Consider the following 72,089-nt stretch of genomic DNA (forward strand, 5'->3'; position numbering starts at 1 on the left):
GACTTCTAAACAAGTCTATCAAATTTTGTCCATGATTGAAAAAAAATTGAGTGTTTAAAGTTAAAAGAAGTTTTTAACATTACCATGATAGAAGGGACCTATGAAGGCAAAAATTGCTAAGACCCATTACAATTATAATGCTTTATTGACCTAGTAACTGCCAATATATTTGTTATTTGATTCACCTATCACTAAACCCTTGGTTCTAATATTTTAAGATGCTATGTTCTGGTAAACTCTTTAGAATAGCAAAGCTGCAGGATGTAACCTTTCCTTGTTTTCTAGTTACTTGCTCGATCATGGCTAATAGAATATTTTCACATCTCTGACTTTCTTAGCTCCCTCTCCCCTGTCCCCACCCTTTCCTGCTTCCCTTTCTCACACAGTAGATTCTGGAACATGCACATAATGCCAAATAGGTGGTCAAGAAACCTGGTTATGGGATAAAAACAGCTCTGCACTTGTAAATTGTCTCAGTATTCAATCTTTTGAGTGATTAGGGGGAATGATGATGTTAAGACAATGGGAGACCACTGAAGAGAAGGGGCTGCTCTTAGGTTCTCTGCCTGTCGAGTTTGTTTCTTGAAGTGCACACAGCACACAGGACTTCCAGAGAGACACTGGGGTTTCACTCTGTGCACCCTTGACCTCCAGTCTCTACGTAATTGCCCATTAAGGAGGTTAATGTTCTTTTTCCTGTTCCAAACCTGAGGGCCACACATTTTAGAAATACAAGTTCCAAATCAGAAGGCAGAGACATTTCAAACAACTCTATTGGTTAAAGCTGATAAATAGAGGGCTGGAGAGAGGGCTTAGGGGTTAAGACTGCTCTTCCAGAGTCCCGAGTCCAAATCTCAGCAACCGTATGGTGCCTCACAACCATATGTAATGGGATCTGATGTCTCCTTCTGGTGTGTATTAAAACAGCTACAGTTTACTCACATAAATAAAATAAATAAAAATCTCTAAAAATGAAAAAGCTGATAGACAATATTTAACTACATTCTGATACCAAATTAATTAAGAATAGTGACTACTTATCTCAATCTCACATCAAGGGAACGTGTGTGTGTGTGTGTGTGTGTGTGTGTGTGTGTGTGTGTGTGTGTGTGTGTACAAATGTGTGTGGGTGAACATGTTTGCTGCACATTATTCCTCCTCAGGTGCCCTATACTAGGTTTACTAAGACAGTGTCTCTCACTGGTCTGGAGTTCACCAAGTGCCCTAGGCAGGCTGGTCATGGAGTGGCAGTGTCCTACCAGCTGTCTCCAGCCCCCTCAGGGCTCAGTACTGACTTCCATGCCCAGGTCTTATGTGTGTGGTGGAATCCAGTCCCACAGTTTCATGCTTGCAGCAGGTGCTTTAGTCACTAAACCTTGTCTGTATTATACTTCAGTCACAGTCACTTTCCTCATAAGCCACAGTCAAGCACAAATCTTAGCTTGAAATATATATATATATATATATATATATATATATATATATATATATATATATATATATCTGAATAGTTAAAACTGAGTAGTTTAAAATACTCCACACTATTTCTGAATAGAGAAGCTAGGGTATAGCCACTGGTTCCATTCAGCTTATGAAAACTAAAGTGCTAGGTACTTAAACCCACTGGGAACTGAGCCTGAAGTGCTTGTGCAGCAGGCTTCTTGGGGCTAATCCATGATCACTGAGCAATCACGGTTTGGTTTGCTTCTTTGCACCTGACTGTGTAGCCAAGGTGACTTCAAACTGCTCATCACACTGCTTCACGTTCCCAAATATCAGGGATTATAGGAATGTATGACCACATTAGGGTAAAACTAGTTTAAATGATACTTTACATAACTTTTTTGGTCAATTTTATCAACAAAAAAGCCCCTGCTCTCAATATGTGTCCTACTCTAATGTTAGCAAATTTGATCAGCACAAAGCCAGTGCTGTCTCAGGCCACACATCACGGATGGATGCCCTAATGTATCAAGATGTCAGAGGACAGAGACGGTAAAGTCCAAGAAGGGTCAGTTCTGCAGAGACAATGGATATTAAATTATACTTTGGGGAAAGAGTTTGTATGAAGACTACAAAGCAGGAATGAATCCTCAGAAAGGATTCATAGAAGACTTCATAATTAGAAATATATAATTGAGTGGTAGGCACTAGAAACTAGATTAAAGGTTGGTTATCAAATAAAACTTGATAATCAGATCTAACTTTAGGGCTCTAGGAAGGTAAAGTCATTTGTTTTGCAACTAAAATATATCTAGGGAGATAAGATAACTAAGACCAAAATACCCAGAAAGATAAAATTAAGTGACGAAGCCTTTACTCAGCTGTGTATTTTTCATTGAATAGACGATTCTTTGTTGTTATTTTTTTTTACTCTTGATCTCACTATGTAGTCCTGGGAGACTTGCAAATCATCAATAAAACTTTGTAATCATCAATAAAACTTTGCATAAGATTGTAAATAATTCTCTGTGTGGTTAGTGGAACAGATTGTGAATAATGGCAGTGTCCTTGGAAGCCAGAAGTGGACTCTGGATCCCCTGGAGCTGAAGCTATGGGTGACAGTGAGCCTTCTGACCTGGGAGCTCAGACCAAGAGACGTTTGCACTCTTACACAGGAGCCATCTCTCCAGGCCCTGAAGAAGAACATAATAAAAACATGTAGGATTTGAAAAGATGCCCCAGCATATAAAAAGGACACGTGCTCCACTATGTTCATAGCAGCCTTATTTATAATAGCCAGAAGCTGGAAAGAACCCAGATGCCCTTCAACAGAAGAATGGATACAGAAAATGTGGTACATCTACACAATGGAATATTACTCAGCTATCAAAAACAATGACTTTATGAAATTCATAGACAAATGGATGGATCTGGAAAATATCATCCTGAGTGAGCTAACCCAATCACAGAAGAACACACATGGTATGCACTCATTGATAAGTGGCTATTAGCCCAAATGCTTGAATTGCCCTAGATGCACAGAACACATGAAACTCAAGACAGATGATCAAAATGCGAATGCTTCACTCCTTCTTTAGAAGGGGAACAAGAATACCCTTGGCAGGGAATAGGGAGTCAAAGATTAAAACAGAGGCAGAAGGAACACCCATTCAGGACCTGTCCCACATGTGGCCCATACATATACAGCCACCCAATTAGACAAGATGGGTGAAGCAAAGAAGTTCAGGCCAACAGGAACCGGATGTAGATCTCTCCTGAGAGACACAGCAAGAATACAGCAAATACATAGGCAAATGCCAGCAGCAAACCACTGAACTGAGAATAGGACCCCTGTTGAAGGAATCAGAGAAAGGACTGGAAGAGCGTGAAGGGGCTCGAGACCCCTTATGAACAACAATGCCAAGCAACCAGAGCTTCCAGGGACTAAGCCACTACCTAAGACTATACATGGACTGACCCTGGACTCTGACCTCATAGGTAGCAATGAATGCCCTAGTAAGAGCACCAGTGGAAGGGGAAGCCCTTGGTCCTGCCAAGACTGAACCCCGAGTGAACGTAATTGTTGGGTGGAGGGCGGTAATGGGGGGAGGATGGGGAGGGGAACACCCACATAGAGGGGGAGGGGGGAAGGGTTAGGGGGATGTTTGCCCGGAAACCGGGAAAGGGAATAACATTCAAAATGTAAATAAGAAATACTCAAGTTAATAAAAAAAATGTAGGATTTGGAGCTCGCATCCTAGAAAATCAACAGCTGGGAACAAAGCTTGGGGTCTCCATTTTCTACAGGGTCTTCACACAGTCTCTAAGTGGGGAAGTCTCACTGGGGAGGTGGTGGTTTGAAACAGGTCATTTGTGAAAAGACTACTCCACATTCCTATGTCAGGAAAAAAAATCTCAACTTTTCTTCAACTCTGGGTAGACAAATATTTATTTTATCTCATGGCTGGTATTTTGCCCATCTTTCTGGTTTCCAGAACCTCTTTCCAAAGCATAGAGGTTTGCTTTCCTGGAATTTGCTGGGTCCACCCACCTAACTCCAGCCTCCTCACCTATAGCTCTTGCATAGCGAAACTCAGGAAGACTTGGCAGTGCTAGGCATTGTGAACACTGACTTGAAATCCAGTGTCTTTGGATTGAGTTTGGGGGAGGGTGGCATCCTAATCAGGTTTAGTTCATCCAAATTTAGAGGCCATGCAATAGAAGGAAAAATCTTCTTAAGAGTCCATGTTTAGGTGTGATGAGTGAGAGACATGGAGGTGTGGGATTGGCTGCTGCCATGTTTTGTTTTGTTTTATTTTCTTTTTAAGAACATGTGTTTTCAGGTTTGGGGATTTAGCTCAGTGGTAGAGTGCTTACCTAGCAAGCGCAAGGCCCTGGGTTCAGTTCCCAGCTCCGAAAAAAAAAAGAAAAGAAAGAGAGAGAAAAAAAAAGAACATGTTTTCCACTCTATAGCCCAAGGTAGCTTTGAATTGATGGCAATCCTCCTGCTTCAGTGCTGGAACTATTGAGTTGCCAGATGTTTTAAGTTCAGACTAAATTTTAGAGAACCTGACCTAAGTTTGAACTCAGGTAAACTAACAGGCTAGTACCTCAAGTTGTCTCCCCCAAAAACCTGTGCCTAGCTCCAATCTCTAGGTTAATCCTCAACAAGACCAGCATTTCCAGGTCATTGCCCCAACAAACCTGCACCCCCAGGTTACAAGGCCACCCCTGCCTAATGACCACGAATGCAGAGGGGAACAGAAATTAAGTTTATGATATGACTCCCAGCACAGCCAATTATGTTACAGACTACAGTAGCTTTCCTATTAGAGGCTTGCACACGTACTCCCTGAATGCTGCTCACTATAAAGCCTTGCCTGATAGACATTCAAGGCTCTGCCACTACCAAAACTGTTCTGCGTGATGGTGATGCGTTGTAGGGACCTGAGATAGCTCGAATAAAGACTCTTCTGTGAGTTGCATCAAATTGGCTCCTGTCTGTTTTTGGGGGGACCACTAACATTTCCCTGGCACAAATGTGTGTGTGTGTGTGTGTGTGTGTGTGTGTGTGTGTGTGTGTGTGTGTATATATATATATATATATATATATATATATATATATATATATATAGAGAGAGAGAGAGAGAGAGAGAAAACAGGATAAGAAAAACCCAAAGGAATACAAGCAAGGACTATTGTGGCCTACGTTGGTGCTTTGACTCAGCACTTTCTTGTTGTCACCTTATTTACCCCTCTCAAAGATTTTTTTTGGGGTAGTAGTTTTGGTAAAATGAGTCAAGGAATTCAGTACCTGGGACCCCCATGGCAGAAGGTGAGAAGTGATGCCCACAGTTTTCCTCCGATCTCCATATGCTGCATGCACTGTGGCATACCCCACCCCCAGGAAATAAATGCAATTTTTAAGATTAGAAAAATAAAACAAGGGAGATGCGAGGGGTGGAGAGGCTTAGGTGGGGGTTTCTCAAAATGCATGACTAGGAGAGAAGACTGACGTTCTACTGCAGAAAGATCCCCTTCCCCTTGTTCCTCGCAAGCTCTCAAAAGGTCTCTCACTAGAAACCAGGCTGAATGAAGAAAAAACGGAGCTGTAACCAGTGCTTCCCTGAAAAACTTCCAGTAAAAATTTTCTTCCGTCATCTCCATCTAGAAGCCAAGAGCCCTTCTCGCAATATATCTGACAGAAAAATGATCTAAAAGGCACAGCCACCATCCAAAAAGGAGGGCTCGATCTGCTTTAAGGGGCGAGACGTAGTGGAATGATGCACATTCTGATTTTGTTTTCCACCTCTACGCTTCCGTTTCATAGCAAGTCCTGTGAACTATGACCTTGCACTTGTTACATTCTGAAGGATCCAGTGTCTCCTACATGAGTTACAAGGTCTCATGAGATCCTAATACCGAGGACAAAAAGTCTCTTTTGTTGCTGGTTTCATGTATGTATGTGCGTGTGCACGTGTGTGTCTGAGTGTTGGTGTGTGTGTGTGCCTGCACATATGTTGAGGATGAAACCCAGAATTACACACATTTGGGGAACAAACCCTCAATAATTGAGCTGTACGCCCCACCCTGACTTTGTTCTTGTTTAAATTTTTGAGAATATTGTTGACAGAGAGTGAGCTTTAGGACAGCGTGCTGGAGAATGAAAGCTCTCACCTGTTTAAGCTGCTTTGTTGGGAATTTTTCCACTTCTGCCTACCTCTCATCCCACACCCCATGAGGTTCTTATAGATGAGATCCTGTTCAGATTTAGCCAACCTTGTGTACCAGGGCAGATGTGCAGTCGGAAATGATGATCTGTCTTTCCAAATTGGAAACACTGGCATTCCCCGGGCAAAGGGAGTTCCCTGAGTCTCTGAGGCCAATGAGGGAGGAGGGTGAAAAGGATTCTGATGCAATTGATTAGATCAAAGGAAATTCTTTGCCCTGTGTCAGGAGGTTTTGTGCATAATGTCCACCTTGTTAGACACCAAGTTGTTAAGTGGTGTGGTCATCTTGGCTGTTCCGTCCCAAGGCCATCAGTTACCTGCAGCAGAGTATAAGAGGGACCATCTTTTATCTTCTTTGTTTTCCAAGATCTTTCTGTGGTTCATGCCATGAAATTACAACCTAGCCATCCCTGTGTAATTACACCAGGGAAGACCAGAGGACTAACCATTTCATTTATTCAAGCAGCAGAGGGATAATTCACCAGGATGGCAATCTTAGGCGATGGTTTCTCAGTCTGAGTAAGCATCGAGCCCCTGGGGGTGCCCTTGCTGTGTCAGGCCTTTGCACAACCAATTCCGGTTGGTGGCTAAGGTCCACGAGTGGACATTCCTAACAACCTACAAGGTGCTGCTGAGACAGGCAGCCAGAGTACCACACGGCTCTGTGTGGCAGAAAGGAGAGGCAGGGGAAAGGAACATGGGACATTTGTGGGGTTCAGCAGTCCCCTGTCTCAGAATCTCCCTGATGTACCTTCACGCTGCTGTGCTTTGCTATCAGACATTCCTGTGACCTTCCTGCCTTTCACGACCCTGTGCCTTCTCTGCTTCCAGTTTAGATCTGACTTTTGTTGTTTGCTCCAAGTTTTACATTTTTGCCAGGATTATTTTTATATGACGAGCTTTTGCTTTCCTGTTATGCACTACTTTCAAAAATGCACTGTAAGTTTCCCATGCCAAAACGAAGATTACAGTGCAAAGGATGAGAAGGGTTTCTTTCTTTTTATTAAATTATTTACATTGCAAATGTTGACTCTCTTCCCAGTCCCCCCTCCCAGAGTTCTTCACCCCAACCTCCTCCCCTCTGAGAGGGTGCTTCCCAGCTATCCGCCCCCTCACATACCTACCCTCCACCTCACCCCACCTCCAGCATCCCCCTTCCCTGAGGCATCAAATCTCTATAGGATTAGGTGCATCCTCTCCCACTGAGGCCAGACAATCCAGTCCTCTGCTACATAAGTGCGAGAGACCATGGACCAGTCCATGTGTGCTCTTTGATTGGTGGCTCAGTCTCTGGGAGCTCTGAGGGGTCTGGTTAGTTGACACTGTTGTTCTTCCTATGGGGTTGCCCTCCCCTTCAGCTCCTTCAATCCTTCCTGTAACTCTTCCATAGGGATGGGGCCACTCACACATCTTCAGAAGTTTTGACCCAGAATTGTTCCTGTCTAAGGGAAACGCAGGGAGGAAATGGAGAAGAGACTGAAGGAAAGGTCATCCAGTGACTGACCCAACTTGGGATCCATCCCGTGCACAGGCACCAAACTATTGCTGACGCCATGCTGAGCTTGCAGACAGGAGCCTAGGATGTGAAGATTTTATCATTGCAGCCGTCTTCTGTGCTGACTCATGGATGATCAGAGGGTGGCACGAGGAAGCTCCTCTGCCTGCAACATCCCCTCAGTGACCACTTGCTACACTCTTCAACTCCAACTTTACTCTAAGGCGGGACATCCTGTGAAGGATCGCCTGCCCTCTCCAGGAGGAGTGTCAGTCCCCTAACTCTTGGGTATTGAGAGTATTACTCTATAGTTCATTTGCTTACTTAAAACCTCATCCTCCACAATGGAGGGCACTAGGTTCTGTTATTGTCCCTTAAATCATCAAGAGTAAAAGTCACAGTGGTAGACATTCTGTCATGACAAGGTGCTCTGCTTTATGGTATATATGCATTAGTTCCCTGAATGTGAATGGACACATCTGTACTTACGGAAAACAGCTGTCCGATGTGAGAAGAGGGGAGAGTCCCATCTGATACAGGTGCTTTATACAAAGCAGAGGCACTTCCTAAATACCTGTTATAACGAGGGATCTTTGAGAAAATTAAATAATTTTGACTATCATGATTCATAAATTTTCTTCAGGGACTCAGGACAGTATCTCCAGGTGTAGGGGTGGAGAGGGGGAGGGAAGATTTGAACTGTTTGTTTGTTTGTTTGTTTGAGAATTAGTTCTCCCATTGCAAGCTTCAATAGGAAACACAGCAAAAAGACATTAAAATAATACACTCGTGAATATTATAGCGCTTATATGCTGGTTTTATAAGCCCAATATAACCTATGTCTTTTCTAATTATTTTCTAAATGTCACTGTAAAATTTAAGTAATTAAAGGAGTATAACAAAGAGAAAAACAGTAATAAATTTATTAGCAAGAATATACTTTATATTCCATGAGGGAGTGATGACTTTTTTTTTGAGAAAGGTGACATAGAATTTATGCTACCCATACAACTTTATATGCCTTCTAATTAAATATCTTAAACTCCCATTTTAAAATCATAGCTCGGGGCAGCTATTCACTAATCAAAATTTTTTATTTAGTGTTTACTCACTCTGGTTTGATGTTTCTGGTATATTTGCAGCGACCAAACACCAACGTTGCACCCTAATTTTCTTTTTTATAAACATATGTTTAAATAAAGACAATCCATGAACTTGAGTACAAAACATGAAGATGGGAACTGAGGGGTGTCTCACTGACTTGATTTAAAATAGTCCCTGCTCTGTACTTAAGAGGAACTCAGAAGTATGTCAAAGGACACAGGGGGAAAAAAAAGCCATCTGTCACCTCATGAGGACAGTGTCCCTGGGAATGATTTGTGAGAAAGCAAGAATGCTATTTGCATAGCTTGCCAAGGCTAGTAGGGGAAAGAGCAGGGGCTAGGACAACAGCTTCTGTGCTCTGAGGAAACCAGTTGAGAGCTGCAGAGCAGGGCAGGGCAGAGGGGGGAGAGCAATGGTATGGGAGGGGTGTCGGGGGTGGGGTGGTGGTGGTGGTGGGGAGAAGTGTGGAAGCGGCTTCTTTGGCTTCTTCGGCTTCTTCAGCATCTCTGCTTGTGCTCATAGACCTGTCGGCTAATGCTGTGAGAGAATGCTGACTCTTTCCTTGACTCACCCAAGAGAGGAAAAGAAAACGTTTTGTAAAAATACTTACACATTGTAGCAAAGAGTAAGGAACAGGCTCTGAGCAGAGGACGTTTTCCTTGGGCTGGTACTCTTCCCTTTGAGAACTTAGGAAATGCTACAATAATAGGCAATACAGTGGGACTGCTGGCCCTCTCCCAGTCCAATGGAAATATATTCTAAAGAATATAGTTAAACATCAACGAGTATTTGAAAAACACAGCCTCCAATATACAATGAGTTTGCAAACACTATTTTTTTAACCAAAAGTATTAAGTGATTTTTTTCAGAAAAAAACAAAAACGGTGGGATACACAAAATTCCTAATCAACTTATTATAGCAAATGATTCCTAGCTCTTAGCACACATTAGACAATGGATGGTTGATTGACTCATATTATAAAGAGGCAGGCTGCTTTTGCCTTAGATGAGACTCCCTGGAGATTTCTGTCATCAACATGTAACATTGGACATTAAATACCTCTTATGTAAATCTTATCTTATCTAAAATGTTCAGGGGTAGTAGTGCTTGCCTTTGATCCCAGCACTCAGGAGACAGAGACAGGCTAGTCTCTGTACATTCAAGGCCAGCCTGGTATACATAGTGAGTTTTAGAATAGCCAGAGCTGTATAGTGAGACTCCTGTCTTGAAAAACACAAAATAAATGAATAAATAAAATTTCCGGAATCAGAAGTACTTCAGAGTTTGGATCTTGGGAGGGGGTTAATGTTTGCTTTATTGTAAGCAATGAGCTCTGAGGAGAGTGGGATGCAAGCCTAAGCCAGAAGTTCATTCCCTATGCATGTGTATTCCCACACAGAACCTGAAGGTAACTTTGTAGGAAAGTTTCGAAGGCACCAGCATGTGGGCTATGTGAGCTGTTACACGAAGTGGCATTTTCCACTTGTGGAATCATGTCGGCACTCAGAAGGTATTTGTAGTATTTTAGATGTTGAAATTTGAGACTAGAGAACCCCAGCTTACACATATGCTATCATATGAGAGGCTTTACTCTTTTTTAAAGCATTTCAAATATTCCCATCCGGGGCCTGGAGATGTAGCTGAATGGTGAGGTATTTGTTCAGCCTGTGCAGGGCTCTGGGTTCAATCATTCCAGCTGATGTACTTAACAAGTGTCAGTCTGTCTACATGTCTGTATTTCCCCCTACTCAGGACAATGTTGTGTTTAACACAGTGTTGCTTCTTGGGACCAATAGTGTTTTTCCTTATTACAATGGTAGGGACTGACTTAGTCTTGAACATAGCTCAGCTAATGGACTGAATAACACCCCCCAACCTTGGAGAAAAGTAACTCTTAGGACACATGCATATCTAGACAAATTATCTTCCATTTCATTAATTTCTTGAGGTTGTTCTCAAGATCTGAAGAATGTCCCCTCACTCTGCAGTCACCAGTGCAGAGAGCCCAGTCCTCTGAAACTTCGAAGACTGCAGAGCATGTTTTCCAAGCAAGGATATTTTAGGTCAGGAAAAATTTCTAATTCTTCCCAGCCCAGGCTTCCCAAGGGTGCGATTTTTCTTCTGGGTCGACAGCCCTACCATACCATGCGGCTTGCCACACGTGAAGTGAGGTTGAGCTAGCAACCTGCTAACGAACTTGACCATTCAGATAGCTAATTAAATGGTAGCCATCAGATGCAGCTGCCCAGTTCTATAGATGAGGAAGGAGAATGTTGTCAAAACCAACCAGCCCACTGACGTGTGCAAGCTCATGAGCAGTGGAAGTAGGATTTCAGCATGTCTAACTCCAAGGCTAGAGAATCTTTCTAGTCTGCGAGGTGATCTATAAGACAATAACAAATATTATCACCCGCTGAATACAAATGTAAATGTAACAGCAGCTCTAGAGTGTTGGTTGGTATCTTTAGAGCCCAGAATTCCCAGCAAGAATCGTGTAGCTGGAGACTCGCAGAGCCATGCAGATTCCTGGCAAGCCATATGACAAATGCACATTTCACCCAGAGAGAAGGGATTGTAGTCAAGAGGGAAGTTACCACCCAGAGAGCAAATAGAGTTCCCAGATGCTTGCCATTTGTGCTCTCTCACTGGACCAGAGTTCACTGGTGGAAGTGTCACATCTCTACGCTCCCCCAAAAGCTCAGCCCTTCCTTGCCTTGCAACAATCAGCCACCCCTGGATGAACTGCTCAGGCTCTGTCTCTTTAGCAGGGTTGGAGCTCACTGTGGCCTGAGCAGCCTTCTATGGCTTTCTTTCTGTGGTTTTCATGATTTCTGAAATCTTGGGCACCAGAGTATCTGAGAGCCCTTCTTTTCCTTCCCTTCCTTCCTTTATGATTCTCTCCTTTCATCCCTTCTCTTGCTAAACTTCCTTCCTTTTCACTCTCCCGGGTTTCATCTCTGAATCATCTACCATGAGCTATTTCCATTGTTTGCCAGGAGACCCCTGAGTTCCTCCTTCTAGAAGTTCAGGCCAGAGTCAGAACCATAACCACCCACCCACAACTGTAATGGACAAAAATAAATGAACTGAAACCCCATGATCTATATATAAGTCCAGTCCAAGGTTATACCCTGAAAGGGTGGTGATTACAAACATTTTACTTATTAAGTTCCTTTTTATGATCAGGGGCTCAGGTTACAGGCCACTGGGGGACTCAGAGTGCCTAGGATTATTGGCAGAGCTGCTCCAATGGCTGTTTCCTTTCTCTGGAAACCCACACAAGCTCTTTCTCCTACTAAACTATCACCTTTCACATGGTGGTGGCCTGACGTCTACTTATAGCACCCTTAAGCAGTTCATACATGTCACCCCCTTGCTAAATGTTTTCCCGTAGTACCCTGAGGTTCTTAAGATCTTTTCTGCTTTGTTTAGATTTTGGTTTTGGTTTTTAATCAAGACAGGGTTTCTCTGGCTGTCTTGGAACTCTGTAGATCAGGCTGGCCTCTAAATCAAGACATCCACCTCCCTCAGATGCGTCACCACTTTCCAACTGGTTGTTAAAATCTTTACGCCCTGATAGTGATCTCTGCAGCCCTAACCATCCTGTCTTAGGTATATTTAAGATATTAAATATCTTCAAATATCAGGCCTGCCCTGGCTCAGCTCTGAGATTCTGAGATATGTCCTCAAGCCCCACATCCCTGAAGCAAAGCCAGGCCGTTCCCATTGTAGACCATTCTCCACGGCTCCGCTGTGTCAGGTGTTTGTTTGTTTATTTGTTTTTATTTGTTTTCTGAATCTTTTTAAAAATTTAACATGTAACATCTTTCTTATATCAGAGCATCACCATGTACTAAGCACAACTGGCACTTATTAGGGATTTAATATCTTCTTTGCATTTAGCTCTATTCCTAGAAAGTAAATTATATATGTGCACAGTCTTAAAATTATATAAAATTCAGGCATTTGAGATTGGTGAAGGTAATAAGACACAAATACAAAGAAGAGAACAAATGTGAAGTGTGTGTGTGTGTGTGTGTGTGTGTGTGTGTGTGTGTGTGTATTGGCAGGGGTTACTTCTGATGATGGTGCGGCTGGCCTGTCGCTAAGTTCTCTGCTTTTTCTGGTAGAATTTCACCTTTGCTTCCAGTTAGTTCCTGATGGGTTTGCTATATTAAATGAAAACCAAGTAGGTCACAGTTTATATTCAGAGAGCACTTTGCCATGCCCCTCCCCCACCGTGGGTCTTTGCTTGCACACCCTGAACTGTGTGTGAAGAGCTTCTTTTACGAGCAGGAAGGCAAATGAAGAAGTTACCTAAGAGCCGTCAAGGCGCTCACAGTCTGTCTTGGTCACTGCCCTTTACCCCAGGCTTACTCACTCCCTGCAAAACTGTTGCTATTTTGAGGTCAAAGAGTCAATACTCAGTCATTGTAATCATACATGCAAAGAAGAACATACTGGCCTAGCTGGATAGGGGACCCAGAACAGTTCTCATGGTAAGTGATCCCAAGAGCATGTGCCTACATTTTCTGTTAAGGGCTCATCTTACAATTGCTAACAAACACCCAAATGCACTTAGAAATTGAGCAGTAACAAGGGAAGTTTGCCTCCACACAAAGGAAGTTGCTCTTCCAAAGGGGAGCCTGGGCATGAACCCTCACCTTAGCTGGTCTGTACAAGCTGAAAACTCTCCCTGCCACTGAGACCTCGTCATTACTCTTTATCATCCGGACAGGGATGTTTCCTCATTAATTAAAAATTGTCAGAAATACCATTGTCATTTCCTCCAAAAGAAATAAACACAGGCAAAGGTTAGAAGGATGCATTCCATAGAGGCTGCCCATTTAGGAGCAAAGTGCAAGGCAAACAGCCTGGACCAGGGTGCCTGCCCTGTCAGCCCTGAGATTCTGAGATGTGACCTCAAACCCCACATCCCCAAAGCAAAGCCAGGCCTTTTCCATTGCTGACCCGTCCCCACAGATCTGAGGAAATATTCAGCCTGCTGTGTCCTTGTTGTTGTTGTGGAGCATCCTGGTTCTTTTCTAATTTTTAATTTTGAGACACACTCATCGTTAAATGGACTAGGATGGCATTGAACTCACTCTGAGGCTCAGGCAGGCCTTGAACCTACATGATTCTCCTGACTCAGTCTCCTGTGGTGTTTCTTTGTTTTGTTTTGCTTTGGAATTCTAACCTGGTCAATTAAGATTCCCTTGGTGTATTTGATTAGATATCTGATCATTGACATAAACCCACAATCTTTGATCTGCGTAAATTTAGAACTTGCAATACATTTCAGAAATGGAATGAGGGACATATTTTGGATTGCGACCCATTTTTAAGGGGCCTGTAAAAATCAATACTGCATGGTTATTTAGGAATGGGAAGAGTAAGGCTTAACTTTTAATTTAATTGAATCTGTGCACTACATTCCTGAGCAATGGGCTGCATGCATTTTAATAAATTGAATATTTGAAATTGTAAGTCTAGGCCACTATAGACAGTACTCACAGGCAGGCGCAGGCAGATCTCTGTGAGCTAGAGACCAGCCTGGTCTAGGTAGTGAGTTCTAGGACTACCAGGGCTGTGTAGAGAGACACTGTCTAAAATAAATAAGTTTAGGCCACTTTAAAATGTCATTATTTATTTTGTTATAATTCGTGAGATAACACTATTCTAACAAAAGAGACATTGAGACTAAGAATCTCTAAGAGAGTCTTTATGTTCCCAAATTCAAACCACCAAACACCCTACTGCAGTATTCATAAAATAAAAACTCAAGATAAGAGGGTCAAAGGGTGTCCCAAGGTAATTGTCTCCTCCACAATGAGGTAAATCCATACGGAATAATAGGGGGAAGTTCAATGCATTAGCTTTTAACAGTCAAAACAGGAACGTTTAAAATACTCTGTTCATAGTTAAAAATAATTTGTACTCTAAGTCCAGTGATCATTGCCAGGGAGAACCAAAGTTGAGAAATTTATATTAAAAACATGACTCAGAGGAAAAAATACAGGGTCTGGTCATGAAGGAAATGATCTGGGGTCATCCCCCATTGGTCACTCCTCCAGTCACATGGTTGGGACATCTTTAAAAGCGAGTTCCCTGGACTCAGGAGGCACATAGCACCTTCCCCATCCTGCAGCCTTTCTCACCTGGAAGAGAACTCCTTGAAGGCTTACAAAATGTGCGACGCCTTTGTGGGGACCTGGAAACTCGTCTCCAGTGAGAACTTCGATGATTACATGAAAGAAGTGGGTGAGTGCTGTGGGCACCAAGGTCTCCCTGGCTGGGGAGAGGGCTTGTAGCTGCCTTTCATTCAGCCTGCGAGGGAGCTGCGGCTGAGAGGAAACGCTGCTTTCAGCACTGAGGCTATAGAAGCCACAGGAAAAAGTCTGTCCCAGTTTTCTCAATCAAAGCTTCAACCCCGTGCTCCCTCCAGGTAAACCAGCAGGGAAGAGCCTAAAGGAAAATCTTGTACTGTCTGTAGAATGACAAGATGTTGCCTTCATTTGCCAAGCGTGGTTTTTTTTTTTTTTTTTTTTTTTTTTTTTTTTTTTTTTTTTGTGGTTTCTTTGGTTCTTTGCCTGTTTTTAACATCTCCTTTTACACGAACAATTTGCAACAACTTAAAAAGAAAAAAATATCCCTTTATGTTTTTTAAAAAAAGGATGGGGGTAACTTTTACTTAAAACTGAAGCCATGATATTGCCCATCTTAGAAAAAAACTTCATGCTGAAAGATATATTTTAGCAAATTCATTTCTGTCTCAATGTCAAGGCATGAGAATGTGTGATTGTTTTACAGTAGACAAATGTTTGTTTTTCTTCAAGGGATCAAACATTCGTAGGTTTAGAATGATATGTGATGCTATAGATTTGTGAGTAATTAAAAAAAAAAAAGCAGGATGCGTGAGGCACATATAGAACGAGCCCTTCCCATAACAGAGGCTCGCAATGGCTTAGGTTTCTGTCAACACTGCCCACAGGCTGCTGTGGGAGTGGTCACCAGGCATTGGCAGTACACAGGGGCCATCAACCAGTGCACTTTATCAGGGAGCTTCTGTATTGAACCCCTTGTCTCCGGGACCCTCCCATATGACAGAGTGGTCTCCATTAGGATAGAATCCCCTGGATCTCCAAAGGCTTAACCTTCCCTCAGTTATACAGTGAGAACTTTTGGTTGTCTGTCAATACTATTGTCTTGTTTGCAGATAAGAAGAATATCAGGAATTTCAGCATGACTGACCTCTTAGCCCATTGACTGTTTACTGCTCAGTGTGGTAGTTACTGTGCACCGAGCCACAGGGTTTGAGCCACTTTTGGTTCCTGACTGTTTGACACATTTTTGCACTGGTAACATTCATCTCTAAATTATAAGAGCCCTATTTAAGTCGGGAGAGACCCATATTTAAAGGCGACAAGATATCTCCTGAATGCAACTGACAACTGTAATCGGGGCCGAGCTGGCAGGCATTGGCTTCTGCAGTCAAATAAAAAATGAAGACAGAAGTGACGCTGTCATTTGTCATGGTCTCTCTGGAATCATTTCCCACTGCCTCGTCCCTTTCCTGTGCTGATTGAGGGTACGGAACGATGTGCCTTTCTGCGGTGACAACTCAAGGCAGAGACACACCACTTCCTCACGGTGGTTAATGTTTAGACAGAGAACCAAGTCACGCCCTCTGCATCATCATCTATCCTATGCTACAGCTCTCTCAGTTCATCCTTAGTTCTAGCCTTTGGTCACCTGGATCAAAGACGTAGCCTGTATTTAAGCATTTGTGTTGAAGGAGTCGGAGCACCCTGACAGGAGGATTCTGTGTAACATATGCAGAGAGCAGCTAAAGCTGTAGGTTGTTGACCTCCTTCATCTAAACAAACCAAGCTCACAACTTGAGGGGCCGAGATGCAGTGTTAGTTTCCAAACTACCTTACATTCTGAGTTCAAAAGATACTTAGTGAGTCCCCTTTAATTTCCCTCATTGTTGAGAATGCTGTCGCCGTTCTAAAAAGACATGTGTAAAATACCATTGTTCACTTTAGAGAAATTAATCAAATATCTTCACTTCATGAGGGAGTAATATGGGAAGAAAATTACACTTGGCAACAACTGTTGTGAAATGTGATTTTTGTTCCCTCAAAATAGATGACCTTTTAACACAATAACTCTTTGTCAGGCCTGGTCTTTGACTTAGTTTTTTTCAATATAACTTTTAATAATTAAGAAAGAATAAAATGGTCAAACCACCTCAATCATAGTTAGAAAATAGAGATAGCATACAAACAAATATATCATACTATAATAGATATAGATATACATATACATATATATATATCACGTAGACATTGAGGTATGGAGATTTAATCTCTTTGTACATTCTTGCTGAACTTAAGGACGACTCTCCTGAGGGGTTGTATTTGTCAGACAAGGGACACGCTAACAGTAAATCTGGATGGATAATGGGACCTGAGAGAATATCTTCAGTGATTAGCGCAATGTGCTTTGCTTCAAAGCCTCTCTCAAAGGAGCCCCCAGCACCCTGGTGTCTCCTCCATCACACACATTAAAATGTAAGCTTTACATGCGTTCCCTTTTTCTCTATAGGAGTTGGCTTCGCCACCAGGAAAGTGGCCGGTATGGCCAAGCCCAACTTGATCATCAGCGTAGAAGGGGACTTGGTCGTCATCCGGTCAGAGAGTACTTTTAAAAACACCGAGATTTCCTTCAAACTGGGCGTGGAATTCGATGAAATCACCCCAGATGACAGGAAAGTGAAGGTGAGGAACAAGGTGCAGTGTGAGGGGGGCCAAGCTTTTAATGCCACAGCCTGCAAGAAGTGATTTCAGGACAAGGGGAAGAAAAGCTTCCATTGATAGATTGCGGGCCTCGGGGTTCCCATACCTAACCCATCCGATCAGTGCACAGAGGGTGCATTTCCCCTTGTTACTAAGTTGTCCCAACATTAACAATGATTAACGTGTTTCATGAGTCATACAATAGTGTGTGCGAAGTAAATTAGAGCAGTAAAAGATTAAAGGAAGTTTACAAAAGACAGGCTAAAAGAATAAAACTCACTGTAATATCACCGTGCCAACATATGTTTCGCCATCTAATTTCTTTCACAGTATATCCTTTTCTTCGGGACATAATTTTATTTTTTATTTCTATTCAGAATATATAAATAGATATACATATATGAGTTCTACATTACTTTTTTCAAGATGTGTTTCTCTTTGTATTTTCTCGTTGTACTATGTTCTTGTCCTGTATTATTAAGGGCCTCAGAATAGTCCTTTGAACCCAGATTCCGTATTTCAGTCAGATTTTTGGCCTTCACGAATTGCAATCTCTTTCCCCTGTGCCCTCAGAGCATCATAACCCTGGATGGTGGGGTCCTGGTACATGTGCAGAAGTGGGATGGAAAGTCGACCACCATAAAGAGGAGACGAGATGGTGACAAGCTGGTGGTGGTGAGTTATGCTGCACACTTAGCTGTACTGTCTGGGCCTCAGGACCATTATTGCACACTAGAAAACACACCTGCTGTGTAGAACAAAAGGTTCATTTGTAGCATTTGTTTAGTTGGAGCTGACGGTTGAATGCTGGTTCTCAAACTTGCCTAATGTACTCTGTCCTCTAAGCTGCACCTCCACCCTCTCATGCAGTCAGGCTCCACCCTCTCATGCAGTCAGGCTCCACCCTCCCATGCAGTCAGGCTCCACCCTCTCATGCAGTCAGACTCCACCCTCTCATGCAGTCAGGCTCCACCCTCCCATGCAGTCAGGCTCCACCCTCTCATGTAGTCAGGCTCCACCCTCCCATGTAGTCAGACTCCACTCCTTCATGCAGTCAGGCTCCACCCATGCACACTTTCCCCCTAGAAAGCAATCCCTGCCTCCTCTGTGGCATCACCGGAAGCCTAGTGCAACATCCTCAACATCCTCAAGACTGTAGTCTGCATTTCTGCTCATGGCACTCACTTACTGTGCAGAGTTTCCAGTTCCCTGAGGGAAGGACCTTTATCTTCTTGGTCTTTGTATCACCCTAACCTGTTATACTTGGGGATGGATGTGCAATATGATAGAAGATTTTACAACACATGGGGTTGTTGTTGTTGTTGTTGTTGTTGTTGTTGTTGTTGTTGAATATCATTTCCTTTCCAAGACCAAGAGATAAAAAATTAAGCCCCTGCTATTATCTCTGTGATTTACCATGTCAATTTTGTGCCTGTGTTTAGGAATGTGTCATGAAAGGCGTGACTTCTACAAGAGTTTACGAAAGGGCATGAGCCAAGGGACGAGGCCCTGGACTGAAATTTGCATCAAACTCTACAATAGTTGATGGGATTTGTTGGTTTTGTTTTTTTTTTTTTTAAGATACGATTTTGCACTAATTAGCAAGCAATTACTTTTTTCTGAAGCTGGGATTTTATTGGATATGGTTATGCTGGTTAAATAAAACCTTTTTAGACTTAGAAAGTTGTGTAATGATACTTGTGTTGTGCGTCAATTTTGTACTGGTAACGGAGTGAAGACAATAGAAAAATTACATTACTTTTGGTTCTGATTCAAACAATTTAATCTTTCATAATAATGCATGCCAGAAAAGCCAATGTCCAAGAACTTATCAAAACTGAACACCAAGCCCTTCTGTATCATACAAGACCTTGGGCAATTCTAAACACAGCGAAATTATCCATGTATTCAAGCGTGCAGGTTTGTACCGCCCTGTCCTGGAGTATTCAGCAGTATCTACAATGCTGTAGGAAAGAGCTCCAGACTCCACAGTGTGTGTGTGTGTGTGTGTGTGTGTGTGTGTGTGTGTGTGTGTGTGTGTGTGTGTGCGTGCACGTGTGTGTGCACATGTGTGTGCGCACATGTGTGTGCACGTGTGTGTGTGTTTGTGTGTGTGTGTGTGTGTGTGTGTGTGTGTGTGTGTTTCTTACTAAAATTCCAGGCTGGACTTGAACTGAAATTCTTCTGCCTCAGCCTCTTGTGCTATTGGCGTTATAGGTATGTACCACCATGTTCAGCGAGTCTAAAATTAGTTTAAAGCAGGTGTTTTAGTCAGTCCTTCGTTACTCTAACAAAATCCTGAGGCTGTTTACTTCTAAAGAAATACATTTACTTGGCTACAAGTTTTGGAGGCTGAGTGCTCAAGAGAGTACAGCCCCAGAGACTTGACTGAGCTCCTGGTAGGTGGTATCATGAGGAAATGAGAAAGAATGCTCCCGACAAGAAGATTGTCTCCTCAAGCCCATCCGGCTCATTCACACTGAGCGAACAACCTATCAGCAATTCCCATCCATTAATGCCCCAGCATCTTCACATACTATGCTGGGGTCAGACTTCTAGGACTTGTACCTTCAGGAAACATACCTCATCCAAACCACAGCAGTATGCTGCACCTAGAAACAGTGTATGCAGATGTCATGCCAGTCATAAGGTTCACACTAGGGACATGTGACAGGTTTGTTCATGAATAAAGATGCAATGTTGTAGTTTCTAAACATTTATGATTATTATCAGCAGTACCTTTTACTCAAATTTAAACCTCCCTGGAATCCCTATATCACAAACACTTGTGCACACACACACAGGCATGATGATCGTAAGGTTTGAAATGTATGCATACACACATACAGTAAGAGTGAAGTTTAAAACTCATGTTCATGCAAATATAAAACAGGTTTGAAACACATTCACACACACACACACACACACACACACACACACCAGTCAGGTTTCCCAGGCAGTGTACGTGTGTAGACATGTGTATGTACTTGTGTGTATTGCATGTCTCTTTTGTGGGAGGCATGAACACCTCTACAATGAGGCTTTGCAGGGATAGAGTAAAATTCCTAAATCATGAGATTTATATTTTGTAGTCAAACAGAAATCCTTTAGAGTGTAGAGTACAGAGACATCTATGGTGCAGAGAGCGTGTTGAGTGACATAAGCCAGACACAGAAAACCAAATGTCACCTGTCCTGTCTTATATGCAGAAGTTAAAAGAGAGCCAACCTGGATGTAGGGTAGAGATGCTTAGGGTGAGGAGAAAATATGGATTGGACCAGAGCTCACTGTATGAATATGTTCCAGTGTCACAATAACTCACACTGACCTCAACCAGTATGTGTAATTGATACATGTTAGTAAAAATATCAGATGTATTAAATGCATTATCATCTTTGGGATATCCTCTTTGGAACATACTTCTACAGCTGTTCATTTTCTGCACAACTATTGTATATGTCACACCATGGTTTAGAGGTAACACATAAGGGACTAACATGGAAGGTTCCTGGTTACAAGAATATTTTTTTAATCACGAAAACAGTGAGGCCCAGTATTTGGACTCACTAGAGCTGTGTAGGGATGCTTAGCGCAAGGTGTGGCAAACCAGTGAACGTTAAGAACAAGCTGGCGTCGGGCACTCTGCAGGGTGTGCATTAGTGATCACCAGAGTGAGCTGATGGCAGGAGCTGTCTCTGTGAGATGAGATGAGAAAATGGAGGCTCAGAGCTCAGAGCACTAAGACAAAACAGAACACGACTGTAGAATTATGAAATTCACCCATTATCCTGGCCGAACACAGGTCTGGAAGGCATCAGTGGTGACAAAACCTAAAGAGACAGAGTTCAAGTAGACTCTGGGGAGACAGCCAAGGGGGAGCCTCCCCATACAGACAACAATTACCTTGGAGGAATGTCTCCAATATAACTGTTTTAAAATGCTGGGGAATCGTCTTTTGCCTCTAGTATCATATAGAATACCTTCCAGTGCCATGCATGTCAGCCAAGAGAGCTCAATCTCTTCATTGACTTCTGCAATGAAATCTTACTAGCTGGTTGTGGGTTGCAACTAATAGCCTTGACAACAGCCCGCCATGTTTGGACTGTTCTATGAGGTCCCCTTGGCCTAACACGATATAGCTCACTCCTGGAACCTGAAGTTTTACTTGGTAGCATAAGGTATCTAGTTGGTGAATCAGCTTTCCTCTTATTTGGTGACTCCATTCAGATTAATTTTCTATATGTGTGTATTGTAGGAAGCTTCTACAGTAGTAGGTTTCTATATGCCTTTACAAATGACCTTTAGTGCTAGCTGATCCTTCCTATATTCCCTCCTTTATACTTCTATTCCTTTCTCCTCTCTATTTTTTTTTAAAAAGGACATTTTTGATAGGCAAAAAATGGATGGATTTTAAAGATAGGGTAAGCAAAATAAGCTAATATGTGATGCTCTCTCTCCGAGAGAGAGAGGGGGGGGGAGAGGGAGGGAAGAGAGGGAGAGGGAGAGGGACAGAGTCCCTGAAATAGTCAAAACCATGCAAGCAGTAGACCTTGCAGTTACAATGGAGGATATTGTTTTAGAGATACTAGGAATGTGAAGGACCTGCTGATGAAACTTTTAGTCACCAGAGAAGACAGCTTCTAACACAGGCCATGTGCTACAGGAGCAGGGCTATGAGTGTGGGGCTGCCTAAGTCTGTGGGGCTTCCTATGACAGAGGCCTAGATACTGGACATAGAACTACCCGGCCTCGCTTTGGTTCAGTCTGGTTTGTCTGTTTCCTGTGTCTCCCCTTCGGAATGGCAATGCCTACACTCGTTGTTGGATACTGGAGGTAGGGAGTGTTTTACAGCTAAAGAATTATCTTCTGTCTTAGAAGAGAGCTTAGATTTCAGAATCCTGAACCATGCAAAAGTGTTGGGATCCCTGAAGTTGGATTAAATGCATTTTGCGTTATGAAATGGCCATGAGTTTTTGGAAGCCAAGTCCAAACATTCTGCTTTGACTCTTCGATGTCCTCTACAGGCTCATGGATTGGAATGTGCTCAAGCATCACACAGCTGGTCAAGAGGCTGCGTAGCTTCAGAAAGTGCATCCTGGCTGGCAGATGCAGGCAACTAGAGATGGGTCTGTGAAGGCCATTAACCTGGCTTCAAGTTCCTGCTTTTATTTTCTTCCTGGTCTACTGAGATATAGCAAGCCACTGCCTACATATTCCCACCATTGTGAGCTATACTATGCCTTCCTCTCCGTCGTGGACTAAAACTTCTGAGACTGAGAGCCAAAATAAACCACTGGTTGCTGAAGCTGTGCTTTGTCAGGTGTGGTGGTCCTGTGGTATCAACACTGCATCCAGTGAGAACAGGAGGGCTTACTCCAGTACCAGAGACTCACCATGTCCCATAACTGCCTTTGGTCCTCATTTCTTTTGCTACTCACTTATAAATGCATTGCCTATTATCTACAGCATCATTTAAGCCAGATGCTGTCTTGGGAACAGAAATGAGTCTGAAGAATTGTCTTTTCTTGATTCATTTTTACAATTGCTCTCAGATATCTGATAGAAATGCAATTCTACACACCATGTTCTCTAATACCCTTCTTTCTAAGGTCTAAATGTGCTGTCTTGGGTGGTGTAGAGTTCTGAACCAAATTACCACATGCTAGAGTGGGGTCTGTGAAGGTGTGCATGAAATTAGCTGTTTGTAGTACAAGTAATTGGCCAGAGCCACATTAACCATTTAATGAAGCCATTTACAAAGGTGTGTCAGCAGCCAAAGGCTTAATCATCAAGTTTCAAATCTTAGGCACAAGACTGTTAAGTAACAATGGCACTGTGACCTCATGTGACAGAGGTTACATGAGGTTACAAATTTGATTCTGGCTCCAAATTTGAATTTACATCACAATGGATGACATTGTGCAATATCACAGGAGAAACCTTAGTGAGTGGAGGAAGACTCCATGCTATTTCTCCCTCTGACTCCCTCCCAGTAGTGGGGAATTTTACAGAAGCTGAAAATTTGACTTGTCCCTTTGCCACACACACCAACTGAGTTCTACAAGGAGCTGCAGTATTCATTTCTGAATAAATATTAGGAGAGTAACAAAGACAGCTGCCCAGGGGGTGACTTTTGACCCGCTACCCTACTGGCCAATAGGCACAGATACGTTCTTTGCCTTCCAATTGGAGAACACAGATGCAAGCACTAAGGCAGACTCGTGCCATAGGGCAGGCCTGTGCGACTCACTCTGTATTTGAATCTGATTGTGTTATGGACCTTTGAGGCATTTGTTAGCATGATCTTCCCTGAGGTTTTGCTTGCCTCCTTCTGCCCTCCTGGATAGCCGAATATCTTTCCAATTCACAAAAATACAACACATTCCACTTCTCTAAATACCTTTTCTCCAAAAGCAATTCTTTGTCCCGAATAAACTATCACGTCTCTCTGGCACTCAAAACCGCAATATCTTGTTTGCTTTGTGTGGAAAGAGATGCTGTCACACACAAGGATGAAGAGATAGTCCTCAGAGTTGAAGGGTGAATTGACATAGAACAGATGAAAAAAATAGTCATTTTCTTGTCCCTGACCATCTAAACTTTTGGCTTTCTAGTAGCTGGAATTATGAGCAGCCACATCAATCTATTCAATTAATGTGTGGTAGAAAACTTGGGACCTGTGAATCTACCTCACTTGCTTGGAGTGCAGAACATGAAGCAAGGAGGAATTACAGCGAGCTTTAACTTTCTGGTGTCCCCCTTTACCTTTTTGGACTATAGATATCAGGTATCATTCCTTCCTTCACCTAAAACTTTACAAAAATTTACCTGCAACATCTTAAATTGCATCTTTTAATACAAAAATGATTTTGAAAACTAGTCGTGGTGTAGCACATCTGGTAATCCTAGCATTTGGGAGGCTGAGGCAGGAGGATTGCTAATATGAGGGCAGCCAGGCTACGTGGGGGAGGAGAGAGAGGAGAGAGGAGAGAGGAGAGAGGAGAGAGGAGAGAGGAGAGAGGAGAGGAGAGAGGAGAGAGGAGAGAGGAGAGAGGAGAGAGAGGAGAGAGGAGAGAGGAGGAGAGAGGAGAGAGGAGAGGAGAGAGGAGAGAGGAGAGAGGAGAGAGGAGAGAGGAGAGAGGAGAGAGGAGAGAGGAGAGAGGAGAGAGGAGAGAGGAGAGAGGAGAGAGGAGGAGAGAGGAGGAGAGAGGAGAGAGGAGAGAGGACAGAGGACAGAGGAGAGAGGAGAGAGGAGAGAGGAGAGAGGAGAGAGGAGAGAGGAGAGAGGAGAGAGGAGGAGAGAGGAGAGAGGAGAGGAGAGAGGAGAGAGGAGAGAGGAGAGAGGAGGAGAGAGGAGGAGAGAGGAGGAGAGAGGAGAGAGGACAGAGGAGAGGAGAGAGGAGAGAGGAGAGAGGAGAGAGGAGAGAGGAGAGAGGAGGAGAGAGGAGGAGAGAGGAGAGAGGAGAGAGGAGAGAGGACAGAGGACAGAGGAGAGAGGAGAGAGGACAGAGGAGAGAGGAGAGAGGAGAGAGGAGAGAGGAGAGAGGAGAGAGGAGAGAGGAGAGAGGAGAGAGGAGAGAGGAGAGAGGAGAGAGGAGAGAGGAGAGAGGAGAGAGGAGAGAGGAGAGAGGAGAGAGGAGAGAGGAGAGAGGGGAGAGGGGAGAGGAGAGAGGAGAGGGAGAGGAGGGAGAGGGACAGGGACAGGGACAGGGAGGGAGGGAGGGAGAAGGGAGGGGAGTTTACTTTGTTAACATAAAAGATGAGGTTTCTAGGCACTGACTTCACTGTATCCTTCCCTTGTAAGGCTCACACCACGCAGCTCTACCCAGTAATAATTGCCACCTTTCTTCCCAGTCCCCACCTATCCTTGATTGACAAAAATTATGTTAATAACCTAAACCTCACTCCAAGCAACTGTAGGCATTTTAAATTGCATTAACAATATGAACACATCAACCCTGCAAGCAAGGGAAGGGACAACACTCTTCTAATGAAGGGAAAGGTTTTACACCATGACTTGCACAAACAAAAAGTAAAATAGCTGAGTCAGACCAAGCAAGGGTGTCCTTGTTTGAGGTGGGGAAACATCTGATTTGGTGTTGGTTAGACATTTGTCAGATATCCCCTTAGGGATAGTCGACATTTAGTGTTCAAAGTCTCGTCTCCATTGACAGTTGCCTCCATTCGGCAGGTAAGACTTAGCAGGGGTCTCTTGGGTATAAATCCCGTTGCTGGAGGCTTAGAGAGGCTCCCTGAGTTAAGCTTTGCGGGTTAGTTTTCTGTTGGTGGTATATAGAGAGAGTCAACCGCCGGTGCCTGGAATCTCAGATTCCTGGCAGCTCATTGGCCGCTTCAGGAATGCCACGTGACAAAGATCTTCTTCGAAGGAAGGGCCTGGCGGCACAGTGATGCCCACACTTCGTGGTTTTCGGTTGTGAGTGTCTCATCTAACTGCAAAGCTGTGCACGATGATTGAACCCTTCTTGGGGACCTGGAAACTGGTCTCCAGTGAAAACTTCGAGAATTACGTGAGGGAACTGGGTGAGCGATGCCGTTACGGGAGTAGGGAATTGGTGGCAAGATGCTTTTGTGTTGTGGCTGGCTTTGTACCTGACGATGAATTTTTAAATGATTTTCTTTTTGTGACCTTGAGTTATACTCGACAAAGTTTATAAGCCTGCTTATTATTATTTCTTTTAACTATAATAACTAATAACGTTAAAAAATCTTTGAACTCGGCTTACAGCTCACTCTCTGTTTATAGCCCAGGCTCCTGGTGGAAGATCATCATGCTGACATCCTGCACAAATTTCTCCACAGCAGGATCATTTCATTGAGCAGCTTTTGTTCGACCCCAAAATTTGTGTAAATGAATCGTTGTAATTAGTTTATGGATTGAATTTGTTTAGGGATTTATTTTAATCATAAATTTAGAAGCACAGTGGCAACAAATAACATTCTCCACAGTGGTCCTCAACCTTCCTAACTCTGGGACCTTTTAATACAGTTCCTCATGTTGTCATGGCCACCAAACATAATCGTGGCTACATCGTAACTATAACTTGTTATGAAACATAATGTGAATATCTAATTTGCAGGACATCTGATATTTGATGTTTGTAAGCACCACCAATTTAAAGGCTAGAATTTTCTAGAATGTTCACTCATGTACATGGTTTTGAAGATTTTCTTTTTTGAGAGGAGAAATAGAATGGTTTCTCTTCACTGACTGACCATCTCACCATTGGCTGTCTCCCAGGAGGATGGGTCCTTGATATCTACATCAAGCTCTGCAATCAACCATGAGTTATAACAAGCTGTGTCTGTAACAGCTACACCTCTCTATATGAACACCTCTCTGTGAACAACAGTTCATTTTCACAATTATTAACATCCTCTTTTATAAGTCTAAACCACATGAAATGCAGATTTCTTCCTTTTTTTACATTTTGCTTACAATGATCAGCGATTGCTGACAGTTATTGACATATGTACTTATTGTAAGCAGTGAAACAGCAATGTTTTACCCCGTAAGAAGTTAGCAATATCATAAATGTAATATTTACTCTTCTCCCAAAAACAACATTTACATATCAGGAAGTAATAAAGAAATTTTCATATAGACAAATTTGTTTTGAATAAAAATTTGAGGGATGTAAGAAACTTGGGAGTGGATGTAGCCATGCACACATACAATCTCAGCTGTTACAAGGCTCTGGCAGGAAGATAGAGGGTTCAAGTGCAGCCTAGCTACACTGAGAGACCTATAGGAAAAATATATACTATATATTTCTATTTCTATCTCTATGTGTAGAGATAGATAGATAGACATAGATAGATGATAGATAGATAGATAGATAGATAGAGATATAAATATAGATAGATATAGGAGATGGGAAAGGAATGGGAGGACCGTGGGCTTATGACCAGAATGGCACTGTGTGTTGACTAGGAGTTGCGCTAAGTCTGGAGCAAGGAGGAAGAGTCACTGAAATTACTCTGCTTTGGGGCCTTTCTAAACCTTTCATGTACTCTTCCAAAGCAAGGGTAAGGAAGGCCAAGTCATCCACACTTTACTATGGAGAAAGCTCAAAGGGAGCAAAACTGTCAAGTGTCAGAATTGGAGCCCAGATTTTGACCACCTTACTCTTCCTTGAGATCCACAGATCTGTTTTCCTATAGGGAGGTCTGTTGCATCCATAGCTGGAATGGGCAGTAGACAAAAATATGTATTCAGAGAGAAGAGTCAGCGTCTGTCTACCTACTGTCAATAGTCATATTGACAGTGGAATGTGCCCAACCAAAGCACCAGGGCCAGGCTTTGAGCCGAGGGCTTCACAGATTGTCTTTGCGAGTTTCCACAAAGCTAAATGCAAGCATTTGCTCCCTTGAAAGCCATCCTGCAAATCCACACTTCACACTAAGCACAAAGGTTTGAGAAAGTGAATTTAGCTTTTCAAGATATCAAAATTACTAGTTGTACCTTGACTTGATCTAGAGATTACAGAAAACATCAAAGAAGACATTGAGGTTGGACATGGTGGCTCACATCTGCAAGTCAAAGCAGAGTCAGGAGGACCCTGACTTCAAGGCCAGCCTGGGCTGCAGAATGAGACCTTGTCTGTGAAGAAACAAGGGTGTATGCTAGTCGACTCCAGTGGAAGAGGAAGCATTCTTTAAGAGCTGGTGCTCAAAATAGTTCTTGACATATCTTCCTAAACATGTGAGTAAGGTATATTTTTTCTTTGTCCTCCAGGAGTGGAATGTGAACCCCGGAAAGTTGCATGTTTAATAAAGCCAAGTGTTAGCATTAGTTTCAATGGGGAAAGGATGGACATCCAAGCAGGAAGTGCATGCAGGAACACGGAGATCTCCTTCAAATTGGGGGAAGAGTTTGAAGAGACCACTGCAGACAACCGGAAAGTGAAGGTTAGTTGGAGCTCACTCTGTTCAATCACTGAGGAAAATAGCTGGCTAGGTGTGGGTCATTCAGTTTATTGTATTGATTCAATTTAATTCAGTTCATTTATTACTAAGCCTGGTTGGGCTTGTTTAAAATCTGTGCATAAAGTCATTTGTTTGCTAATTATTCAGATAGCTTAATGGAGCTAAAATGTTCTTACTAGTCCTTTTGTTGCTGCTGTTTGAGACAAGGCCTTGCTATATAGCCTAGACTGGCCTGCAACTTAGGATCCTGCTTCTTATCTTAGGCCTGCTTCTGACCTTCAAGTACCAGGGTTACAGATGTAAACCTAGCATATGACATTCCTTCCTCACCTTCCCCCAACTTTTGTTATTGTCTGAAAAATACAGAATAGAACAATTATTAAGGTTAAATAGCTTATGAATTCTTGTCTATGAGAACATGAATTTAGTTATCTCCTGGGACTTCTAGATTGACTGCATTAAAACATAACAGGAATTGAATTGAGCAGCATGAAGAACAGAATTTCAGACTTGAAGTTAAGAGAGTAGGTGTTTAGTGTGGTAATAGGTACAAGGTATTGAATAACTCCTTCTAACCACTGTCTCTGCATCTATAGAGCCTTATAACTTTTGAAGGTGGGTCAATGATCCAGATCCAAAGATGGCTTGGCAAACAGACAACAATTAAAAGAAGAATTGTGGATGGAAGAATGGTAGTGGTGAGTGATCCCTAAGTTTACATTTTTACATATTTTTTGAGTGACTACCCACCAAGATACTCATTTGTCTCTGTGGCCTGAATTGAAGGCTTGTTCTGCAGAAAGATGAGGGAGAAGGTTTAACCTGTCAATAGTCACATCTAACAAATCTCTCTACCTTCAGGAGTGCACCATGAACAATGTTGTCAGCACTAGGACCTACGAAAGGGTGTAGCAGATGGGTAGACGCCAGTAAGAACTTGGCCACCACAGAGAACTTGCTGCTGAAGAAACTCAGCTCCAGGGACAGTGATTTAAAATATCACCAACATAAGTTTTGCTCAATAAAAGCACTAATTGAAAGTTGTTTTCAGACTGTTTGATAATGAAGGTTATGGTCGGTCAGCATGACTTTTCTGCTGCTATGTAGAAAACTCTGACAGAAAGCCACTTCCAGTGGGGCAAGAGTTTATATTAACCCACAGTTCCGGAGGGGAAACACCACCGTTCTTTGTCATGATGGGAAAGGCATGGTAGCAGACGTGTGGAACCAGCCTGGTAGTTGGGAGCCAGCGAGATCTCATTTAAACCCCACACAGGAAGGCTCAGGGCCAGGACAGGAAGTGGAGCTACACCATAATACCTCAAAATCAGCCGGTAGTAATAAGCTTCTTCCAGAAAGACCCTCTTAAAACTTCCATAGCATTATGAAATTGAATCACTATCAGCAAACCAAGTGTTCAAAAATATGAGTCTTTATGGGACATTTCATGTTCAAATCACTACAGGAGTGGTCTGCAGAATTGGTAAGACAGAAGTGTCTATTAACACGACATCTAGTCACCCAGAAGACAAACCCCTGAGTTTATTAGGTTAACTGAGGTAGGTAGGGGTAGGAAGAGTTACCCAAAATATGGAGAAAGAAGGAGGAAAAAGCACTTGATTTTCTTGCCAAGGGCTCAGGTTCAGTTCCCAGCACCCACAAGGAGTGGCTCATGTCTCTGATGACACCATTTTAGCTTCCTTACGTAAGTGCACACATGTGGCACACATACACTAAATACATGCAGGCACACATGCATACATGTTCATAATCTTTTTTGTTCCCTTGAACTGCGTACAGAAGAAAAATAACAATGTTAACTCTAGAGACTGAGGTAAAGTCATTTACTTATTTTCGGGAGAATTTGAAATACAAATGAGAGTAGGCTTTATAAGCCACATAGGAAAATATGTTTTACTTTGAAAGTTATATACCCAAAATAACAGTAGCAAACTATTACATTGAGAGACATGTTAAGTCTACAGGAAAATATTAATTATCCAGACAGCAATTACACTTATACTACTGTTAGCACTACCACCCAAGAATAGTTCATCACATTCTTTTTGTTACACAAAAATATTTAATAAATCACTGACAGGGGTCATTTTCAACATCCTTAACAGGCTTTAATTTTTACACATTTGTACCAAAAATGCAATAATTATAAAAGGACGTAAATGTGCAGAACTGGTTCCAACTCTTACCTGCAGCAGCACTCAGAAGAGAGGACCTCATGCCTCACACAGGCAGCATAGTAGAGTTGCTCCTGGTAGCAGGGGTGTGGGTGATCCCGGCTGGGTCATGAGTATGTGATAGCTGACCCCAACAGACAGGAAAGCTGCTCAAAGGGTCATGTGCACCCACAGGGTCAGGAGTGCTAGAGAGCCATCTCTGCCCTTCACCAGCTGTAGTCTGCCAGAACTCCAGACAGCACAACAAAACTGACCCTGGTGCCAGTGAGCCAGCCCCACCACTTGTCTGTTGTGAGGTGGTATGGGTGATGTCCTCCCCCTTGACACCTGCTGAAGCTGGGAGAGCTGACACCAAGGGCATGAGAGGTAGAGAGCTGGTCTTGCTCCCTCACTGGTGGTAGTACTCGGGAGAGCATGCCCTGCACTTCATCAGGGCAACACAGTGTAGCTGGCCCTGATGATGAAGGTACTCATAAGCCAGCCCTGAGGGCATAAGATCAGTAAGCTGGCCTTGCCTCTGGCCGATGCTACCATTGGGTGGCTTAGCTGCAGTAGTGCTGAAGAACTGGCCCTGGTGCTGTGGATAAAGCAGATCTGGCTCTAACCAGCTCAGCTACTTTCCTAGCCCAGATTCAGGGCTCTGAGTTGCTCCATCCCAAAATCAATTGTAAGGGTCCATGATTCACTGAAGAATGATACCCTGAACTCAAATAGTATGCAAAAGCAAAGAGCCTTTTCTTCTGCAGAAGTCCAGCATGCTGGGGTCTGCCATCTTCCAAGATGGACGTGCCCCAGTGAGCTTGCAGGTCCAATTAAAAGCACATTAGGGGAATTCCAAGGAAGGGTAGGTGACCTCTATCTTAATCTGTTGGCTCTATCTCTAGGACAACAGTGCTTTCTTCAGCAACACATATACTAGAATTGGAACAATACAGAGAACAGTAACATGGCCTCTGTACAAGGATGGCACAAAAATTAGTGAAGCATTCCATATTTTTATATCTTTTCACATCAATGGACTTGATTCCCTAATAAAATACATAGACTAACAGACTGCATACATAAATAGGACAACATTTTGCTACATACAAGAAACACACCTCAGTGACAAAGACAGACACTACCTCAGAGTAAAAGGCTGGAAAAAGCATATGGTCCCAAGAAACAAGCTGGAGTAGCCATTCTAATATCCAGTAAAATTAACTTTCAAACAAAAGTTATCAAAAAAAGATGAGGAAGGACACTTCATATTCATCAAAGGAAAATTCTACCAAGATAAACTCTCAATGCTGAATATGCTCCAAATGCAAGGGCAGCCACATTCATAAAAGAAACTTTACTAAAGCTCAAAGCATACAGTGGATCTCACACAATGATAGTAGGAGATTTTAACACCCCACTCTTAGCAATGGACTCTCTGATTATGGAAACAAACTAAATAGGGACACAGAGAAACTAACAAGTTATGAACCAAATGGATTTAAACATATCTATAGAACATTTCATCCTAAAACAAAAGAATATACCTTCTTCTCAGCACCTTATGGTACCTTATGCAAAATTGACCATATAATCAGTCACAAAACAAGTCTTAATATGCACAAGAAGGTTGAAATAATCCTGTGCATCCTATCACATCACTACAAACTAAGATTGGTCTTCAATAACAACAAAAATGACAAAAAGCCCACATACACATGGAAGCTGAAAATGGCTCTACTCAATGATAACTTGGTCAAGGAAGAAAAAAAGAAATTAAAGACATTTTAGAATTTAATGAAAATGAAGGCACAATATACCCAACCTTATGGGACACAACAAAAGCAGTGCTAAGAGGAAAACTCATAGCTCTGAGTGTCTGCAGAAAGAAACAGGAGAGAGCATATATCAGCAGCTTGACATCTGGGAGCTATACACACAAACACACCCAAAGAGAAGCAAACACACCCAAAAGGAGTAGAAGGAAGGAAATAATCAAACTCAGAGATGAAATCAACCAAGTAGAATCAAAAAGAACTATACAAAGAATCAATCAAAAATCCCAGGAGATGATTCTTGAAGAAAATCAACAATATACATAAACCCTTAGCCAGACTAACCAGAGGGCAGAGGGCACAGAGACAGTACCCAAATTAACAAAATCAGAAATAAAAAGGGAGACATAACAACAGAAACTGAGGAAATTTAAAATTTATCAGATCCTACTACTATGAAAGCCTATATTCAACAAAACTGGAAAATCTGGAGGATATGGACAATTTTCTAGGCAGATACCAGGTACCAAACTTAAATCAGGATCAGATAAATCATTTAAACAGTCCCATAACACCTGAAAAATAAAAGCAGTCATTAAAAGTCACCAAATTAAAGAGAAAAAAAAAGCCCAGGATCAGACAGGTTTAGTGCAGAATTCTCTCAGACCATCAAAAAAGACCTAATACCAAGACTTTTCAAACTATTCCACAAAATAGAAACAGAAGGATCACTAACTAATTAGTTCTTTGAAGCCACAATTATGCTTGTACTTAAACCACACAAAGACCATACATAGAAAGAGAACTTCACTCCAATTTCCCTTGTGAAATTCGACACGAAAATATGCAATAAAATTCTTGGAAACTGAATCCAAGAACATATTAAAATGATCATTCACCATGATCAAGTAGGCTTCATGCCAGGGATGCGAGTGGGGTTCGATATATGTAAATCCATGAACACAATCTCCTCTATGAACAAATTCAAGTGAAAAATACCCCACATGATCATCTCATTAGATACTGAGAAATCATTTGTCAAAATTCAACACTCCTTCATGATAAAAGTCTTGGAAAGTCTAGGAATTCAAGACCCATACCTAAACAGTAAAAGCAGTATACAACAAACCAGTAGCTAACATCAAACTAAATCGAGAGAAATTTGAAGCAATCCCACTAAAATAAGAAAGTAGACAAGGCCACCTACTCTCTCCTTACCTATTCAATATAGTACTTGAAGTTCTAGCCAGAGGAATTGGCAAAAAAAGAGGTCAAAGGGATACAAATTGGAAAGGAAAGTCAAAATATCACTATTTACAGATGATATGATAGTATAATTAAGTGACCCCCCCAAATTCCACCAGAAACTCCTAAAACTGATTCACAACTTCAGCAAAGTGGCTGGGTATAAAATTAACTCAAACAAATCAGTAGCCTTCCTTTACTCAAAGAATAAACAGAATGAGAAAGAAATTAGGGAAATGACACCCTTCACAATAGCCACAGATAATATAAAATACCTTGTTGTGACTCTAACCAAGCAAGTGAAAGATCTGTATTACAAGGACTTCAAGTCTCTGAGGAAAGAAATCAAAGGAGATCTCAGAAGATGGAAAGATCTCCCATGATCATGGATTGGTAGAATTACTCTAGAAAAATGTCCATCTTGCTGAAAGCAATGTACAGATTCAATGTAATTCTCATCAAAATTCCAATTCAATTCTTCACAGAGTTAAAAAGAGCAATTCGCAAATTCATTTGGAATAACCAAAAAACCTAGGATAGTGAAAACTATTCTCAATAATAAAAGAACTTCTTGTGCTTGCTTTGGCAGCACACATACTAAAGTTGGAACGATACAGAGAAGACTAGCATGGCCCCTGCACAAGGATGACACGCAAATTCATGAAGCGTTCCATATTTTTACCAAGATATTCCATGACAAAACCAAATTTACACAATATCTTTCTACAAACCCAACCCTACAAAGGATAATAAATGGTAAAGCCTAACACAGGAAGCAAGCTACACCCTGGAAAAAGCAAGAAACTAATCTTTTTGTAAAAAAAACAAGGAGAAGAGAAGCACACAAACATAATCTCACCTCCAAATACTAAGTTAACAGGAAGCAATAATCATTATTCCTTAATATCTCTCAACATCAATGAACTCAATTCCCCAATAAAAAGACACAGATAAACAAACTGGATACGCAATGAGGACCCAGCAGTTTGCTGCCTACTGGAAACACACCTCAGAGACAAAGACAGACACTACCTCAGAGTGAAGGGCTGAAAAACAACTTTCCAAATGGTCTGAAGAAGCAAGCAGGAGTAGCCATTCTAATATCAAATAAAATCAATTTTCAACTAAAATTCATCAAAAAAGATAAGGAAGGACACTTCATATTCATCAAAGGAAAAACCCACCAAGATGAACTCTCAATCTTAAATATCTATGGTCCAAATATCAGGGCACCTACATACATAAAAGAAACCTTACTAAAGCTCAAAGCACACATTGCACCTCACACAATAATAGTAGGACATGTCAACACCCCACTCTCATCAATGGACAGATCATGGAAACAGAAATTAAACAGACACATAGACAAACTAACAGAAGTTATGAATCAAATGGACTTAACACATATGTATAGAACATTTTATCCTATAACAAAAGGATATACCTTCTCACTACCTCATGGTACTTTCTCCAAAATTGACCATATAATTGGTCACAGAACAGGCCTCAACATATACAGAAAAAGAGAAATAATCCCACACGTCCTATCAGACCACCACAAGCTGAAGCTTGTCTTCAATAACAATAAGGAAAGAACGCCCACATATACATGGAAGTTGAAGAATGCTCTACTCAATGATAACCTGGTCAAGGAAGAAATAAAGAAAGAAATTAAAGACTTCTTAGAATTTAATGAAAATGAAGGAACAACATACCCAAACTGATGGGACACAACGAAAGCTGTGCTAAGAGGAAAACTCATAGCTCTGAGTGCCTGCAGAAAGAAACAGGAGAGAGCATATATCAGCAGCTTGACAGCACACCTAAAAGTTCTAGAACAAAAAGAAGCAAATACACCCAGGAGGAGTAGAAGGCAGGAAATAATCAAACTCAGAGCTGAAATCAACCAAGTAGAAACAATAAGGACTATAAAAAGAATCAACAGAACCAAAAGCTGGTTCTTTGAAAAAATCAACAAGATAGATAAACCCTTAACTAGACTAACCAGAGGACACAGAGAGTGTGTCCAAATTAACAAAATCAGAAATGAAAAGGGAGACATAACAACAGATTCAGAGGAAATTCAAAAAAATCATCAGATCCTACTACAAAAGCCTATATTCAACAAAACTTGAAAATCTGGAGTAAATGGACAATTTCCTAGACAGATACCAGGTACCAAAGTTAAATCAGGAACAGATAAACCATTCATACAACGCCATAATTCCTAAAGAAATAGAAGCAGTCATTAAAATCTCCCAAACAAAAAGAGCCCAGGTCCAGATGGGTTCAGTGCAGAATTCTATCAGACCTTCATAGAAGACCTCATACCAATACTATCCAAAGTATTCCACAAAATTGAAAGAGATGGAGCGCTACCAAATTCCTTCTCTGAAGCCACAATTACTCTTATACCTAAACCACACAAAGATCTAGTAAAGAAAAAGAACTTCAGACCAATTTCCCTTTTGAATATTGACGCAAAAATACTCAATAAAATTCTTGCAATCAGAATCTAAGAACACATCAAAACAATCATCCATCATGATCAAGTAGGCTTCATCCTAGGGATGCAGGGATGGTTTAATATACAGAAAACCATCAACATAACCCACTATATAAACAAATTGAAAGATAAAAACTGCATGATCATTTCATTAGATGCTGAGAGAAAGCATTTGACAAAATTCAACACCCCTTCATGATAAAAGTCCTGGAAAGAACAGGAATTCAAGGCCCATTCCTAAACATAGTAAAAGCCTTATACAGCAAACCAGTAGCTAACATTAAACTAAATGGAGAGAAACTTGAAGCAATCTCACTAAAATCAGGGACTAGACATGGATGCCCACTCTCTCCCTACTTATTCAATATAGTTCTTGAAGTTCTAGCCAGAGCAATTAGACAGCGAAAGGAGATCAAAGGGATACAGATTGGAAAGGGAGAAGTCAAAATATCATTATTTGCAGGTGTTATGATTGTATACTTAAGTGACCCCAAAAATTCCACCAGAGAACTACTAAACCTGATAAACACTTTCAGCAAAGTGGCTAGGTATAAAATTAACTCAAATAAATCAGTAGCCTTCCTCTATACAAAAGAGAAACAAGCTGAGAAAGAAATTAGGGAAACAACAACCTTCATAATAGTCCCAAATAATATAAAATACCTTGGTGTGACTTTAACCAAGCAAGTGAAAGATCTGTATAATAAGAACTTCAAGTCTCTGAAGAAAGAAATTGAAGATCTCAGAAGATGGAAAGATCTCCCATGCTCATGAATTGGCAGGATTAATATAGTAAAAATGGCCATTTTACCAAAAGTGATCTACTGATTCAATGCAATCCCCATCAAAATTCCAATCCAATTCTTCATAGAGCTAGACAGAACAATTTTCAAATTCATCTGGAATAACAAAAAAACCCAGGATAGCTAAAACTACCCTCAACAATAAAAGGACTTCAGGGGGAATCACTATCCCTAAACTCAAGCAGTATTACAGAGCCATAGTGATAAAAACTGTATGGTATTGGTACAGAGACAGACAGATAGACCAGTGGAATAGAATTGAAGACCCAGAAATGAACCCACACACCTATGGTCACTTGATCTTTGACAAAGGAGCCAAAACCATCCAAAGGAAAAAAGATAGCATTTTCAGCAAATGGTGCTGGTTCAACTGGAGGTCAGCATATAGAAGATTGCAGATCGATGCATTCTTATCACCCTGTACAAAGCTTAAGTCCAAGTGGATCAAGGACCTCCACATCAAACCAGACACACTCAATCTAATAGAAAAAAAAGTGGGGAAGAATCTTGAACACATGGGCACTGGAGAAAATTTCCTGAACAAAACACCAATGGCTTATGCTCTAAGATCAAGAATCGACAAATGGGATCTCATAAAACTGTAAAGCTTCTGTAAGGCAAAGGACACTGTGGTTAGGACAAAATGGCAACCAACAGATTGGGAAAAGATCTTTACCAATCCTACAACTGATAGAGGGTTATATCCAAAATATACAAAGAGCTCATGAAGTTAGACCGCAGGGAGACAAATATCCCTATTAAAAAATGGGGTTCAGAGCTAAACAAAGAATTCACAGCTGAGGAATGCCGAATGGCTGAGAAACCACCTAAAGAAATATTCAACATCTTTAGTCATAAGGGAAATGCAAATCAAAAGAACCCTGAGATTCATCCTCACACCAGTCAGCATGGCTAAGATCAAAACCTCCAGCGACGGCAGATGCTGGCGGGGATGTGGAGAAAGAGGAACACTCCTCCATTGTTGGTGGGATTGCAGACTGGTACAACCATTCTGGAAATCAGTCTGGAGGTTCCTCAGAAAATTGCTCATTGCACTACCTGAGGACCCATCTATACCGCTCTTGGGCATATACCCAAAAGACGCCCCAACATATAAAAAAGACACGTGCTCCACTATGTTCATTGCAGCCTTATTTATAATAGCCAGAAGCTGGAAAGAACCCAGATGCCCTTCAACAGAGGAATGGATACAGAAAATGTGGTACATTTACACAATGGAGTACTAGTCAGCTATTGAAAACAATGACTTCATGACATTCTTAGGCAAATGGACGGAAGTAGAAAATATCATCCAGAATGAGGCAACCCATTCACAAAATAACACACGTGGTATGCACTCACTGATACATAGATTTCAGTCCAAAAGCTTGGAATACCTAAGAAAAAATTTCTAGATCATATGAAGCTCAAAGAGAAGACCATAATCTGGATGCTTTAGTCCTTCTTAGAAGGGAGGACAAAATACTCATGGAAGGAAATACAGGGACAAAGAGTGGAGCAGAGACTGAAAACAAGGTCATCCATAGACTGCCCCACCTGGAGATCTATTCCATATGCAGCCACCAAATGCAGTCACTATTGCTCATGCCAAGAAGTGCTTGCTGACAGGAGCCAGATGTGGATGTCTCCTGAGAGGCTCTGAGTGAGCCTTACTGATACAGATGAGGATGCTTGCAGCTAACTATTGGACTGAGCTTGAGGATCCCAATGGAGGAGTTAGAGAAAGGACTGAAGGAGCTGAAGGGGTTTGCAACCCCATAGGAAGAACAACAATATCAACCCACCAGACCCTCCAGAGCTCCCAGGGACTAAACCATCAATCAATGAGTACACATGGAGGAACCCATGGCTCCAGCTGCATATGTAGCAAAGGATGGCGTTGTCCAGCACCAGTAGGAAGAAAAGCCCTTGGTCCTGTGAAGGCTCATTTGCCCAGTGTAGAGGAATGTCAGGGCTTTGTGTTGAGAGTGGGAATATCCTCATATGAGCAGGAAGAGGGGAAGGGGATAACATTTGAAATGTGAATACATACAATAGCCAGGAAAAATCAAATTAAAAAAACAAAACAAAACAAAAACAGAGTTTATTTTCTCCCTAAATGTTCTTAGTAGAAATTGTAAGAGCGTGTGAAGGAGCCCCTAGTTCAGTTGTTGTGAGACTTGCATGAAAGCCAAGCTGTACTTCTGCTACATATGTGCAGGATGTTGGGGGAAGGAGGTCTAGGTCCAGCCAGTGTAAGCTGTTTGGTTGGCGGTTTAGTCTCTGGGTGCCCCCAAATGTCTAGGTTAGTTGACTCTATAGGTCTTTCTGTGGAGTCTCTGTCCTCTTTTGGTCTTTCAGTCCTTCCCCCAACTTTTCTACGAGACTCGCCGAGCTCTATCTAATGTTGGCCGTGGGTCTTTGTTTTTACTGCCTGCTCAGTGGAGCAGGGCTCATCACCAATAATATATTGTGTAAGCTCTCTTCCTACTTTACCTTTCAATTGCCTTAAGAAAGATCTGAAGGCCTAGAGGTGTAGAAGAAAGGGAAAGCAGTACTTCAGGCACAGAAAGGGATAAAAGATAAAAGAGTGGCATCAGGGAAGGGATATACGTGTGTCCCAGTGGCTTCTTATGCCTTCCAAGCATAAGAACCTGAGCTCAGCATCTAGAACCTGCATAACAGAGCTGGGTGTACTGGGTGGGCTGCAATCCCAACACTGGAGAGGCAGAGGCAGGAAGAAGCCTGCAGCTAGCCAGCTGAGCTTAATCCGTGAGTCCCAGGCTAGTGAGAGACCTATTTCACAAATGATGGCTCCCAAGGAACAACACTGGAAGTTGTTCTTGGGCCTCACACTCACACACAGATGCCCCTATGAGAGCTCGCCTGCACACACACACACACACACACACACACACACACACACACACACACACAGACACACACACACACACACACACACACACACACACGGGAGGGGCATGATAGGAGGACCTGGTGTTCAAATATTTGAAGCCACTCTGGCATAGATGGCTTCTTGTCCTCCCAAGTATCATGTAACTGGTGTCTTCTGACATGGAGGACCCTGAAAGACAAAATATCATGCAGCCCCAAAGGGAAGTTATCTGGAGTCTCCGAGTGACCTCATAGAGCAAAGCTGCTCGGATCCCTCTCCACTGGATGTTCATCCACCAAGACCTGAACCAGTTGAGCTGGTGCAATCCTGACCCTTGCTGCTGCAGCTACTATGATTCCAAGTACGTACAGCTCAAGAGGTTTCATTTCCACAGAAAATCAATAATTGTGCACATGCATTACTGTCTAGACTTAACTAGAATGGGAAAACCACACACCTAGCTTTACCCATCAGAGGAAATAAAGACTGGGTTGACTGGATAAAAAGCTCTTCTGACCCAATTTCAACGATTTACACCTGAAAGTCATATGCAAACTGTGCTCTCACAGCCTTGAGATACCTGTGTCTAAAAACAAAAATCTAAGATTCAATCCAGAAAATAAAGGAGAAAGCAGGAACATGCCTGGGCAATACATAAATTTTTATTCTCTCTCTCTCTCTCTCTCTCTCTCTCTCTCTCTCTCTCTCTCTCTCTCTCTCCACACACACACACACACACAGTCTGTTGTGCAAATGAATGGTTTTAAAGATATCCTTTTCTTTTATCAGCACTATGGCCAGGCTGCATTCTAAAAATGTCTTCTACAGCATTTTGTGCAAATCTCAGAAAGGTCAGCCTACTTGAATGTATTTGGAAAATGTTAACATCATTTCCTTCCCAAGAGCAAAGACAAAGGAGGCAGCTTAGCTGTGGGAAGCTCAGCAGATGCTGGAATGACTGGGGAAGAGGCTGGAATGTAGAAGCCCCTCCCTGTCTTTTATTCATCCCCAGCAAGTACCTTCAATTCTCAGCTGTTCTATTAGAAATAATGGGGTGACATCCTGTGCTTTGGAGAAGATCCAGAGTGCATTAGATTCTAGCAAAGAACAAAGCTAATTGCATTATTTGGAGGGTTCACAGCTCCCTCTTCCCTGTTTTTATTACCATCCCATGAAAGCACAGTTATTAGCAACCTTGGGATAGCATGAATTTAGTTATCACCATAGTAACCAAAAGACTATGCACTGACTGGTGCCCAAGGAAGCTACAAGGTATGGTTTGCATCAAGAAAGCAGTTTTAACCTCAGCATTCTTAAACTTCAAGAAGTATTTATTTGAAGCAAGAAAGAGGAAAGAAGATTTGGATATTTGGCTCCGCAATGAGGCCTGAGAAGAGCATGATGCCTAGTTGACTACTCTCTGAAGGAGATTGAATCAGATTATTGCTCATCATACATCCAAGAGGCTAAATAAATTAGGGCTTCACAGGTGATTCAGTGGGGAAGTGATTCCCACGCATGAGTGAGGACTTGAGTTTGAATCTCCAGCTAGAGATGCAAGCTGACGTCTGTGACCCAAGAATTCATACAGCAAGAAAGCAAGTGGAGACAAGAAAATCCCAGGCAGCAAGGACTGGCAACCATAGTTGTCCTCTCAGCTCCGCAAATGCTCCATGGCTCTCACTCATACACACGCACATGCACATGCATGCACGCATGTGCATGCATACTCTCTCTCTCTCTCTCTCTCTCTCTCTCTCTCTCTCTCTCTCTCTCAAAGATTTTAAAAACAAAACTGTATCAAGAGCTTTCCTGTGTGGCTGGCCACAGTCACCTGGCCCTTCAATGGCATTCTCATGGTCCCCATCTGCTAACTGCCTTGGGTAGCAACTTTCTATCACATGTCCCTGAATGTTATATAGCTGTTACCCCAATTACAGTATAAGACTCATGAAGGCAGGAGCCAATGATGCACTGCTAACACCCCAACAGTGCTACATTAGATATAAATGTGTTAAATACAAGTGGAATATCACGGCAGGGAAATATGCCACCCATAGGAGGCCATGGATACTCTGTTCATTCGCTGCACAATGATTATTTCTTATCTGAAGTGAGTGGTTGTAATGAAGCAGGAAACAGGACATACAGGAGAGGACATGTTTATGAGCATGCTTTCCTCATTCACATCTTTTGAGTCTTTCTGTGTGATTTTCAAAAGCCTTACTTGTGACAAGAGTTAACATGGGTAATCAACTGTTGAAAGGAAAAGGATCAAGTCTACAGTATGGCAAAACTTTATTTACTTTACTAAAGTTTAAGTCTGAGCATCCACGTACTAAAGTTTAAGTCTGAGCATCCACGTCCAGTCACAATCATTTCTGATCTCTGTTCTTCACCTTCTGTTTAAGGCATTTATAGTGAATCTTCCAATGCCTCAAGCTCTCTTCAGTCCAGGTTCCCATGGCTTCCATTTGTATGTTTGACCCATACATTGCCCCCAGAATCTCATCTTGATCCTAGTTCATCTGGTCAACCTTGGCAGTCAGATACAATTGGTGATTTGCCTAAAAGAGATCATTTTCTTGATCTAAAATTTCATCAGTGTTGTAAATGTTCTACCATGGCAGGACTATGAACAGCTTTGATCATCATTTGGCCAGCGATTCATTACATGGCTTATTATGAATTCCATCATTATTATTATTACTCAGGGACCATTGAATTTCACATGGATTTTCTCTTAAAATCTGCCTGAAAACTTAGCTCTGATAGGGTGGTGTGAAAACCTTCACTGACTTGTGCAGAAAAAAACTACAAATTGACTGTTGTACTTCTTAAAAGAATAAGGACAACAAAAGCTTTGGAAGTCTGAAGGATACCATTGTATGTTATATTCATTCCTCATTAGAGTCTCACTGTGTATCCTAAAGGCCTTGAATCTGAGATCTTCCTGCCTTAACCCTCCACAATGGCCCCATTAATCACTAATTTTTTCTCACTATTCCAATACAGTGAGCTTTCTGCACTTCTATCACCTTGGGTTTGGGAGCAGATTGGTTTGTTAAGGAACTCTCCCGTTCACTATCAGGCCCCATGTTGAGTTAGCCAGGCACTGGTAGTAGAAGTTGATACATGGCCCAGGCTATGCAGTTCTGCATTTCTCAGTCAGTATGACGCCAAACCACCAAACCACCAAACCACTGCGAGAGTGACGATCCAGCTATAGTACTGGGGGGTCTGAGCCTTTGAAGCCAAGGAGTCTGTGGGCTAGAAGTGACCTGACTGTGGGGTATTTACTTCCACGGCTGTGAGCACTGGTAACTTGTATACCAAAAATGTAAAATTTGGTGATGTAAGTCGTCCCTCAGCCAGAATTAATGCTAGTATAGAAAAACTACTAGGAAGGCATGGCAGCTGTCCGGCCATTTGTGGGAGCAACATTTGTTTCCCCTGGTCAAAGACTGGGACTCAGACATGTCACCTGATTTACATGGCTGTCGCTTTTGATATTGAGAAGAGAGAGAATACTGCTAAAAAGCCATGGTGTTATCAGGATCTCTGATTGTCAGTTAGGGTTTGTGTGTGTTCATGTGAGTGTGTGCATACACATGTTTGCGCATGTACGTGTGTGTGCTTGTGTATACATGCGCACATTGTATGTATGGGTGTGTATGTTTGTGTGTATGCTACTGTATGTGAGCGCACGTTTATATGTGTATGTATATGTGTGTGTTTGTATGTGCATGTATGTATGCATGTATGTGGGTATGCGTGTGTGTGTGTGTGTGTGTGTGTGTGTGTGTGTGTGTATGTGTGTGTGTGTGTTGGGAGATGCTAGTCTAGAGTCAGGGTCTAGCACTGGGGAACAATGCTAGTTTAAATCTAGACTTTTGTTTTAGTTTTGGAATAAGTTTTCTAACTTCAAGATGCAGTTTTCCTCATTGTCAAGCTGGATATATCAATATCGCGTGTCTCTTGTGGGGCTGAGAGGATGCTAAGATACAAACTCAACTAAACGTATCAGTGGGACCATCCTACATGAGCTCTCAGAATTTATTAGAATTATGTTTTAGGAAATCATCTCTCTATAAATCTGTGGACTTTTATAAAATATCTTAAATTCAAGGTTGTCATAGAAACTAAGAATTATCCTCAGGTTTGTTCCTAAAGAGAGATGAAATATTAACCATGGTCAAAGGGCACAGTCAAAGGGCAAGTTACAGTGCTGCTTCTCATCCTAACATGAATACAACTCTGTACTTTCTTGTCTGCCTACTCTGCCTGCCCAGAATATGTAAACTATGCCAAGCCTCCCTCACCTCTGAATGTGTCCTCAAACTGTAGGCCTCCATTTACCTCCCACAGCATATTTGAGACTCTGATCACAATACTCATAGACTGTCTCCCCTTTTAAGAATTTTGTGACAACCCCTACCCCACCCTACCCCACCACCCAAAAAAAGTAACAACCTAGACAGAAAACCATTGAAGAGAGCTCTTAAAACTTATAATCAAGATGCTTCAATGAATATAAGGACAGCACAAATTAGACTTGTCCCTCCTCCTCCTCCTCCTCCTTCTTCTTCAAGGGCAGTGGTCATAAGGGTAGGGAGCAGACCTGGGAGGACTAGAAATGGGTGTGATCAGGGTGTATTATATGAAATTCTCAAATAATCAATAAAAATAATATGAAAAAAGAACTCTTAATTGTGAAGAATTAAAAGTCAATAAGATGCCAACACACATGCATGTGAGTGCGTGCGCGCTCACACACACACACACACACACACACACACACACGCACACAAAATCATATAATATATAGAAGGACTTAAGCATGCCTATCAATGCAAAATGAGCCAAAAAATATTCTAAAGGTTCAAACAATACTTTGAGTTATTTTCATGGACACAGGGACATTGTGTGGTGGTTTCTTTCATCCATGGATAGGCAGCTTGTGAGTTAAGAGCCATTCATCATTCAGCTCAGCCACTGCCTTTCCTCATTGGGTCTCAGTGTGAGTCACATGCTTTGGATTTCTTTGAAAAGAACTGCGCAAGATCTCAGCATCTCACAGGCAACTGCTGCATCCCACTAGGAACTCCACTCTCTCCTCATCCATCACAATGAGTAACAAATTCCTAGGCACCTGGAAACTTGTCTCCAGCGAGCACTTCGATGACTACATGAAGGCTCTAGGTGAGAATGCTTCGTGGCAAATGTCCCCTTATGGACAGATGCACAGGATTTTCTCCAACGTTTTTTCCCCAGGAGTCTAAGGAATGTTGTGTGGGCTGAGTGCAATCTTCTGTCTCATTCATAAAATTTACTTCCACTTCATTGGCGATAGATTGTTAGAATTTAAGTGCATTATAACTTGAAGACAGTGTCACAGGTTTGTCATTGGAAATTTGGGAGAAATATTAGAGTTTGAGTCATTCCATATTCTGGCATTTTCTGAAAGCTTGTTTAATAGGAATTAATGTGGTAATAAGATTATGAATTGAATACTAGGAAACCACAGTTTAAAATTTTAACTTTTATCCAAACTAAAAATTCTGTGTCTCTCTCTGCTTTGAGTTTGTTGATAATTAATCATTTAAGTGTGTGAAGTTTGATATATGGCACATTTCCTAAATGAGGATGCTCGAAACCTTTGCAAGTTGTTGATATCAAATGAACTGGTTGGCGGCTGTGAGTTCAAACTTTGTCCCACCAAAATCTATCCATCCTAGTGTTGAGCAGGGACTACAGACAGAAGAGTGTGGTGGACAGGTTGTTCTGTTTTGTTCTTCTCACCAGACAAATTTTGGAACTACAAAATGTCAAAAATGTGATTCCATCAAGGATATGAGGGGGGTTGTACTGTATATCCACAGCTCCTATTGATAGAGAAAATAATATAGAAAAGTATGTGTGGATGGGAGATAGTCATGCTGAAAGCATGTTTGTAAACACAATATCAAATGTCTCTAATGCTTCATACAAATCTGAAATGACTTATTTTATGGTGAGGGTACCACTGGACATGACAAAGTGGACAAACTAAACCTTTGAAGCTGTATAGTGTTATGCTGTAAACTCTGTAGTCATCACTGTTGTAGCAGTATGCTAAAATGAATGTGTCACCTATATGCATTTTTTCTTGTTGTTGAACCTTCGGTGGAAGTCCTTGGTAGGAAGTCCCACCATCTACTCATTGAAGGTAACACTGAATAAGTAACAAGAAACCCGTGGACATGAAATCCATCTCTCAGATATGCCGCCTTACCCAACACAATCTGACAACGCCTTGCTTTTCAGGCGTGGGGTTAGCCAACAGAAAACTTGGAAATTTGGCCAAGCCTAGTGTGATCATCAGCAAGAAGGGAGACTATATCACCATTAGAACTGAAAGTGCCTTCAAAAATACAGAGATCTCCTTCAAGTTGGGCCAGGAGTTTGATGAAACTACAGCTGACAACAGAAAATCCAAGGTAATCCATAATATTTTTCTTTGGAAGTTGGTTCAATGGACTACTGAGAGCCAGGATTATTCCTTTTGGGAGTTAGCAACTTGGAGAATGGATGTGATTTGTTGAGATACCTGTCATGGAAACTGAGTTAAGCCAAACACATGAATTTGTCTTTGTAGAGCATCGTGACGCTGGAGAGAGGCTCCTTGAAGCAAGTGCAGAAGTGGGATGGTAAAGAGACAACCATAAAGAGAAAGTTGCTGGATGGGAAAATGGTAGTGGTAAGAACGTTCCCAGTTCTCAAGGCAGAAATAATGCTATATACATGCATTGATTATGCTTGATTCAAAATGTCCTTGTTCTTTAGAATACAAATGGACAGTAACACCAAGAATAAAGTCAGGGGTTAGTGCTTGAGTGAAAAACCATTTAAAAAAATTCATGTTTGAGTCCTACAAGTGTTAGGTCAAGATTTTTAAGTGGTAGTATCTAGACAGTAAAGTTAATGAAAATATCGATGAATGTCATTTGTTTAAACTTATAGCCAAAAATGTAAGCCTATACTTCAAAAATAAAATATAGCCCTGGTCTGCTCAATTATACAATATCATAGTAAAAAGCCCATTTGTTTTCAGGAGTGCATAGGAACTTACCCTAAACTATACCAAAAACACAATCTGAGCACTAAGCTCTGGAGACTTCTTTCAGTCAGCAGATCAGAATGAGGAAAAGAAGCCTGCCAGACAGGCTCTAAGGGAATTTTAAGACTATGGGTTTGTGCTCACTAATTACACACACTGAATATGCATACAGTCCTCTAGTGTTTTGACCATTTCTTTTCATGTGCGCTGGGTTTTAGCTCTTGCTGCACAGTAGGTGTCCAGGGCAGTTCCAACATGAGGTCACCGTTATAGATCAACCAAGCCCAACCTCTCAGGGAGTATATGTGGCTGCTCTTTTGGGTAAGGCCAATGAGAAAGCCATTTCGATATTAGTCACTACTCTCCTTGAAACCAAAACCAGCTAAAAAGCATCTTCAGAGAGAATTCATCTGGATCTGTAGTGAGAGGAGACACCATCCACCACGGCAGAGAAGACATGATAGCGGGTGCTTGAGGCAGCTGGTGGTGCACATCAGGAAGCAAGGGAAACGGACACGGGTGCCCAGCCCAGCCCTCAGTCAGACCCTGGATGGCCACTTCTCTACTTTAGCCTGTGTTAGGTCTTCAGGTCTCCCCACCTCAATTAACCTGACTGTCCCTCTCAGACATGCCTGAAGGTTTGATTTGTCTTTGGGATGGATGATTCTAACTCCCACAGAGCTGGCAACCAACATTAAGCGTTATAACTGTGACAATTTTTATTGGATTTAAATGCATCTAAACTGTGCATAAAAAACTGCTGCTCGATCATGTGTAATAACACAGACCAACTTTATAGGCTTTCCTCAAGTTTCAATGTTGTAATTGTGAACTACTAGGAAGCTGGCATCTAGACATTTTATTCCTTCCTCAATGTAATATTGTGAGTTCATTGTGAACTGCTATTTTGTCCTCTGACCTGTATTTTAAATAGCCAATCCCTTTCTTTAAAGGAATGTATAATGAAGGGTGTGGTCTGCACCAGGATTTATGAGAAGGTCTGAGAAAATCGTTGACTCATCCAAATGGTGTTTGCTCATCTGAGACTGGAAATTACTCAGCGAGTCCTGAGTTCACCGCAGCTGGTTGTTTGCTTTCTTCTGCCCTTGCCATATGTTTTATAGCAAAGGTTTAAATGAGAATTAACCTAAAATGTTAATTTCGACATTTTCCGTTTTCATCCATGTCTTTGCCATGTTAATCCTTCTGTATCGACTACACAAAAGACATCCCATAAAAATCACCGTTGCAGAGTGACAGCCTAAGCTGTGCTCATTCTTTCTGTTTTAAATAATGATAAAAAGAAGTAATCAAATACTAAAAGAAGGTAAGAGCTTTGTTCTAGGTAAGATAAATGTCTCCGGGGGCCTGGGCAGTTAGGAGCAGGGGAAATCATAAGGAAAACAAAGCAAGATCAGATACTTTAAATTGGGGTGGGCAGGGGGTTCCTCATTTCAGGCAACAGGAGCAGCCTCCATACCATTTAGGCCAAAGTTTTGTAATGCACAAACAGTGTGGTGCACAGCCACTGAGCATGTTTGACAACACATGTACCTATGTGCGTGCACATCCCAACTGAGGCAAACACGGTTCCTCCACTTTAGAAAGCTTCCTCATCTCCCTCCCCAGGTGATAACCCACCAGAAGCAAGGATGGTACTGATTTGGTCCTATATTGGCTTTGCTTAAAATAGCACCAGACCTCATGCATTCATTTCTCTGTACCTTTTAAAACCTAGCATGATGGTTTCCAGGTTTATCCAGGTTATCACACATAGCCGTGATTTGCTCCTTTTTTATCACTGAGTATTATTCCACTGTACAGCTGCATTGTTTTAGTTATCCATCTTCCTCCTGAGACAATTGGGTTAAAACCAGTGTCTGTGTACAATGAATAAAGCTGCTACATTCTTGTACAAGACTTTGAACATGTGGCCTTTTTTGTGTTAGATAAATAACTAGTCACAGAATTACTGAATCCTGTAAGTCTTCACAAGAAAGGATGAGGAGCCCCTGTGCTTATGTAAGAATGAAACTGTAATATATGATTTGAGTAAATGATAATTGTGTGATTGTTCATGGCAATCAGACGTTCACAGTGGGGGAAGACATATACAAATATAGAATGAGTGAAGGCAGGAATAAAAGGCCATGAAGAACTGCAATGGAGTCATTGTAAATCCATGGTTTCTACGGTGTGAATGTGAGATGTCCGTTATGGTCTCAGGTGCTGAAGTCTTAACCCCCTAGCTGGTGGTGTTGTCTTCGGAGATGGTAAAATCTTTAGCAGATGGGTTTTAGATGGAGGAAGTAGGTCACTGGGTCAATGGGTCATGCCTTAAAGGTGATCCCTAGCCCTGCCCCTCCTCTTCTTATGCTTCCTACCTTCCATGAGTTTGGGTTGCCTCTGCCATAAAATCGAGTTGTGATGATGATGTTCTGTGGCACCTTAAGCTCAGAACCAAGGTAACTAACAAGAATTTTCAACTTAGACTTCTGAAACTCCCAGCCAAAATAAAACTGCTCCCAGACTGTTCATATCAGATGTTTTGCTACAGTGACAAAATCTGACTAATACAGTTTCTAAGCTCTGTGCATGTTCATGCACAGCTGTACATGCACAACTACATGTGTATGAACGTGATCCATGTATGTACCTAATGTGTGTTTGAGTATGCATACACATGCTGAGGGCTCCTAGCTTTGCTCCCAGAAGAGCTCAGAAGAAAAGATACCTCAGGATTGTGAGTACACCTAGCCCCTGGGGCTTGGTCTCTAAAGCCATTTCTCACTAAAAGAAACCAAAGTCCCCTGGAGGGATGGATGGTTCCACACCAGGACAGAATAGGTACTGTAAGATTTAACTATTTTTATATACAAAAATAAAAAATACTCAAAGAAATGATCAAGGGTATGTTGCCTGAACATAAAGAAACTTCCACTGGGACACCTTGGGTATAAAATAGTTGATAAATCACAAGTTTAAAATCGTTAAGAAATCACAAATTCATAAATTATCATCATGAATGGTAAACCATTGGGAAAAAGAGTAACCCAAGACTCTGACAGTGTGGCCAGATGCTACTACATAGAGAAGGGGCACAGAACACGAGTACAGCCGGTAAATGTGGAAGGAGTTCTGGAAAACAGGTACTAATTTTTAACTACCACAGCAAACATGGGCTCCAGCAGGAATTATCGATGAACAATAAAGGTGGAAGAAACTGTGACTAGAAGCGTCCTAGGTCTGGTTTGCAGTGGTTATTTTTCTCGTTCCTGTGAAGATCCAACTGACTGAAGCAACTGAAGGAAGGAAGGATTAATTTCAGTTCACAGTACAAGGATAGAGCTCCTTGTGGCAGGGTGGGATGAGGGAGGAGGTAGGACCATGATGCAGCTGCTCACACCGCATCTGCAGCCAGGAAGCAGAGAGAAGTGGATGCCTGCGTTCAGTGAGCTCCTCCTTTGCAGCCAGTCTGGGACTTCAGCCCATGGGATAATGCCCCCTGCACGCAGACTGACTCCTTCCTCAGTTGAACAACTCTGGAAGTGTCCTCATGGGCTCATTCAATGCCCAATCTCCCCGTTGATTTCAAATCCTGTCGAGGTACTGATGACATCACAGTCTTAAAGCGTTCTCACACAAGAAGGAAGAAGAGAACACCCATGATATGTCGGAACAGAAAAGCCACTTGAATGGGTTGTCAAAATTAACCCCACCAATGACAGACAAGCAACATGCTCCCTTAGAGGAAAGAAATGTCATCTACTGGACACTGTATTTGGAGATCTACATGTGAGAATATCATGAGGAAACCACCAAGAAATTCAAAACAAGGAATTTTGTATTTAAAAATGAAGGCAGGTGCTGATTGAATTCCTCAAAATGTCAATGTCTATAAAAGATAGAGAGGTATCTTCCAAATTACAATCTACTGAAAATACACGGCAGCTAGCTGCAGTGACTGGTCCTGGGTGTGTCTTTTAAGAGAGACAGTAAATGCTGCAGAGGACAGCATGAGGTCAGTCTGTGAATTAGAGTACACACTGGGGATTAGATTACAGTGCACTGTGATGAAGGGAAAGATTATCTCTATTCTCGGAAAACACTGGCATTCTGAGTAACGGGTCTTATGTAGTATGTGTATGATTTAGTGTCAAGGTTTCAGAACAATATATGAGTGTGTTTGTCTGTGCACACATGCATATTCATAGTGAAAGAGCAAATGGGGCAAAGTTGAGCAATGACATTTTCTGAATGAAAGGTGCTTTTGTTTTCTATGAATTACTTTGTTTCTCATGTTTGTTTTCTACAAATTGATATGCTTCTCCCAACTTCCTTCTATCTTTAAATTATTTCCAAAGAAGCCACACTGTACAAGCCTTCCTCCCCCTCCAAGTCTTCAGATGACGTGCGTCTAGTGGGCATCTTTCTTTCATTCTTCGTCTCCTGCCAGGCCAACCCATAAAAAGGACGTTTAGAACTGCACTTCTACTTTTAGAGGTTTATGACTTACCATAAAATGTATCCGTCAATAAATATAATTACTCTATTGTACAAAAGCCCCAGGTACCTTTAAATCATAACAGGAAAAGTATTATGTTACTAATGAGGAAGAGAAAATAATCACTTTAGCAGGTTGTAAATGCTGCCCAATTAAGAAAAAGACTTCTCAAAAGCCAGAGAGAAGGGATTGGGAAAAAAACCTATTATCTGAACCCATTTCAGGTATTGTAGCAAAACGCCCTATGTCACATCATAGTCACAATAGAAAGCCAGCCCTTGCTGTTGGGTAGCTCAGGGTGTAGGTCCTGCAGTTTTGCTTTCTATAGAGGGCATTTTCCCACTGACAGATGCATCATTTATCTGCTTCCTCTCATGGGCAAAAGGGGGAATGACCTCCCATGGGCCTCTTTGATAAGGTATTAGTCCATCCAAGGAGGGTACTACTTGTTCAGGGGAAAGAATTACTTCCTAACATTACCAAACCTGGGAGTTGAGATTTCAACATGTGAATTTGCGGAGAACACTTAAGGTTTGAATGTCAACTGCCCTCAAGGGCCATACACTAAAGTCTGGTTCCTCAGCCCACAGCACTATTAGGAGGAAGACTGTGAGATCATTGGGTATCTCATGGAAGAGTGCATTGGGCTCCTGGGTCTTTTTCGTTTTCTTTGCTTCCCAGGCATCACGAGATGAAACCAGTTTGGTCCTTCCTCTCTGCCTTCCATGATGTTCTGCCTCATCGATGGGACCAACATCCAATGGTCCAAAATCTCTCAAACTGAACCAAACATGCACTTCCCTCTTTGAGATTGGCTTATCTGAGGTGTTTGCTGCTGTGATGGAACTAACACAAACATCATCAGATCAGCACTTAGGATCTGTAATATTTAAAACTTGATTCAGGGCTGGGGATTTAGCTCAGTGGTAGAGCGCTTACCTAGGAATCGCAAGGCCCTGGGTTCGGTCCCCAGCTCCGAAAAAAAAGAACCAAAAAAAAAAAAAAAAACTTGATTCAGCTCATAATTTTGATTGCCTACTATTTTTTGATATAACATTGTAGTGAGGAACAGTCAGATGGATTAGTTGAAGCTTCTGATCCCTCCCTACCAGCTGTGATCCCAAACACATCCTCCACACACATGCGTATACCCAAGTTCCTTAGAGAACACACTTCAGAGTCCAGAAAAATATATGAGCTAATACATGTAAGGTGCTTAGACCGGTGTTTAGATAAGAAGTATCTTCTACCATTGTTGCTTATTTGTTTGTTTGCTTGTTTTATTGGTTTGTCTGTCTTCAGTCATGGTTCTATGTTATAGCTCAGTCTGATCGCAAGCGGTGATCCTTTGGCCTTGCCTCTAGAACACTTAGGTTACAGGCTCACAACACCATTCCTGGCTGTTCTGCTATTATGTGTTGAATGGCACACATGGTATTCAAAGGGAATACAAACACAGAAGCTCTTATTTTATCTGCTTTTGTACTCCAAGTGGAAATGTCCAGAATACTATTCAGACCAAAATCAGGAATCATTTTAAAGTTAATTAGTGTATAAGCAAACAAACATTTAAAATTGGAATATTTAAAATGGGAGTTGATGATTAGCTACTCCAATCTAAACATGACCTAGTTGAATGCAGATACCAAAGGAATAAATTATCTGCTGTCAACTGTATAATGACTGACACATTTTTGACTTATGGCTAAGTTTTAAGATGTAATTGTATCTAGGAACTGGCCAAAATCAACCTGAGGACTGATGGCTGGAGACTGGCATGGGACCACATTTATTACCTAGCATTTAGAGGAAGAGGTGGGAGGGTTTGGAAAGGTGAGGGCCAACCATTTGAGACATAGCGAGACCCTATCTACAAAACAAAAATGTTTAAAGGCTGGTTATTGATTTTCAGAAAATTTGCAAGCCAGTTGTTAGAAAAAATTGATAGTTTGAAATTAAGCACAACATGAGTGTTCACATGAGAGAGTCCAGCACGGGCCATCAGGGTTTTGTTTCTTATGGAACTGAATTGAACCATTCACTAGCATGCCATTGCGGTGATGTGATGTCACACTCAGACACTAGTTTTCCATTATACGGATGTGATGTCACATTCAGACTCACTAGCGTGACATTGCAAAGATGGGACATGGCACGCAGACTCACTACATGCCATCGGAGAGATGTGGTGCCACACTTAGATTTTTCTCCCATTTAAAAACAAAGTCTAAAAAGCTTTATTCATCTTAGTGTGTATAAATAAATGCTTTGCCTGCATGTGTGTATGTACAGCCCATGAATCCCTGGTGTCCTCAGAGGTCAGATGACAGGAGTCACGGGTGCTTGTGAACAGCCATACAGAGCTGTCTCTCCAGCTCCTTAGATTGTCATGTGTTTCAGTTCAATGTGGCCCATCCTACTTCCAATTCTGACTAGAGATTTACTCTGTAATTAACAAAGCTACTTCAGCTTAGCTCTTAGGCTGTCTCCTAATCCATGTAGCATGTCTCGGAACATGGTTGCACATTAAGAACCATCTGGGAGGTGTTAAGCAAGTAAGTTCCAGGATCAAATCCATCAGGGTGCTTGAGAGATGGCTCAGCGGTTAGAAACACGGCTGCTCCTCCAGACGACTGGAGTTTGTCTAGCACGTGCCTCAGGCAGCTCAAAGCTGACCATAACAACCCTACAGCACCTGAGCGTGCACTGACTAAACTCACACAGACACCATACATACGTAAAAATAATTCTTAAAAAATATTATATTACAGAGATTTTTTTTTTGCCCTGGGCGAAGACTAAGCCCTAGACCTCGCAGCTGTTAAAAGGCAAACACAGGCATATCCACAGTTTAAATAGGTTATTTAGCAAACTTCAGTTCATGAGCCAGGCTGGGCCACGTCACAGGCAGGTCAGGCTCTGCTGAGAGGGAAACGGGGAAAGCATTGTACATTGCTTTCAGAAGCAAGACAAAGAAAATATTTGATGGATCGAGGTGGAAAGTCTCTATGTAGAAGGTAATGCTTCTGGACATTTTGTTTGTCCTTGCACTGCTAAGGTTTTCCAGGAACTTGCGTGTGCTGGCTGGGTAAACCCTCTATCATGGAGCCGCTCTCCAGGGCGTGGGTGGTTTGGAATTAGCTTTAAGCTTCAGTTTGCCTTGTACCCTGAGTTCCTTTGGGCTTGCTGGGTAGGAACCCAGAGCCCTGGAGTTCATCTAAGTGTAATAACCTCCCAGTTACTTTTTAACACCAGTCTTTAAACTCTGTCAGGTGATCCCAATAGGTGACCAGTTGAGAGACACTGCACCAGTCTTCTGAAGTTAAAAATGTCACCATAAATGCAGCAAAAGGCTATTAACATCAAGAGTAGCTAAGGTTTCCAGTGTGAAATTAAGTCACAGTTAGGAAAGAAGGTACCACTGCCTGCAGACGATCTTACAAGTATGCGGGGCCTCAAGTTCTTTGTTAGGGAAGCAGTTACTTATTATCTCTCTGCTGTTTTCATCAGAGGCTATGTGGTTGTCATTATGCAGGGTAAGGCATATATAAAAGCGAAGGCTCACAAATGTGGGCCAGCAGGGAGCACAGGTTTAAAGAGACCACAGATCATTGAAAACACAACTCATATTCCGGTGGCCTTCGCTAAGATAATTACTCAAACTATTCAGCCTGGAGTGAACTTTCGGCTATCTTTTTAAAAACGTGACTCTTCAAGTTATCTGCGGTCTCAGTTATCTGTGGGTGGCTTTTTGGGTAGCCTAAAATCTTCTCTCACGCAAGTGGAGTAGAACAGTTGCAATTTGCCTTCTGATACAGAGTAAATCTATCAATTCATGAGAGAACTGATGGTTCTCTGTCTCCTATAGAAGTTTTAAAACTAAACCCAGGGCTGACTGGCTTCATTTCACACCTATAAGATAAAATGAATTTGAAGCCTTGTTGGAATTTGGTATTGATGTGTTATTAATCTTGATGTCTTGTAACTAGGTTTCTTTTTCAGTAATTAATGCACAGATGAGATGAGAGAGTCCTAGTCAGGTCATCCCACAGCCACAAACTGAAGCACTTTATTTTCAGTGATCAGCAAGGCCCTGGGCATTAATGAAGGAAAGGTAAGACTTAGCACCACCAGCCATGAGCCCAGAACAGAAGTCTGTCTGAGAAGAGGCCGCCTCTCTGGAGAAAGCAGAGAAGACAACCTTATCGAACTGTAAATTACTTCAGCCACTGCTCTTTGCAGAACTTACTCAGAAAGTGCAGAGGACAGTCCTCAACTGCAGGATGCTGCGTGACCCCCCTCCCCACTCTCGATCCCATGGGTTCCAATGAAAAGCCACATAACTTCCACACTGTAATTGTCAACATGTCAGACACTGCTTAATCAAGTGCGCTGCGTGGCAAATCACAGCATGAATTCAACAGGCAGGGACAGACTGAACCAACAATGGAGAAGGGGAGCCAATGAGGCAGAGGCAGGACAGAAAGACAGGGAAGGTTAAAGGAACATGAAGAGGAGCCTCTCACCCCGGAGCCCGGCCGATGTCTCTGTAGCTAAGAGTCAACGATTGCAGTGCAGTTAGCTGACTTTGCTGTGAAGGTCGCCTATTGCAGACACAATATCCATTTTAAGGATATTTCAAATATGCCAAGGAGAGGCTTAAACACCAATTCAGCCACAAACCCTTTGATGGACAATGGTGTCCTCCTGCCTGCAAGTGGCGCTTCATAGGCAGGTCAAAGGAGAAGTGTGATGCTGTCATCTAGAAATCTTTACGGGACAGCAGATTAAAAGTGTGCTTTCTCAAATTAAATCGCTTTGCAGGTGTCTGTCTCACTGGAGAGTGGTAGCACCCCTGCCCATACCTAAAACCAGGTAAACACCTCAGCTCTCTACCCATTGCCTGCAGACCTTCCCGCAGATAAACATGTCGGCATAGCCCACACGTGAGCTACGTGAAGAACAGACATCGTTAAAGCCGTAAAGATGGATTTAGGAAAGAGGCCGCACCAGGTTTCTGACTCATTACAAACTGGAAGACTTGGAAATATCTACAGCTGTTAAAAGCTCTCTCCATGGAAGGCAACATCCCAAAAGCAAAAATAAAACAACAACAAAAACTAAATATATGGGAGATAATGCCTCTGTCCCACATCTGCAGAGCCGGCCATTAATCTGAAAGGGACTTAAGTCACAGCCTGGACACAGATGCTCCTCTGCTGCAGAGCTGCCGTCAGCACGTAGCTAGGCGTGAAGAGACAAGCACATAACGCTAATGACAGAACTCAACTTTCAGCTGCTGTTTCCTAAGAGTCCCCACCTCAACAATAAACAGAAGCCAGAGCTAGGTCCAGGTTTTCATTATGCACCTGAAATTGACTCAACAAAGTAAGTTTCTTTCTGACTTCATGTTAGAAAGCTGTGCTAATGGCTCCCACAGTGAGGAGACATCTCACTGTATGGTCCCTGTACATCATTCAAGTCTCTGGTTAACTAAGTGTGGTAGCACCTAGAGACAGTCATCTCCACGAAGTCGCTGTGACACCAATCACAATAGCACATTCCTGACTCCCTACAACAGGCAAACAATGTTTAAGATGTTTAGTGCTCACACATTAGAACCTGGTTGTAAGAGCTGTGTCACAGGCCCAGCTCTGTCTGCCTGTCACAGAACTTTGTTATGAAGCTACTTTCTTCCCGACTTCTCTACCTCTGCTGACAGGCAGCTTTTGCAAATAGCTGTAAATCAAGGAAATCAGCCTGAGTAACATGGAAAATTATTCTGAACAATGCATAATATTATGGCAAGCCACCAAATGGATGTGCCAATGCCAAAAGGAAGTCATTTGGTTCTAAATGTGAATTCCAAGGATGTTAGTTCACAATGTCCAATCAAGGCATGTTAAACTAGGGACTCCCGGGAGTACACTCTAAATACAGCTAAGGTCACAGAAAATAATGACTCTTATTATCACAAGATCACATTACAGTTGGCAGAATACATTTTTTTAATACAAACTGAACTTCCACACTAGGTAGGTCGAAGGCCACAGCATCACTCATGTGCTCTGAATTAGGATGCAATTTCTTTTGTTTCTCTTGTACTAGTTACATTCCCTAAGATGTTCAACTAAAGACAAACCCTGTCTGGTTGTCAGCAGGACCATTCTCAAACATTCCTGTCACTCTGCAGTCATCATACCAGTCATGATATCAGCAAGAACGTCAGCAAACAGGAGGACCTAGGTTGCCTCTTCCCTTGATCCTATTCTCCTCCACCCACTACCAGTCAAGGTGGCTCTGGGACCAGCAGGTCAGACATCACCTATGAGAACTCAGATCATCAGGCCCACTGAAAGCTAATTCTGCACTGAAAGAGGACTCCCAAGCAAGTTCTGTGTCCAGAAAGCCCTCATGAAGATAGGTTTTATCCTGCCGACAATTAGAGAAATTGAAGGCATTGAGCCTTTTCTATTTTATTTCTGCACTTTTAAATCATCCAAGAAATATACATTCTAGGATCAACAACATATTTTCCCATGACAAAACAAAAGGATAAGAGCCAACATCTGTTTAACCAGTCATGATTTACAAAACACTGTCATCATCACAGCCAGCAGACACACCGTGCTTGAGAGGTAAAGATTTTAATTTTAGATGTTTCGTTTTACTTGTGTGTGTCTCTGTGTGAACATGTGTATGTGTGTGCGTGTGTGTGTGCATGTGTCTGGAGGTTGGAGACAACTTTGGCTCTTGTTCTTCAGCTGCCATCTATCCTGTTTTTGAGGCAGGTTCTCTCACTGGATGAGGGCCAATGCAGTAGGCCAGGCTGGGTGATCTGTGGGATCTGGATTCTCCTGTCCCCACCTCCCCAGCATCAGGACTAGAAGTGCATGCTATCAGAGCTGTACGTTTTCTAGCTCATACTATGAGCAGAACTGAGGGCGTCATGCTTGCAGGGTAAGCACTGTGCTGACTGAGCCCCCTCACCCTTCCCTCCTTTTCAGTCCAAGACAGTGTCTCATCTAGCCCAAGGTACGCCACTGAGGATAGTCCTCCTGCCTCCGCCTCTCAAGTGCTGTGATTAGAGGTATGGTCTATAAATTTCATTTCACAAATTGAGAGATTATGATTGATTAAAGTTAAGATAATGTCCCAGTCACACGTGATTACTAGCTCTGGGCATCGTGCTCCCTTTGTTACTAAGGCGTTGATGAAGGAGGGGAGAGCGCCAGCACACAAGTGGATTGGGGGAAGTGGGTAGAGAATGCGTTATATGCTTTGTTATCACTTTATCCCAGATTCCAACAGCACACAAAGAGGTCTATGAAAGTAGTTTTGCAGATTTTCAGCCTCTTCCTGACAAACAAGAAGATCTATGAGATAGTTTTAAAGAGTTTCAGCCTCTTCCTGACTTGGAGCTAAATATACTCATGAGCTGGGAAGAGAGGAAAACAAGCTGTGGTGGTACTAGCCCACTCCCTGCCTCCACAGACTCATCTTAAGCAAGGCTGAGAGCTACACAGTCAAGCGGGAGCATTTCCTCAGGCCCTGTGGAAATTTCCAGAACCTTTTCTTGCCTTTTCTGTATGTTCCACATCAGCCAGTAAGATACAGTCCAACCACCATGTCCCCCAACTCCATTCCTCCAGGGCAAAAGTTTCATTTGGTGAATGCAGATTTCTACACTTGTGTGATTCTCTCCAACCCTATGCTATGCATGAGGCTTTGCTTCAGGAAAGTTTGGCCTTGTTTGAGATTTCCTCCTGAAGCAAATGTAGGCATGCTCTTCTGATTAAGTTCTTTGCTAAGCCATTGTTATTGACCTTGGTGTACTGAAGGAAGTCCACACAGCACTCGGGGTGGAGGTTTGGGTCCCAGCTTCTAATCCAAAGCAAATCTCTATAGGTTTTCACTATTACCAAATCAAAGGTGATTTGGTCATTTGAGGTGCTATGAGTAGGTTTAGGAACGCAAACCTTGCTGATGTAATTTTCCAAAAGTGTTTCCTAATATTTGTAGAAAAGGCCAGAACACAACTGAGAAGTGACAATCTCATACCATATGCAACTGTTCCATGAGTGAAGAGATGTACTGGAAGCACGGAAGAGCCAAGCCACCATGGGACCTCAGCATAATGCAATTTCCAGATGGGGAAGACCAGCCCCACATCCTGGAGCTGGAGCTGGAAGACGGCCCATTCCTAATGTGCAGAAAACATGCCTGCTCTCTGTCTAGCGGAGCTATTCGTTAATTCTTTTCATTTTAAAGTAAATATATCTTTATCTGAGTGAAAAAGAAAAAGTGCAGGCACAAAATTAAAGTGAGATCTCTATTAACAATGTTCAATTAAAACTTGGTCATATCCAAGACGTTTCAAATAAGCTCAATACCATTTCCGGGTACTTTGTACTTTTTGCATTTCATGATGCATACTTTGTTCCATGCATTTGTGCTGTCTAGAATGTGGACTTGGTGGGTGAGCATGTGGTATCACGGAGAGGAAGGTGATCGTCTTGGGAGAACGGAGCAGTAGAGGAAAGCTCCCAGCCTGCTGGCTTACACAAGGGAAGTGGCTTGCCTTGGACTTGGCTAGGAAAACAGGACAAACCTATTGTGTTTCTTCTACTATCAGTGCAGCAGCCAAGTCTGCATACCACACATGATGCCTACGAGGACCTCTACATCCTTTAAGGCCCTGAGATGGGCATGATAAATGCAATTGTCTCAAAAGGCTAACAGTCGCCAGAACAGCTACCTAAAGGTGGGAGAACTGAGTCTACAAAGTTGTCCTTTAACCTCCACACGTGTGCCCCTGGTAATAATAAAAAAGTGAGTGTGATGATGGTGATTGATGCAAGGAAGAGGGAGGAGAGATGAGGAGGAGGGGAAGAATTTTACATATTTTACAAATTCTGTAAAGTCATATTTTTACAATTCAAACTGATCTTTTCCATAATCTTTGTCTCTATCCAGGATATAGACTAACTGAATCCGTGTTGACTGAGAGACAGTTCCAGTACAGTGCCAGAGTAGTGACATTAGGAGAATTACATTTTGAGTTAGAATCTGAAGATTTGTGTTAATATTGCAGCCAACACTTCAATATATCCCTTTAGTGGGGGCATATGATGCTGGTCTATGAGTCTTGAGTTGAGTCTCACTGTAGGTAGAATGGATGTATGAGGCTCCTGGATTTTTCATTTAATTGTCAGTGAGTAAGCCTTCACAGGATTTTTTGCTCTTAGAATTGGCACATACAATATTTGACATAGTAGCTATGACTTTGATTAACTTGCTGTGGTAATTTTAATGCAATTGGCTCCTGTGAACATAGGGAGGGGCACTATTAGGAGGTAAGGCCTTTTTGGAGTAGGTGTGGCATTCTTGGAGAACGTGTATCTCATACTTCCTGTTGCCTGAAGATCTATATGTAGCACTCTCAGCTACCTCTCTAGATGCTTCCCACCTCTTAACCATAAGCCAGCCCCAGTTAGATGCTTTCTGTATAAGAGTTGCTGTAGTCATGGTGTCTCTTCACAGCAATAAAACCTTAACTAAGATACTGAGGGATTAAGTTGCTGAGGGATTAAAATGAATAAACATAGACCGAAAACATAATGTCATGTGTTCTTAAGGTGAAATTTCTTTTGACATTTAGGCCACTATTTTTATGCAGGGTATTTGGTACCTCAGCATAGTCTACTGCTTGATGGATATACAATTTATTATATATAGGGGCTAGAGAGATGGCTCAGGAGTTAAGAGCATTGGCTGCTCTTCAGGAGGACCTGGGTTTAATTTCCAGTACCTGTGCAGTAGTTCACAACCATCTGTAACTCCGGTAACGAGCGATCTAATTTTTGTGGCCTCCACAGGCATAGAATATGCACATGGTGCACAGACATACGTAGAGCGAACCACCCTGTGCTGGTGAGTTTAATGTCGACATAAGGTAGGGTCATTTGGAAAGGGGACCTCTCAATTGAAAAAAATGCCTCCAGAAGATTTGCCTGTACACAAGTCTATAGTGGATTTTCTTGATTCATGATTGATGTAGGGGGGCTCAACTCACTGGGGGCAATGAAGGCATAAGAAAGCTAGCTGAGGGGTTGGGGATTTAGCTCAGTGGTAGAGCGCTTGCCTAGGAAGCGCAAGGCCCTGGGTTCGATCCTCAGCTCCGAAAAAACAAAAACAAAAAAAAAACAAAAAAAAAACAAAAAAAAAAAAAAAGAAAGCTAGCTGAGCAAGCCAGTAAGCAGAATTTTTCGTGGCTTCTGCTTCAGTTCCTATCTGCAGGTTTCCGAGCCTGTCCTTACTTTCCTCAGTGATGCACTGTTACCTGAAAGCATAAGATGAAATAAACCCGTTCCTCTCCAAGTTGCTTTTGGTCAGGGTGTTTTGTCAGCCTGGGAAACCCCAACTAAGAGAGACCCATATCTATAAGTAACTTTAAAAGTTGTTCATATATATATGATTCTGCACCAAACTAAAATATGGGGCGTTGGTTTAGGAAACATGTAGGATAATGTCATTATGCAGCAAGGCGGGTCCAGGATAAGGCAAGCCTATCACTGGATGAGGAGGAGCGGTAGGCGGGGAAAAGTCTAGGAAGGAGGGAAGAGAAGGAGCGAGGGAGATCAAGATGGAGTCCATGGAAGAAAATGGTTCAGATTTAGGTAAACTAGGTCGATTTTATCTTGTCTAGGTGGGCAGTTTATATCTTTATCAGTTGGCAGTGAATTTATTGTGTGGACAAATTGTAGATTGAGACTTTAACGTATAAATTTAATTACTAAATTACAAGTTTCTGGAACTTTGATTTGAAAGAAATGGCTGAGAGGCAGTTGGAGCACGTGGATCTGGTTCTGTTGCCCTGGTGAAGTGAGAATGTGCAGGGCCCGCAGGATGAGGTGTGTGTGTGTGTGATGATGATGATAGCTACTGCCTAGGGGGCCGCAAGGAACTAAAAGGGAGACAGCCAGGAGACGGCAGTTTACAGACCACGTGGCAGAGTAGCAGCCGGAACGAGCAGATCCGGCTTGTGGGAACTGATAGCAAACGTTCCTTTTTAATTTTTACTGCAAAACAGCAACAAGCAGCAGTTAGAGAAGAAACTGGTAGGCAGAACTTTCCAAGATGGCAGTATGTGCTTTTCAGTGGCAGAACAGTAAATCAAAATCTGAAATGCACTGGGAATAGGTAGTGTATTTAATAAATTCAAAATTTTAAGAAAAGGTTAAAAATTCACACTAACAGGAGCAACATTTGATAAGGCCCCGGAACCAAGGCTTTTAGTGATTGTCTCTAGCTGAGACCTACCAGCCTATGGTGATTTGCAGACCTTTGCTATCTTGTACTATGAAAACTTTGGGCAACATTGTCGTCAGAGACTATCTCAAGGACAATGTAGTTCTGTCAGATTTCACACATGCAAAGGTTGAAAGAGATTTAATGTGTTTCTCAATGTTCTACAGTTATGAAAGTCAAAGCTAAACACAAAACTATCTACTTGTGTCACTGTGGATTAATGTGGACCCATTTTGGATGTCAAAGAGGTTCCTCTTCAGATAATGAGACCTTTCTCCTTTAAGTCCTGTCAAAATTTACACAACTGTAGACTAAATGCCCTTTGGTCGATAAAGATTGTCTTTAGATGAGCCACAGCTTGCTGAGGAAAACAAAACAGCAGGTCATTGTCAAATGTCCCACTTTAAGGGGAAGGAAAAAACAGACAACCCCTATGACATACAGGAAACAAACCTCGTTAGGTCTTCGGAAATGAGGATTCGAAAGTGGCAAAAGGTGAAACCAGCACTGTTTGTGTGACTCCAACACCAGCCCCAACGGGGGGGGGGGGGGGGGGGCGGGGATTTGATGTCCAAGAAACAAATCAATGGTCAAAAACAAAACATACATAAATCTTGTGCTTGAGTTGTAGTGTCTTAGAGTGCTGGATGCTGTGGAAAACCTCCTCCTCTCCTCTCCTCTCCTCTCCTCTCCTCTCCTCTCCTCTCCTCTCCTCTCCTCCCCTCACTCTCCCTCCCCTCCTCTCCCCTCTCCTCCTCCTCCTCCTTCTCTCTCTCTCCTCTCCTCCTCCTCCACTCCTCTCCTCTCCTCCTTCTCTCCTCCCCTCCCCTCACTCCCCCTCCCCTCCTCTCCTCTCCTCCCCTCACTCCCCCTCCCCTCCTCTCCCCTCTCCTCCTCTCCTCCTCTCCTCTTCTCCTCTCCTCCTCCTCCTCTCCTCTCCTCCTCCCCTCCTCCCCTCCCCTCACTCCCCCTCCCCTCCTCTCCCCTCTCCTCCTCCTCCTCCTCCTCTTCCTCCTCCTCCTTCTTCTTCTTCCTCTCTCTCTCTCTCTCTCTCTCTCTCTCTCTCTCTCTTTCCGGGTTTTCATGTCTTGCCACCTAGAATGCAAAACCACAATAAATGTTTGAGGTCAAATAAGAAGCCGTGCTGGAAACAGACCTGAGTTGTGCCTCAGGATGATGGAGTAGTTCCAAGAGATCAAAGGATTGCTTTGAGACTGTGTCCGCCGGTTCTTCACATCAAATGTATGTTTCTCACGAGAACAGTCAGCAAGGGTCATCGCTCCAGCTGTGGAGGGATTGTTTGTCTACCTAGTAACTGTGAAGCGGGCTGTTTCATCCAGCCACAGCCCCCGATGGGACCGGAATTGTTGAAAATTGGGCTCTCAGAAGACATTTTTAAGATTCTCATTTCCTCCTCCCAAATGAAAAGATGTGAATGAACAGGCCAAAACCACACTTGAAATGGACTATACATAATTACTAACACACTATATTCATAATGTTATATATGACAGTGTGTATTGTGTGTGTGTGTGTGTGTGTGTGTGTGTGTGTGTGTGTGTGTAGGTTCCCAGGAGTAAAATAATCAGTTCATTTAATTCCTCCCACTTCTTAATTCCTCTCTAACCACGAAGGAACTGTGGAACTGCATGTGAAAGCATATAGAGATTTCCCTCTTATCCTATATTCATTGTTCATGTTGCTTCATAACAAATTACCTTCCAGTGTGCATCCGAGGACACCCCAGCACGTTAGAAAACACCCAAACAGGTCAGCCCCACACAGCCAGGGAGAAGGCTGGTTCCTCTTGTTCTGCATGACTGAGATCCGTTTGTCTACATGCCCTCCCTCATGTCTCCATGGTAACAAGGTATGATGTCTTAGCTTCCCTCAGAGCTTATAGAAGAAGTGTTTGAGATTTGTTCTTTTCTCTGATGGATATACCAGAACAGATACAATAGTTTTCAAACCAAAAATATTTTGTAATCTGTGTCCTCAGACAGGATGCTTCCCTTCTCATTAGTCTTTCCTGCCCTTCCAGACCGGCTGGACATTGGACATCCCACACTGATTTCCGGCATCACTTTGTAGAAGCAGGATGGACCATGGGCATTTTTGCTTGTTCACACATCTCCTGAAACTGACCCATTCACTTATCCATTAACTTGAGGTTTTGTTGGGTTTATATTAAAATGGTAGGGTTGGGAAATTCTAAGAGATCATGTGGAGTCAAAAGCTGAAAACATGTGCTATTTGTCCCATTATAAAAAAAAAAAAAACACCAACACCTACCTGATTTAAATTATTCTTTATTACTTCTCTAAAAACTTGAAACTGAGAATGCAGCAGCGATCCAGATGTACCAGTTGTCCCCACCAACGCTGTTTGTTATGAGAACCAAACACAGCATGATTTGAAAACCTTAGAAGATTTAAGATACTAGATTAAAAATCACTAATTTTTCCTATGTTTGGAAGCCACAGGTTTTTAGGCTGTTTTTGTTTGGCCTCGGACCTTCACAGCGTGGACACCTATGAGCTCTTCTGCTGCTTGTCAATAATGCACAGCCTTGCCTGATGTCTGAGCAATGGCCGGCTTGCTTTACTATGTTACTTGTTTAACATGTGATTTCACACCATACCTCCATTCCTCCCACAAGTACGATGTCACTGAAGACAAACCGGGAACATTAGTTATTATAACTGGCATCCTTCTCCAAGCCCACCACCTCACCATGCCACCCTGGTAGACTCAGACTTCAGGTTGGATCCTAGAACAGGCCTATACACTGACAGCCCAAGAAGCCTGTAAACAAACTCACACCAGCACTGGCAGTTGAACTACCAGACAATCATTCAACTTGGAGAGGAGAGGCTTCCCCTGCCAAAGCCAATCTATATATATAGAGAGAAGACTACGTCGGCAGGTGTGGGGGTGCCACTGTAACACAAGGCCAGGAGCAATGAGGACATGTGACAATATGAAAGACACAAACTAACGATCCAGTAAATGACCAGTGGACATCTATAGACTGTGTGGCACATAATTCTGACGTGTCTTAGGCAAACTTAGTGAGGTACTACAGAACAACAACAGACAACTGACTGTATGCTTTCCCATGCTAAGGCACATCCAAATATCACATCATATACTCCCAATACATACATCTCGTACCACCAAAACCAGAGACTTATTATCTTTATTTAAAGGACAACATAGAAGTTTAGGATTGGAACAACTATTTGGCTCATGTAAATTTCATTATGATAATTACTAATACTTTTGTTTATATGCAAAGTCAAATACAGAGATTCTGTGCTGTTCACTTCTCAATATCGATACGATGCTCAGAGTCTCTGTGTAAAGATAATAAACCTCTGGTCTGGTGGCACGGGATTTTATAAACAGAGACTTGTCACGGCTTTGTTCAGATTACCTTTTGCATTTCACTGCATTTGAAAAATACAACAATCATGAGATTCTTAGAGTTTTGAATGCTATCCCACTGTGCAGGAGGGAGGTGGGAGGGTTATAAGATAAGACATTCCTTAATGAATTAAAGCACCATGTGGAAGCAGGTCAGGGAATTAAGGTGCCATGATTCTACGTTAGAGGTAGGTTAGGAGGAAGAGCATTTAAGCTGGCCCAGAAGGCGGGGTAGAGATCTGAACTGAGCCAGGAGGGGTCCTTACAGCCACACTTCACTACTCTACACATCGTCTTTAGAGAGAAGGATGCCTCTCCAAACCTTCTGGTCAATTTCCATTCATCCCTATTTCTGTACAAATGGTACAAATCCCACTGTGGTTCGGTAAACCAGGCAGGAGATCACTGACTGTACAATCAACTAAGCTAATTAGCATCTGTACTTCACACCAATATGAATCTAATTATCACTTTGCAATCTGTTTGATATAGCACTGTACCAGATGATATTAAAAACGGTTGACAATAAGCTAGATCTTCAGTCTTTACCCCTCAGAGCATAGGTACTTTTTCAAAGTTTTAATCTATAATGGCTTTTTTATTATTATTTTATATTTTATTTTATTTTTTATTGGATATATTTCTTTATATACATTTCGAATGTTATTCCCTTTGCCGCTTTCCTGTCCATAAGTCCCCATCCCCTCCTCCTTCTCCCCCATAAGGTTGTTTCCCCCATCCACCCCCCCTTAATAACCTCCTTGACATTCCCCTGCAAGGGGGTCCAACCTTGGCAGGACCAAGGGCTTTCCCTTCCACTGGTGACCCAACAAGGTTATTCTCTGCTACATAAGCAGTTGGAGCCCTGGGTCAGTCCATGTACAGTCTTTTGGTAGTGGTTTAGTCCCTGGAAGCTCTGGTTGGTTGGCATTGTTGTTCTTATGGGGTTGCAAGCCCCTTCAGCTCTTTCAATCCTTCCTCTAACTCCTCCAAAGGAGATCCTGTTCTCAGTTCAGTGGTTTGCTGCTAGCATTCGCCTCTGTATCTGACACGCTCTGGCTGTGTCTCTCAGGAGAGATCTATATCCAGTCCCTTTCAGCATGCACGTTTTAGCTTCATCAATCTTACCTAGTTATGAGCCACATATTGGGCAGGCACTGAATGGGTGTTCCTTCAGTCTCTGTTCTAAACTTTGCCTCCATATCCCCTCCTATGGATATTTTTGTTCCCCCTTTTAAGAAGGAGTGAAGCATCTGCACTTTGGTCGTCCTTCTTGAGCTTTCTGTGGTCTGTGGATTGCATCTTGGGTAATTTGAGCTTCTGTGCTAATATCCACTTATCAATGAAAGCATAATACGAAGTGTGTTTTTCTGTGATTGGGTTACCTCACTCAGGATGATATTTTCCAGTTCACTCCATTTGCCTATGAAGTCATTGTTTTTGATAGCTGAGTAGTACTCCATGGATACAATGGTTCTTAACTTTCTTGGCCTATGTATAAAAATGGAGGAGCTGATGAAAAGTGCAGATTCCTTTTACAGAATGAAGGTACACAGGTACACACACACACACACACACACACACACACACACACACACACACACACAAACTGTGTAACATTGCCTCATCTTAGTACTGCTTCAGCTCCCTCATGGACCTCACTAACACAGCTAAACCTCCTAAATGACTTCCTGCTTGGGGTAATTTCCACTGCACACACCTAGCAGGCCCTGCTGATAAGACAAGTAAACGCTTCTGTTTATTTCCCCCTGTGCATTCCTGAACATTTGAACAGGGTGGAGCCCATACCCGATAATACTCAGGAAGAAAACTGTCATTTCTGGAACCTTTCCATGACCTAAGACATGATGCAGAACTCAGCAGCCAGTCCTTGGCCAGTGTCAACATAAAAGGATCCTCAAGCAGGGAGTGCTTTCTCTGGAGATAAATAATATTGTGTGGCTTCTTTACAGCACTCTGGAACCCTGAGATTTCATTTCTCAGGAACAAACACTCAGGAAGCATCTCTCTTCCCCTAAAGCGGGAGTGAAATCTGAACATTTTCACTAAGAATAAAGGAGACTGGGGATAAAGCTCAGTGGTTAGAGCTTGCCTCCCAAGCACAAGTCTTTGGCCCTCATTCCCAGCAATGAAGGAAAAGAGTAATTGATTATCTGTGGGAAATAAATGTTTCATCCTGCATAGGAACTATGCAAAATAGTCTTGTTGTTGTTTGTTTTTGTTTTGTTTATATCTGGGAGTATTTCTCTCTTCCTTCTAGAATCTATGTTTCCTTCCGAGGCAGGAATTGGGACTTCCGTAGGCCCTTGTAGCTGGCCTTAGGCTTGGTTGCGTCTCCTTCCTCTTCCTAAGTGTTCCAGGATAACCGTCGAAGGACAAAGTACATACAAAGACAAGCCACCCATCGGCCTTTTGCTTGGTGGCAGTGTCAAGGAGAGTCCCATTATAGAGTCACACTTTCAGCAGCTCTACCCCAACCCCGGGGGGGGCCATGCTGGACAGCTCGATTTTCCAAAGGTGAGGTAACAAGGCCTTGACTTGTTCACTTTGTTGGGGAAAGGCGAGACCCGAGTCACGCAAACCCCAAACTCTAGTCGCTCGCATCACGTGTCACGGGGTGGGCCTCTCCGTCCTCCACCACTCTCAGTGGATGGAGAACAATGAGTCCTGCAGCTGCACGGTCCACACCTTCCTGCGTTTCTTGTTATTGTTTGAAAAGACTGAAAAGTAAAAAAGAAATGTCACGTGAAGTAGAGTCCGTCAGGGCTGGCGGGAGACTCGGGAAGAAACTAGAAAGAAACCCTGCAGGATGCTCTGTGTTGTTCTGTATCACTCAACCTGTCTGTGCATTTAAATAAGCTTAGATATGGCCGGGGGTTCTCCCAGCCACAGCCGCTCTGCTCCAGCCCCTTCCTTTGCCCCCTATTTCTTAGCCATGTTGTTTAATCTGATCCAAGCATTTTCTGAAAAAAATTTTTCATTTCATCAGGAGAACACAGATGATCAAGCAAATATTTCCATGTATCTCTTCTCTTCTTATATTCCTCCAAATATGAACTTTCAAAAAAAAAGCCAAAACAAAGCCTAGGGGAAAGACGGACTGCGGATGTGCTCCCATAGGCTGCCGTCTGCCAGCACGGGAGAGTGTTACATTGTTACATAGCTTTCCTGATGGAAGACAAACAAATATCTGGGTTTTGTGTTGAGAGCATTCAAGTGTACAAAATCGGCTTTGCTTTAGTCTCTTGATGGCATCAAAAGGTGGCTGAAAGGAAAATGTTAACTTCCAGATTTCAAAACTTGTTCCTGGCTCCTGTGAGTTGGATCAATTTCACGATGTTGTTATTGCCTTGGGATCCCGGATGCTGATCTCTCAGGCTCTGGGATTATAGGAGTGTGCCGCCATGTCTAGCTAGCTTCGTGATTTTATTTATTACATTTATGATCGGATTTTCTTTAGACTTCTCCAGAAGTGCTATTAGAGCTACAAAGAAAATGAATTTATTTTCATATCTAGTTTATATGTTCCAATCTTATCAGTTCATAGTAATTATCAGTGCTAATATCAAAAATACTTTCCTTTTTAAATTTAATTTTCATTAAGTATGAATGGAAAAGTATCAGCCCAGGACCTGTAAGACCAAGTTCTCAGCACAAAGGAGATTTATTTGCTCCAAAGGGACAGAGGGCAGGAGATAAGAACAGAGACAGGAGATAGAGGAAGAGGGAGAAGGGGAAGGGAACAAGGGAGAGAGAGGGCAGGACAGTATTTGTCCCCGGGACAAAGGACTGGATAGAGGAGCAGACGTTGCGCATAGGAAAATGGCAGTTTATAAAGGTCAAAGGGGAAACTCCCTGTTAGAATGAGGCGCTTAATTTTAATTGGGCATGCTAATTAGGTGACCCAAAGCAGGCTTTGACTGCCAGACTTCAATACTTTGATAGCTGGACTGACCGTGGTACTCAGCATCAGGAGGAGGAAGTGGCCAAATAAGGGAATGGACCTTGGTAGCTAGCTAGCTTCAGGAATATAATCTAATGGGCTTTATTTAGCAAGGCAGAGGGAATGGGGGAGAAGGCCTTCCAGAGCCATGCTCACCAGGCTCTTGCTGGTCAGAGTCCCTTCATGTGTTCAGAGTCTGAGTTTGTGAACATGTGTGCAGTGCTCAAAGATGCCAGAGTCAGGGGTAACTTAGACCTGGAGCTGCCGGCGACTGCGGTCTGCTTGATGCAGGTGCTCGAAATCAAATGCAGGTCTATGGAAGAGTACTACACACTCTTAGCAAAGCTCCCAGGCACGTTCTTTCTGTATAACAGTAAACGTGAACACATCTGAGCCAGCCTGCTTGCAGTATATGCTGCTAACGATTTACTGCAGTTGTCCTAACTGCCAGGAAAGACCTCAAACACTGGCCTCACCTGTTACAGCGTCCAGCAGCAATCCACCGTTTACAGAGGTAGAGTCTTGCTTCTTTGATCAACTTCATAGATTTTCCTGGGAGAGTGAAATCTTGAATGAGACACACCCTGGAAATCCACAAAACAAATCAGGAGATCCACCTTAAAAATAGCCTGAATCTATGTGATAAAGATTGTTCAGTTTCTGCCAATATCTGAAGTAATTTCCTTCAATCCAGGAGCTGGTTGAACAATTTGTTTCTTTCTTTCTGGTCTCTACCCCACCCCCAGGCTTGAATTTTTGCCAGGGGAGGGCTTTTCTCAGCGCCAGAAGTGGACTGGATCCGTTCCTCTTTGTTTCCCCATTGTCTACCAGAAGGGTTCCCAGAAAACCGCTAAGAAGTAGCCCAGGAAAAACTCTGAAGAGCTGGCAGTGAGCAGAGGTCAGAATGAAATTGAGAAATCGACAGCCCAAGGCTGAACCGCCAGCGTCATTCCTGCGTCTTGGGAAACTGTCTCATAAATGTAATCCTGTGGGTTGGCTGTTTCTAGAGAAAGTGAATGGAAGATGAGCAAAGAATCCGGACTCTGATCTGAATTAAGACATCAAGGGAGGCCTGAGTAGGCTGAGGAAGTTACAGCCTCTTTAGAGGAGCCCCACTGGACCGGCACTGAGGCTGCTGCTGTGTGTGACTCCCGACGGAGCTACAAAACACATCAGTCCTTTGCAGATATTCATTCCCTCAATGTCAGCTGTCTTTGGAAGGAAAGGAATAACTGAGATTTTTCCATTGTTCCCATTTGAGAAGGTCTTTTAATCCAATGCTTTTCTGATGTGGCTCAATCATGGTTTACTGCAAATTTCAAGATAACAGTAGACTTTAGTTACTGCAAGGAATAAATCAAACTAGGAAGCAAATTTAATGCATAATTTAGGGACGTCGAGGAAGTCAATAAAAAGTAAACAGTACAAGCGATTGGTAAGGTGATGCAAAAGGGCTGAGGGTTCAAGGCCTGCTGGGCTACAGGGTAAGAAGTCTGACAAGATCATTCACAGCGTGGTTTGTGTAATTGTTTCTAGAAACTACAGTAAACAACTGATTTTGATATATAATTTGGAGTGAAGTTATAGAAAAGTCCAAGGTGACTCTTTATAAAGCTGTCACTGGAAAATAAAGACAGCCATCACTTAGAGGGCATGGTGTCTCCAACCTCTACCAACCCTGCATAGATAAAGGACAGCATTTAATAGCAGGTGTGCTTGGGGAATGGCACACTGTCGACAAGCACCTCCCTGAGCAGACAGCGTGTGTACACGTTTGCACAGACACACAAGTTAGGTGACACAATTTCCAGAGCACTTCTAGCACTATCAGAGAGTCCCTGACTGTCCCTATTGCTGTCCTGAAAG

The 72,089-nt window shown here is 42.4% G+C and overlaps 3 protein-coding genes, 1 long non-coding RNA gene and 2 other non-coding genes across 7 annotated transcripts; all 6 read left to right on the forward strand.

The window, feature by feature from the left end:
* Positions 1 to 14,896: 14,896 nt before the first annotated feature.
* Fabp4 (fatty acid binding protein 4) lies at positions 14,897 to 19,257 on the forward strand. 2 transcript variants are annotated; one of them, XM_087634790.1, is made up of 4 exons: positions 14,897 to 15,218; positions 17,384 to 17,556; positions 18,148 to 18,249; positions 19,017 to 19,257. In XM_087634790.1, the coding sequence occupies exons 2-4, from the start codon at positions 17,416 to 17,418 to the stop codon at positions 19,065 to 19,067; spliced, it is 294 nt and encodes a 97-aa protein (XP_087490916.1). In that variant the 5' UTR covers positions 14,897 to 15,218; positions 17,384 to 17,415; the 3' UTR covers positions 19,068 to 19,257.
* A 6,728-nt stretch (positions 19,258 to 25,985) lies between these two features.
* On the forward strand, positions 25,986 to 29,565 carry Fabp9 (fatty acid binding protein 9). The gene is given in 4 exon segments (NM_022854.2): positions 25,986 to 26,115; positions 28,331 to 28,503; positions 29,118 to 29,219; positions 29,383 to 29,565. Coding segments are annotated over 4 exon segments (399 nt in total). The 5' UTR covers positions 25,986 to 26,042; the 3' UTR covers positions 29,434 to 29,565.
* Positions 29,566 to 31,607: 2,042 nt separating this feature from the next.
* On the forward strand, positions 31,608 to 31,714 carry Rnu6-999 (RNA, U6 small nuclear 999). Its single transcript, XR_015678743.1, has one exon. It is a non-coding gene; the product is annotated as a U6 spliceosomal RNA (small nuclear RNA).
* Positions 31,715 to 34,288: 2,574 nt separating this feature from the next.
* LOC120101159 (U6 spliceosomal RNA) lies at positions 34,289 to 34,395 on the forward strand. The gene has a single exon (XR_015678613.1). It is a non-coding gene; the product is annotated as a U6 spliceosomal RNA (small nuclear RNA).
* A 10,609-nt stretch (positions 34,396 to 45,004) lies between these two features.
* On the forward strand, positions 45,005 to 48,933 carry Pmp2 (peripheral myelin protein 2). Its single transcript, NM_001109514.1, is given in 4 exon segments — positions 45,005 to 45,122; positions 46,227 to 46,399; positions 46,558 to 46,659; positions 47,973 to 48,933. Coding segments are annotated over 4 exon segments (399 nt in total). The 5' UTR covers positions 45,005 to 45,049; the 3' UTR covers positions 48,024 to 48,933.
* Positions 48,934 to 62,132: 13,199 nt separating this feature from the next.
* Positions 62,133 to 66,783, forward strand: LOC102546353 (uncharacterized). Its single transcript, XR_015671289.1, has 3 exons — positions 62,133 to 62,202; positions 64,559 to 64,703; positions 64,875 to 66,783. It is a non-coding gene; the product is annotated as an uncharacterized LOC102546353 (long non-coding RNA).
* Positions 66,784 to 72,089: the final 5,306 nt, after the last annotated feature.

This window comes from Rattus norvegicus, chromosome 2 (assembly GCF_021556685.1).
Source record: "Rattus norvegicus strain SHRSP/BbbUtx chromosome 2, alternate assembly SHRSP_T2T, whole genome shotgun sequence".
NCBI lineage: Eukaryota > Metazoa > Chordata > Mammalia > Rodentia > Muridae > Rattus > Rattus norvegicus.

Coding starts and splice junctions, on each gene's coding strand:
- Fabp4 (XM_087634790.1), top strand. CDS start 17,416: ATGGCCAAGCCCAACTTGATCATCAGCGTAGAAGGGGACTTGGTCGTC. Junction 17,557..18,147: donor CAGATGACAGGAAAGTGAAG/GTGAGGAACAAG, acceptor CTGTGCCCTCAG/AGCATCATAACCCTGGATGG. Junction 18,250..19,016: donor ATGGTGACAAGCTGGTGGTG/GTGAGTTATGCT, acceptor GCCTGTGTTTAG/GAATGTGTCATGAAAGGCGT.